The sequence below is a fragment of the Uloborus diversus genome, chromosome 1 (genome assembly GCF_026930045.1).
Source record: "Uloborus diversus isolate 005 chromosome 1, Udiv.v.3.1, whole genome shotgun sequence".
In the NCBI taxonomy this organism is placed as follows: Eukaryota; Metazoa; Arthropoda; class Arachnida; order Araneae; family Uloboridae; genus Uloborus; species Uloborus diversus.
The window spans coordinates 136198432-136270520 of record NC_072731.1 but is presented as its reverse complement, the minus strand read 5'-3'; the positions used below and the strand labels follow the sequence as shown (position 1 = coordinate 136270520).

Below are 72089 nucleotides of genomic sequence, written 5' to 3'. Positions count from 1 at the left end.
GCTTTTGGACAAAAACGATGTCTATTGGATATGTATTTTGCTGTATCCAATTTAACTTTCAATGAGAATACCCTTGTTGCTTCATTAACGTTGGTCATTGCAACAGTGCATTTGGAAGTGCAAGGGGTGGAGCAGCATGGGGAATGCTTAACTTTCTGCACTGTCGTGCAAATCATCCTGTGTTTCATCTTCATCCAAGTTTCTGTCGTCTCTTTTAGAATCTTGCCGAAAATATAAATAATGCCAGGTTTTCTATCGCTTTCTTCTTTAGAGAAAAATTTTGTACACTTTTTATAAGTTAAAGATTTTGAGGGCATTTTTTAAGCTTGTCGAAGTGCTCCAACATTGCATTCAGGTTACTCCAGCGGATTTTGTAATCTGTAACACTACAGATTCTAAACCCTTTTAAAAACTTTCTAGTCCAGATTCTAAACCATTTTTTCTAAACTATTATTTTCTGAATTTTAAATTTTAGTGGTGGTTTTCGAAAGTGTTTATAAATTTTGAGCATTTTCCCAGTTGCTGAACGTATGAAAATTGAAACCTCAAATGAGAATAAAAATTCACCCTCAGAAAAATATACTCTATTTTTATTATGTTCTTAAATAATGATAAATCAACCGTTCATCATAAGAGATACAACGTTTTTCTTGTTCTTTTTGCAAGTATGCTAGGAAGATGATTCAAACTTCAGATGATGATTGTGAAAATAGTCGTTTCGTGAGTGGCAAAAGATGGAAAACGTTTACATGAAAAAAAAATTGCGGAATTGAAAATCTCGCGGGGTTCTGCTCTCAATTCTGCGGGAAGAATTCCTTTCAATGTCATGCGGGATCCCGCGGGATTTAGGATAAGGATTTCGGGATTGGAAACCCTACGTCGAACCCGAAATGCCTTGTTGGCAAATTCGAGCACACATCTGAAGAAACTTCTTAAGGTTTAGACTTGGAGTTCTGTGATTGGTGCTTCTATTACTGTCTAATCACGTGAATTAGTATGAAAGTTTAGTCGAAGCTTCTCCACACTCGTGTTATCATCAGTGCTTTAAAATGATCTCTTTTCTTTTTCAAACGCTTTACGTCGGAAAATTTCGCAACACTCCAATCGCTCTAACGTCATTATTGGTTTTTAATACGCTGATCAACTTGCACAAGGCAATGGTTGGTGTTACCATTCAAAATTTTTGAAATTCTGTCACTGTAACAGTAACCGTAATCTCTACTTTGTATCAATCATCACGACCTGGCGCATACACCTTCAAACAACCATGTCTGAAACTTCGTTCAATTGATTCAGCAGATAGGCTGCTTGGTACATTTTACACAGAAAAATATTCTTTTGGACCATCCCATATTTTAAAAGAAAGATTTTGTTCTTTAAAATAGGACAAAATATCACAACTTTCTCACTGACCATTAGAAATATTACTTTGAATCTAGTTTGCGGTTTCTGTAGTTAAAGATTTCATTTGAGCACAAAATAAATAAATAAATAAATAGCAATAAGCCAAGTACTACAGTGCACGGGAAATTTTTCTTGAGCAGCAACGAGGGGCCATTCATTAATTACGATAAGGTCCCTAGGGGGAGTTGGGTTGGAAAAATTTCTACATGCCCTTGCTGGGGGGGGGGGGGGGCGACCGATTGTTACGTAATATTTTCCAAGTCGATATTTTAAATTAGAAATCATGCGGTCAAGTGGCTTAGCAGAGATCCTATTTCATTAGCTTCTGGAAGGTAAAAAAACGCATTAGGATGAGCTGTTTTTTACTTGCCTTTCAAAAATGAATAGTGTAAAATATAATAAGAATCACACTGTGTATCTGCATGGTATGTCTTATTGTTAATTACTATCGCATTATATACAAAAAATGTTGTCGAAAAACATTGTCTAGATTCCTTTTAGTAAATATTTCTTTATACAAAAAGGTTTTTATTGAATTTAAGAATGATTCCAGTGATTTAAGATTCGTAATTTTATTATTTTGAAAAACGAAATGGAATCTTACGTAAGATAGGGAGAGGGGTGGAAAATCTTACTTACCCTTACATGGGGGTGGGTAAAAATTGCCAAAATCATCCTTACGTAATTAATGAATGGCTCCCAACTTGCGGAAATGGTGTTGAAACTTTGAAGAAGGATGTACAGATGCTCATGTTGGATCCTGTAAGACAATAACAGAGCAAATTTGGCTCCTTCCGATTTCCATATTTATTTTGCTCACATAAAAATCTGGTTCGGAAGTTAAAGTTTTGTAGCAACAACTCGGACAATAACTCATGAACAAGCATAAATTAATGCATTGCATTCAATAATAATGAAAAAACTCTTAAACGAATTCTACAATCAGGTCGTTTCCATTGAAGAAAGAAAAAAACAAAAAAAAAAGTGAGTTTTTCAATACAGCGAGCCTTAAGCAATAAGACAATCTATTTTTGGAAGGGCTTGAATATATTTGAATGAGTTTTCGGTTTAGGGGGAAAAAACAATAACAAAAAAAAAAAAAAAAAAAGCCAAACCCTGTCACATTAACACGAGAACAATAAAATATTCATCTATTATCTGATCGTCAACTGTCATAATCTCATCATAAATCAGAGGGAAGGAAACAGTCAAAAAAACAACTCCGGCAAGGCAATGACAGTAAGTGAGACCTCCATTAAACGGTTAAACTTCACGGTTAAGCACCCTTTCTCGTCATTATTGAAAGTGTCGCTACCAACACCTGGAAGACACTCAACAACAGGGATCAATCTTCCCATCATAAAGATGGATCAGTCGCAAGTGTCAATGATCCGCATCCGGCCGAAGAGAAGAAGAAGATGGCCCACCAGGATGCCATCTCGGTCAGGAAAGAATACACTTTCCCACATCTAATTACGGCAATTCTCCTCTGGATCTTTATTTAAGGAGCGAGAAGTATCGCTAAAGGTTCGATTTGTTTCTGATTGGAATACGAGCAGAGCAAGAACGGTGAGCTCGAAATCTTTTCTTTAATTCTCTTCGTCTTTTGCTATAGTTAAAATACTTCCCTCGAAAGTTTAATACTATGAGTAATTTGGTTATTTAAATTAATATTATAGGTATTTGTGTAGCACGCATGTAAGCTCTTGACAAATCTTAAAGGAGAATTTTTTTATGCAAATTGGATTGGCATAAATTCTGAACAAATCTCATTCAAAAGCAGAAATTCTATTAACAAAATAACTGTTTTGAATTGGTTACAGTTACAGTGCTTAAATATTAATTTATTTGAAAGATAGTCATCAAAAGAAGCTAACCAAATCACTCAATTGAAAATATTCTGCTTTCAATGTGCTGCAGCTTAAAGTTACCACTTTCAATTTTCTTTTTGCTAGCATCATTAGGAAAAAAAAGAAACAGATTTTTTTTTCTTTCCAGAATTTGTAATTTATAATGGTGTTCTTTCAGAAATGGCTTTTAAAATCCAGAAAAAAAAATTTCGCGAAAGAGTTTGGTTAAAAGTTTGCATGCGTGTTGCACAAAGGTTAATAATATTTAACTCGCAAGAATAGTAGAATGCATTAACAGCAAAAAGTACTAAGGCCTCAACATTTGAGACCCCTAGAATGAAATTATCTGCAGATTTGCCTAGCATGCACAATAGACAATATTTTAAGATTTTCTTTCTTTCTTTTTTTTGTGTTCTTATTGAAAGAACACCATCATAAAAAAACATATTCTCATTTGAAAAAATCTGTCCTTTCTAATGGTGGTAACAAAAAGCAAGCCCAATACGGTAAGTTTATGCTACAGCGCATTAAAAAAAAGGGCTACTTTTGATATCGAAGATTTTGACAGCCTTTTTGGACAGCAGTATGTTTCACAGAATTAATAGTTCAGCTCTGCAACTGCAACCCACCGAAAACAGCTATTTTGTCAGTGTAAACTTTTCAAAAATGCAAAGAATGAATTTTTAAATGCGTTCCCCCCCCCCCCTTCTAGAATGTGTGATACCCTAAAACTCTGGAAAAAAATGTACCACGTAGTTTTGTCAAGATTTTACATGTGTACTATGCCATACAAAAGCTAAAGAGCTTGAACTCATAAAAACTGTAGAATATGTTAACAATAAAAAGCACTCAAAACTTAAATTCCCTATCTCCAATGTAATCAAGTATTCTGCAAGCTTAGCTTTAACATAGCAATTTATCTCACAAAGCTGCTCCGACAGTTAAGAACCCTTTATTTGAGCAATCCGCAGGATTTGAATCTTGAACCGTTTAAAAATTCGCATATGTTAGTTTCCATCAATCATAGATGGTCACGTGGGGACCACTTGGTTGCTTGATACGTAGTGATTCGAATACGAGCTGCTCCTACACTAGTCGTACAAACGTGTAATCTTGTAAAATAGGAAATCAAAGCATAAACACAATGTTTATGACTTTTTTTTTTTTTTTTTTGCATTTTTTTTCCTTTTATCTCTTGCTGTCGTTGCAAATGATTAACTTATGTGTCCTGTTGGCAAAACAAAAAAAAACAAAAAAACTACGTTGGATATCCAAAATACCCGCACCATCTTGTTTGAAGTTTAGTGTACTAAATGTACTCACAGTGTACAAGTAGCAACTAAAAAAGTAGAATCTATAATAGAATATTGTTGTTCATGATAAAATGACTAATTAAATGTGTTGATAGTTTTGGAAAATCATTATTTAAAACTAAATGTGTAAATTAGGGATAACCAAGAGAAGAAATCTCTCATCCCCTGTCCTCCGAGATAGTTGCCGGCGTGGTATCAATCCTTGTTAGAGTGATTGTTGATCTTTTCAGGACTGCACCGTGAAAAAATGAATACCAGTTACAGATCAGAAAACCCACAGATTTTGAACAGTTGAAAAGTTTAAATAAACCTGGAACTTAGAGAAGTATTGGGAATTTTCAGAGCGTATTAGTCATGTACTATAATTATTATTCTTCACACGATATTATTTCAGAAAGCTCTTGTATGCTCCCATTAACAAGCTGTTTCTTAGGTAAAATTAAACAAAAGCTAAACTACACTTGATAAAGAAGTATCCCCCCCCCCTTTTTTTTTTTTTTCTTAAAACACCTACTTCAAATTTACAGTTTGTGTCTGAAAAAAAGTATATAAGCAAAGCTAGTACATATAATCATTATTACGAACTAGAAAATCGCCCATCTAGGTATGACGGGTGAAAATTGCTTCTACATTTGAATGCAGCAATTTGTTTATTTGGTGACATTTTGATGGTTGAAATTTTAACTCCAGTGGATTAACCCTAAACTCCAGTAGATAGCGTTCATTACTGACATTACTTTTGTTTCTTCATTCCAGTTCAGCCGTGTCAAAATAAAATATTTCCCTACATGTCAAACTTAGCCAAAGAATATTATCAAACAGGGAAGTTTTCGATTTTTCAATTTTATTTTTATATGATAGAATAACATGTATGAACATCATCGGTGAAAAAAATTTGAGATACGATGCATAGTTTTTTTTTTTTTTTAATATTTTTTAAAGTTCAAGCGAAAGTGACGTCAAATGGCTCAGGAAGTGACGTCATCCGCTCTTCCGCCGCGCTCTAGCTGACAAGGAGAAACCTGGGAGAAACCGATGGAAGTGCAGTTGGCTTCGTTTAAGACGCACTCGGCAGTTTGGCGATAATTTGCAGAAAGCGGGGCAAGAGTTTTAACAATAGCGCGCCTAAGGAGAAGCGGTTTTCTTTGTCTGCGATTTTTGCCTTCAAGTTGCCTTTCTTTCTATGATTAAATATGGAAAGCACTGGTACTTACAAGCATTGTTTTATACCCCAATGCACTTCAAGTTTAAGGAGAAATCCCGGAAAACGTTTTGTTAGCGTTCTACGAAATAATCTCAGGAAAAAGTGGTTTGTTATAGGCAGAACTGCCAACTTTTATCGTAGCATAGTTTTGCGCAACCACGGGGGAGGAGGGGCGGAATATTTACTAACAAATGTAGCAGACGCAATGAATAATTTAAGATTAAATTTACAATACTTCTCTGCCACAGGCGACTAAAGCTACTATTTTGAAGTAAAGGTGACTATGGCGACTATTTTACCCAAAATATTGCCAAAAACCACTGTTTTGCAATCAATTGTTAAACGGGCCAATTCTTTAGTGAAAAAGCGACTAAAATACATAAAAATGCTTCTCTTTTTCCCTTACAGCAAAAGAGTTGAAAATTCATTTACAAATTCACCTCCTGGTTTCCGGGGGGGGGAGGAAATAAGAAACATGAATATTTTACCACTTTTTTTTTTTTTTTTTTTTTGAAAAAAAAGCGCTTTAAAAACTAGAAAAACTAAATGTAATTTAAACATATTCACGATTAAAAATTTGTGATTTTCATATTTTTGAACGAAAAGTTTTGTTTTTTTGATCGAGGTTTCTTTATAAAAGTTTATTTCCGCTGCTACTATTTTTAGTCACTATTGTTTGCATTCTGAATGAATGTCAGTAAAATTTTGCTTTTTAATTTTTATAGCCTTTTAAGAGAATTTATTTTTTGGAAACGAGAGTTAATTTTCACGCAATTGGAAATATCGCGAATGCTGCATTTCTATTTCTCTTTATGCTGTCATTCTTATGATTTTGATTAACAGTAAGACTCAAGAAATCATACCAGAAAGTTTCTTTAAAGAGGATTTTACCCAAGTCAGGAAACTCTTTTCTGCATCTGACGACTATTTAGAGACTTTTTCATATTACAGACTACTAAAGCAACTGTTTTTAACAGCGGAACTCAGTGGCAACCTTGTCAGTAGGACAAATAACAGTTTATTTTGAAAGAAAAAAAGATTTTTTTTTAATCATTTATTACAATTTTTTTTAAATATTTTTATTTTGAAACAAATGTTTGGAATATTACTAAGCACAAAAGCAATATTTTGTAATTTAGTTTAACATGGATATTATCTGTAATGCTTTATTTATTAATTTATATATTTATTTGGACCGTAAAAAGAAAGAAAAATCGTAAGTTTTGGACACGATTTCGTAGCGTCGTAGTTCAAGGCTGTAGTTCATGGAAACTTTCCATGAATGAAAATGTTTTTTCGTAGCAGTTGGCAGCTCTGGCTATATGCAGAAGAGAGAATGGCTCAGAGAAAACGAGATTTCATAGATTATCCTAACAGGGGCAAAATGGAATTTTATAATGTTTAAAAATTACAAGGATTATATCATCGGCCTGTCATATTGCAAATGCTATGAACTTAGAAGAAGACTTTAGTTTGAGCAAAAATTGCTCGAAATGTTTATGAAACGCATTTTTAGAAGTAAGCAATATCAACTCACACTGACAACTTTTTAATTTAATAAAAAATAGTTATGATTTTTTTTTTTTTTTTTTTTGAGCAATCACGGTTGCTTATTGTTTTCACTTGACCGTTTTTGAGGTCCGTGCCTTTTTCAGCTTGGACCAGGGACACCAGCACCACCGCCCACCGGCCTCCTGCAGGCGCGGCTCCGAGCACTGCCTCCTGGAATCTGTTTCTCTTGGCCCATGGCGTCCATGGCCTACACACACCCGTGCTCATACACACACAAACACATACACACATACACACACATATACACACACATGCATACACACACATACACACGCATACACACATACACACACATATACACACATGCATACACACACATACACACATACACACACATATACACACACATGCATACACACACATACACACGCATACACACACATACATACACACACACGCTCATACACACAAGCCTTTACACACATACACACTAGCCTACGTGCATACACACAGGTCTACGCACACACACAAGCCTACCCATGCATATGCACACACACGCTCATACACACAAGCCTTTACACACATACACACACGCCTACGTGCATACACACAGGTCTACGCACACACACAAGCCTACACATGCATATGCATGCACGCGCGCGTACACATACATGCCTGCACACGGACACACAACTATACACATGTAACCGCCCAGGAGGAGGGGTAGGCTTGGGGGGACAGGAGCTGTTTCTAGAAACAATAGCCCCCAATGAGTAGGAATCTGTTGCAACTCGTGATTGCGAAAAACATAATTTGAATTCAAAATTTCAGAATTCAAGTTTTTTTTTTTTTTTTTTTTTTAAGTGCTTGAAAGTAACAAAAGTATTTATGTTTCGTAATTTGAATAAATAAATTCAATAGCTAACTTATTTACAGAATAAACTTTGAGGTAGTTCTTGATTATGTATTACCCACTTTATGGGGACTTAAAAAGGTTAGAACTGCTGATCTAGAACAATACCAAAGCTCTGTGTCTTTTTAATTTTATTATTTTATCCGTTTGCATACTATAATACTCGTTTTAGAATTTTGGGATGCTTAACATTTTCAATTATATCTCACCAACACAATGGCTGATTTTAACTTCACTTTAGAAAGTGCTAAATTATATTTGTTTTTAGTGCATGTAAATTTAAAATAGTATAATGGTTATGTAATATCAAGTTCTGAATTAGTATTTTGACAACGAAATCCATTACAGTTTCAAAGTTCAATCCTTTATACCGCATTAAGACTTTTTTATTTTAGTCCAGTGCATGGATTTTAGTACCAAATAGAAATAAGATTGCTATGGATTTACCTGGTGGTTTATTGACAAAATATTTGAGTTCATATTACAAATTTCATTTTCTTGATGTCAACTGATGTTTTGTCAACTGAAGAGAATTTACTTACTTTTTAATCTTAAACTTTATTAATTGGTACATACAAACTTTGTGCCCGAAAAAAGGTCCCCCCCCCCTTCAAAAAATTAATACATGTCAAAAATAAATAGTAACTGTTAATTTAACATCTGCGAATTAATTTGAAAAAAAAAAGAAAGAAAGAAAATGAGCGGTCAGTGTTTTCCCCCCGGTTTGCTCATTAGTGCATATTATGGCGAAAAAGATTTTTAAAAAAATCACAACACTTTTAAAAATACATATTTAATAAGAATATAAGACATTTAAAAAAATTTACAAAGGAACTGAAATCCCACGCATTAAATTCAAATAGAAAGGGGTAAAAAAAAAACTACTTGCATTTTAATCGTAATGAAAACATTATTAATACTTTCTGTATAAATATGAAAAATATCTTGAAATTTTAACTAATACTAAGTGATACTTTAAAATACATTTTCAGTTTAGCTGCAAAATGCATTTCTATAAACCTTTCTTTCGTGAAAAAATAAATTAAAGCACTTTCTATGTCGAAACTATAAAAAATATTTTCTTTTTTTTTTTTTGCAAAGTTAAAACGCAAAAATTTAAAACGAAATAAAATTAAATAGAATCTAAACAATAGAAAATAATAAAAGAGAAAAGGAAAGGAAAAGAAAGAAGGAGAGAGATTTATCGAAATTTATCGCCAGTAAAGCGAAAAAATTTCAAGCGAAAATCGAGGGTTACCATACACCCCGCTTGCAAGTAACGTTGATCGTTCTCCCCGCGTTTCTTAAAATTTGAATCTCTCGTCCTCCCGGAAAAATCAAATATCATCATCGAAGTCACTTCAGGAAGCTTATTGGACTTTTCTCTCACGAATCCAGCCTCCATTGTGTATTAAACGGATTAATTAGTAATCGATTTCAAGGCTTTAAATGCGGAGCGTACTATGTGCATAGTCTTAACACCGGACCTCGCTCGGGGTGAGTTTCCGTATAGCCATGTGACGTCACCTCAAGGCGCTCTTTTTAGCGCTTGGGATTTTTAACCGACTTCAAAAAGGAGGCGGTTATCAGTTCATACCGTATGTATGTTTTTTTTTTTTTCCCCCACTCATAGCGTCTCACCTAGTGAATCGACTTTGATGATTCTTTTTTTAATGGATAGGGGATGGCTCAACTTAGATCCCATTACTTGGTTTGACCATATTTGTTCTTTAGAAAAAAAAGTTATGGGCAATAAACAGTAAATTTTATGCAATTTCCCTATTAAATGAATAAAATGATACTGTAGCGAAGTTCACACTTTTTATCCGTGGATAACGGTGGCTAAGTGGTAGAATTCGCGCCTCCCACACGAGCGACCCGGGTTCAAATCCCGACTAGGACAAAGTGAATTTTACTAAAATTTTGTTTCTACTGTTTCGCGTATTTTCTCGAATGTTCTATTAATTTCTGTATCTTTCCAAGTCTGGAAAGTTCCAGCACTTTCTCAAGTTGCATATAAGGAGATGTAAAACGTTCATTCGTGGTTCTGAATAAAGATCTCGAGTTGAGACTAAAGAGTATTCGCTTCATTTTGCTTTCACATTGTCTTCGCTATCTTCATCTACGCGACAATATGAAACTCATTGTTATAAAAGTTTGGTGCCATGTAACAGTAACATTAATAGTAATTGTAATGATAATTTTGAATAAAGGCTTTTCTAAAGCAATACAGTGCTATCGAGCCGAACTTCTTAATAGGTAACTTCTTACTTTTACTGAAATATCTACATTTACACTAAAAAGAATGAAATAAAAAAATTTTGAAACAAAAAAAAAATCGAACCGACTTCATAATTGCTCTAAAAAGTGAAAAATAATTTTATTCTTTAAACACCATCGATAATACTTTTAAACATAATTTTTGAAGTTGGCGCAAAAACAAAAAGTAAAATCCATTGTAACCATACTTCGTACATTTTTTTTTTCAGAAAAGCATCCAAAGTTACGAACGAAACATTTATATCGTTACTCAAATATGCTGTCATCAATGCGTAATGCATGTGATAGTGAAGAAACTGGACCTGGTTAAATTTATACTTGTAGTTGAGTTATGGCTGTGAATGATTTTATCGATCGTTTTTGCGCCAACTTCAAAAATTGTGTTTAAAAGTATTATCGATGGTGTTTAAAGAATAAAATTATTTTTCACTTTTTAGAGCAATTTTGAAGTCGGTTCTATTTTTTTTTTCCAAAATTTTTTTTATTAAAAATTCACTAAAAATAAGTCGTTGTGTTTTAAAATGCGGCGTTGGTGAATTTCTGAGTTTTGAGGGATGGCTACAGAGTAATTGAATGAAAAAATTTTATCCCTCAAAACCGGCCTCCTGTCATGTATTTTAAAGGAAAACGTACGGTATTCAAAGTGATATTCTCTATTTAGGAATGAAGAAATACGAAACGAGATCACAATGAAACGTGTAGCTGGAAAAATTAGCATCTTCATATTTTTAGCAAATGGATTTCTTCCATAGGTATTGCAATATCTAGCTAGCGCAACAATCTGAAATAGTTAGATAATTTTAAAATAGTCCTCTAAATGGTTCAAAAAAAAAAAAAAAAAAAAAATTCATTGTAACTCATATCTTTTTGTAGCGACCGATTTGTGAATTATTTCTAAACGAGCTGATGTGTGCATCACATGACTTCCTTTTACTCCAATTTAAAGATAATAGTGCCTCGGAGTGAGCCCAAAGAAGCACTTTAAATATTTTCACCTCAACTTTGTTGCGAACCGAAGCAAAGAAAACGTTTTATACAGATAAATTTTCCCAATATTGGCAGTTTTAATGTGATTCAATGGTTAACTCTCTAAATATGGTCAAATTGAAACCAGATTTTAAAAAAAACGCCAAATTCGTCGCCAAGTTGGTGACAAAACTTGGCGACCAAAAGCTTGGCGATATATTGCCAAGTGTTTGCCAAATTATAGCACTGCTTGAGTTTACATTGAAATTAACAATGATTTTACCCCAAAAAGGTGTAAAAGACCCCCTTTGAAACATCCGAATGCAACCAAAAAAGAAGGTGCACAACTAGACCCCACTTGGAGTCTATGTACCAAATTTCAACTTTCTAGGACAAACCGTTCTTGAGTTATGCGAGATACATGCGCACATACACACATACGCACATACACACATACGCACATACACACATACGCACATACGCACATACATACGTTCATACGGACGTCACGAGAAAACTCGTTGTAATTAACTCAGGAATCGTCAAAATTTATTCTTCATGCATCTATACGTTCTTAGGCGTTATCCACGCGAAGTCGGGTTGAAAAAAAAATCAATATTCATTCGGGGGTGAGCAAAATGGAAATTAAGGTCGACTTTTAAGTGAAAATTATTTCACGAATACAATACTTCCTTTATTGTAAAAGAAAGTAAAAACTTTTTTTTTTTTGAAGATACCTACATTTTATCCATACATTTCACATGTAACACGGGAATTATACCTTACATAGTAAACGAAAAATTAATTTATTATGCACTAGTTTCTTTAAGAAAATCAAATTTTCTACATAACTCGCAAAGAAGTATAAAATCGCCTACATCGTAAACATCTTAAAATCCTCATATATATAATAGCGAATTTACTGATTGAGTAAAGCTCTGACGTCATCAACAATGAAACGTGCGCCATAGCACTTCCGACGGCATAGGAAAACATACATATTCGAATCTGAAGTTAAGTATCACTACTAGTATATTTTGACTGTGCTGCAAGTACCCAATTTTAAGAATTTTCATTGTCACTGGTGGAAAATATTTTTTTGGAATCCTCATATATAACAGCCAGATCAAGTAATGCTCAGTCGTCATCAACAATAAAACTCACGCCATAGCATGCGTTACGACATTGTTGAAGCATTAAAAATTCTGTAAGTTATTTGTAATTTGATAATATTTTTTGACAAAGTTGTACATGCAAGAAAATACTTTGTTTTGACAAGGCTGAACTGGATCCGGTAACTTAACAGTTTTGTTGATAAGACTCATTTTAGGAGAATGAAGAAACGAAAAAGTGGTCAACAATGAACGCTATCTACTGGAGTTCAGGGTTAATCCAATGGTTAGGGGTTCAGAGTTAAAAGTTCAGCTATCAAACTAATCACCAAACAGGCAATTGTTTTGTTCGTAGAAGAATTTTCACCCGTCATACCTTGACGGGCGGTTTTCTAGTTGAACAAAATATCTTTCATACAGTCAGGAAAATAAAATTTTATTTTCCTGACTGTATGAAAAGTTCACTAATTTTTATTTCATGCTGCAAAACATTTTTTGAGTCATAACCACGTTTTGCAATTAATTCTTTGCTCGTCATTAAATCGGCTTGTATTCGTGTGACACATAGTGAAGTAAAATGCATTATGCACCGATGTTATGTAAATAAAATGGTTTAGGAAATTGACTACTACATTTTTTTTTCTTTACTTCAAGATTTCATGATATACGTAGCCTAAATATTGTAACGTCCAAGATATTTTACAGTATCAGCGCTGTAATGCATCGTTTGAACACTCATCTAATTTAATGCTTCTATTTAACAGAACAGATTTATTAACAAAATCAAAAAATTTTTAACGCAAATTTTTAAGAATTTTTTATACCCCCCCCCCCCCCCACACACACACACCTTCAATAAATTTTCTTTTCCCCTATTTTGTTTCAACCAGTATATGTTGTTTCATCACGTTAAACTTATTGTTTCTGTTTTAGACATGGCTGTTCTCATCCGATTGATTTTGCTTTTGGTCATGGTTATCCACTCCATTTTGGCTGGACATCACGACAACCACCATGATCACCATATGGGATACATGCTGGCAGCGGGAATGCTGGCTAAAATGATGAGCGAAAACCACGGTCATCACCATTGTGGACACCATCATCATCCTATACATATTCCTATTCCTGTTCATCATGGACACCACCATGGATAAAACGTTACACTCGTATCAAAATAAAAAAAAAAGAACTTCTGCAATTACAGTGATGCTATATTGACTCCTAAATGTTTTTCGGTGTTTTCATGATCACGTAGACCCAATCTCTATGGTCACTGTTCTTGGAAAAAAAAAATCTAAGAATTTATGTCCAGCATCTACATTTTGCGAAATGCATTTATGATTACTTACACTGCGTAATCTCTAGTTGAAAACTCCTCCAGAACTATTTTGCTATAGTATTAAAATACCAATAATATAGCGCCCCCCCCCCCCTTAGTTACACAAGCTTTTATTTTTTGGAGTTACAAAACAGCTAAAGCAACCATGAAACTTTTACTGAAAACGTATCAATACTCCATTTTAAACAACATAGTTTTAAAATGCATAGTGATGGTAAAGATTACGTACGCTAATAACACAACAAGGTATGTTAGAGAAATAAATGAGATGTTCCATTTTTTATCTCGACCATCGAGTTAATTGCAATAACTTGATAGTAAGACAATAAACTCTGCTGAAATTATTTTTGCGTTTTATACAAATAAATTAAAAATTTGTCGTACATATGTAATCCATGTGCGTAATTTTAAAAGAAAGCGTAAACTTAAGGTGATCCAACAAACCTAAGCTAATGCACAATTTTGTATAATCAGGAAAAAATGATAACTCAGCAAAGATTAATTTAACTGCTTCTTTGTTGACTGAGTCTTAAATAAGGTACATAAATGTATTTTCGATTTTTTTCACCTATTACTAACCTATAGCGGCAATATTATTAATTTTTGAAATTTCTCCATGATGCCTCTGCTGTCAATTTTGTACTATTTCAGTAGCACATTTACTGTGGTGGAACCTTTGTTTTCGACTTAGATCTTTAACCATTCAGCGGGTGTGGCCTTTATACTACCGTGCTAAGCACGTAAGTCGCGTCTGTACCTTTTAATAAAATTGATTTATTGTCGCCCAGGTGGTTTCTTTCTTACGTATTTTGCTTAAAACCAAGTGAGTTTAACTGACTCAAAGAATGAAAATGAAATTTCCTTTGCATTTTCTACAATGTGAACTCGGTGTTTTTTCTAGTAACAATAACATTTCCAATTGACTCTTTCTTGAGGTCACATTCCTAATACTTTAACATGCATCGTTAAACATTGCATCTTGCAAATTTCGGTTCATTTTCTTAATTTTCAATTGCTCTATTCCATAGTACACAACTATTTCATACTTCCCTAAAAAAAGACAACTTTTCGTTCTAAACTTTTTTAGTTTAAAAAAATCAAAAAACTACTTTTGATCGAATATAAAGTTATAACTATTTCACACTATCAATTTTTTATTTCTCTTTTTAAATCCACTCATAAAATTGAAATCCCGTTGTACTCGAAGTTTCTGTATCTATATTTTTTACCTATCTGTATATACATATACAAATAACACAAATTGTATTTATGTAAATAAACTAGTTTGTCAATGATTAAATATTTGGAATTTTTTTCTCGCAGACACACATACACGAATAATTAAACATTTTAAGCTGAAACAGCATTTTTGACAAGCAATGTTTCACATCATTCTATTACTTCAACTACCACTATTTATGTGTGTGACCTTTCGTATTGCTTTTTTACTGCGTTAAAAAAACACCGTACTTTTACTCCTGTTATCTTTGAGTACAAACAGCTTAGCGTGTAACAAGTTTAACGTATGCTTAAACTTGTAGCAAATATAAATAAGTTTCGATCAAAATATTTCAAATTGTTTGGTTTTTGTAGTTGTTGTTGTTGCTTAGTAGTCTGACGAAGTCAGACTAGGTCCATCAGACCGTTGAACCCTGAGAAAATCGAGGACCAGAGGGGGAGATGAATAAATGTCCTCTCTAGAAAGTCCCAAACAGTCGAGGATATGTTTAGGAGAGGCTTGCTCAGTTTTACATTTAATGCAGACCTCGTAGATTTTATTGCCCTCGAAAAACGAGAGACCCTTTATGTGGCCGCTCGCTAGTCTTCGAGATTGCAGTTCTAGAACCTCCGTCGCAATTGATGGTCAAGAAAGAGCCTTCTTTTTCACTTTCGAACCAGTGATGGCAGGGAGGAATCCTCCACGCATTCGAGGTTTCAGTATTTATTCTGGACTGATGTTCAAGATAGAGGTGAGTGATGAATAGAAAGTTAGGGAATCATTGAAATTGGCAGTTTTTTGTTTTTCAAACTCTTATGGTTATTGAATATTTTACATCAATTTGTTTAACAGCCGTTTGCTGAAGAATCAAAGAAACTTTTCTGTTCAGTCGATATAGAAATGCAAGTGCCAATACAGTACTTAAATTGCATTTTGAAACATCTTTTGTTACTCCCGAAATATTCAACCATCGTTTACGCAGAAATTTCCCAAATCATGTGTTCAATCTCATTTTAGTATCAAAACCAGCTCTCTGAAACTTTTACAGGAGGTTCCGTCCCCTGCTCGCTTCGCTCACCTTTCGCCGGAAGGGGGGGGGGACTAGTTCTACGGTATATAGATACCCTGGTGTATCTCCAATCGTCGATAGTAGAACTAAAAAACGTTTGAATCTGTAATGAGGGGTGAGGGGGAGAGGAATTAGGATGAAACTTTCGGTGATCACTTGATTGGCCAATACTACCATTTAGGGGTCAAGAAGGCAATTGCTCCCGATGACTTTGCGAAATCAACGTATTTCCATGTATGTCAGCGTGTTTTCTTTTTTTAATAGAAAGTGCATGCAGTACGTATTCCTCATCCCCCCCCCCTGAAAACTTTCAAATGACCAGCCTGACTTGCAACTCAGATAGAAGAAAAAGCTTTTCTTCTTTCTAACGCGTCTTCTATCAGACGTCGAACATTCCTCATATTTTCAGAAAGGAAACAGTTTTACTTCAGTTGTTCCAACATGTTTCCGAAACCATTTAAGCTCAGCATGTACCAACAGTACCGACAAGACGGTTCGCTGTGGATGCGCGAAAAACCTTTCAGATGCCGCATTCCTGATTCTTAGGACGTTGGCTTGAAAGAGGTGATTCCCAAACTTAGCCAATCAAATAAATAATATAAAAGTCATTCATTACAGTACACTTTTTCAAGACTCAAATTTTGCAGGCTTGTGAAATTATTACCCTAAGTAGCTTCAAATCAAATCGAAATTCCGTGTGCTCAGCTATTCAAAAAACTCGTCTTTCGACCATAGGATGAAGTTTCCACTGCTGAAGAGTACTGACTTCATCTCTGTCATTTGTCTATGTTTTAACCTTGTTCGTTTTTAGTTCTATTGATGTTTATATTTACCTGGCTTATTTGTTTGGCTACTTTGCGCATCTTTGGGCTTGTGAGTTATGGTATTCTAATTTTTTCCTCTTTAATACGTTTTTAATATATATATATATATATATATATATATATATATATATATATATATATATATATATATATATATATATATATATATATATATATATATATATATATATATATATATATATATATATATATATATATATATATATATGCCTTAATAGGGGGTCCACCACAAACTTCCGGAAAAAAATATTTTAAATACGTTAAATGGAATTTGAATTTTGATCTTCTGTTTGAAAGCCAGAATTTTCGCTTTCGAAGAATGGAGTACTCATTTGAACACTACTTCCCATCATCTTTAGATACAATGGTGTAAGATCATGCAGCCACCCGAGGCCTCCGAGCTTTAAAGGCCATCCAACTTGCAAATGACGTCATCATTCGTCGATCCGCAATGATATTGGGAAATGAGCGCTTCAATTTGTATTTTGGTTTAATTAAACTATTTGGTTTATTTATTATTGTCTTCTATTCTTTTAGTAGCATTAAAAGTTCTACTTTTTAATTTGAAAACATAAAAAGGAACCGATAATCATACATTAAAAAATACATTGAGCTTAATTCATATAGTATTTTACATAAAAACATTTATAAGTTTTATAAAGTATTCAAATAACTAAACACGATTTTATTTTACAATCATGTTAAAACAAAGTGATAAATAAACACATTTTTCATTTGAATTTTTTTTTAACTAATCGCATTTTAATTACTCGTATATTGCATTGCACATTAAGTCTTAAGATGTATTCAAATAAAGAAATAAGAACTTTCATTTTACAATTACATTAAAATAAAAAACAATTTTACTGTTGTATTTGAATGAGAATTAAATGAAATTTTAAAAAATAAATAAACAAATTTACTTAAGTAAACGGGAAACATGACTGCAATATGTTTCAGAGACATAACATCAAATTAAAGTACACAATACCAGATTATTAATGTTAACTTAGCTGAGCAAATTTATGTTTTTAAAAAGATATGAATGCTTGGGTGCCATCCCCCAAAGTAAACGGTGCCCTACCCCCTTCAATTATGAAAACTTCAAGAAAAATACCCGAAAAACATCTCCCCCATCTCCCTAAAAATTTCAAGGGCAGAGTTATTTATGACTATAGCCGTTGAAAAGCTATCATTATTATGAGACTATAATTCCGAACAACAGGCACTGGTTCCCTTTGGTGGGCACTGTCGAAAAATTACGCAGGATTTCAAATTGAAAAACGTTAATTAAAGAATGAATTATACAATATCATGAATACTGTATGTTGTACATCAAAAAAATGTATTTAATATCTAAGCAGCCTTTTTTTTTTTTTTTTTTTTTTGGAATTTGGCTACTTTTCCATTTTTAGCTTTTTTTGCTGCTAATAATTCTTGTGTGTGTGTGGGGGGGGGGGCTTTAATAGTTCATCATTTTAGGCTTTTGAAAAAATATTTTAAAAAGCATTAATTGATGACAAAGTAACCTTTTTCGAAAAACTTTCCATAGAATGACCATTTTAGCAACTAACTTAGAATAACATTTTGCTGAGTATGCTCTTTTAGGAATTCAGTGTGACAGTTTTGTGACAGGGGGGGAAGGGTGGGGATAACAAGAAGTGTGACATCACGCGTTGTTTATAACAATATGCTCATGTTGAACATCGTTACATGTAACAAGGGAGGGGGGGGGGAATTGTTCAAAATTTTGTAACAACCTTTATGGACATCCCCTTAATTCAATTTATGTTACAGTTTCAGAGTTCCTGAAAGCTTATTAACAGAAAACCCAAGGAGTTCAAAAAATATATAGTTCAGTACATTATGCCCTTTTTAAGCATAACAAGCAAGCATAGAGCATTTGGCAAAAACACGTTGTGTATCCACTGCTCAAAAGTAATTTTTCGCAAGCTCAGAAATTATGAATACAGTTAACTCAACCACAATTTGTGCATTAATATCATAAAACTTAAAGACAACAGTGGGAAAAAAAAACATATATATATATTTTTTTTTAATTTACGCACAGAACCAGCTTGTTTGAATAACATTGCAGCGGCGTAGTGGGGGGGGGGAATGTTTGGATATCGAACCAACGACCTCCGGCGTTCAAAGCTAATCTTCTACCTCAGAACTACGGAAGCCCATCAAGGAATGCTTTTTGATCAAAATAACACATGCTACCGTATGGTACAATTTAATCGAAACCGAAAATATAAGATTAGTTCAGTTAAAAGCCTGTTTCAATAAACTTGTTTGCATATTAACTGAATATCAACACCAAGTTATGTTGCTTCTGATAGCAACAAGTATATTTGCAGAAAATTTTGACATGTGCATATTGTCAGCTTGGAAAATCCATTTCGAATAAATGCGTGTACAAAGTGTAAAAAATGAAGAAATAAAAAGTTGCAAGTTAACCGTTTCAAATATTAAAGCAGTATTCTGAAATAACAAATTACAGACAAAGATATTAGAAAGGAAACTGACAATTGTTTGTGTAATGGAGCAAAAGTTAAGTAACCTTAACTGCATGAACTCAAATGTATAAAATGTAAGTTTGTTTATCTGAGAAAAATACTTACCTCCGAACTTTAAAATTTATTCCATGAGGCGCCCAATTTTTTTCTTCGCATGCAGGCTGTTCGGAAGCGGAACTCGCTGACTCACTTTCACTCAGCAGACACTTACAAGACTTATATATAATTTTTTAAATTGCATCTACATTCCGGTACGTGGAAAGGATGAGATAAATCCAACAGTATTGTATTCAAAAATGTGCATCCGAAGTTACATATTTCCTATTTCATCTATTTCATTCAGAGCAAGCAGCATACTGGTAAACTGCAATGCTTTCAAAGTTTCGCGCTAAGTTCATAGATCGACGACTGGTGGCGTAACCAAGCGGGGGGTAGAGGAGTTTTCTGGCCTGTAATCACGTGGGTTACGAGCCACCACACTGCGAATTCCCAGTACACATAAGAAACACGTTTGGAACACTTCAAGTCAGAAAAAGTGTTGCCTGAATATGCACTAAAATATACTTAAAATTTGCTCCCGTTAAATAAAGTGTACTGACAAGCGCTCCAAACTTGATCCAAATGTGTAAAGCTCGGGATATTTGTAAAACTTAAGATTGACAACACGTTTGAGAACAGATTGGGAACACATTTAGGCACACTTGTGAAACGATTGGTTTTTTTTTCCTTGAAAGTATAATTTCAACGCCTTTCTTAAAATGCCAATCAATAGAATCTCTCAATATAATGCTACAAGAAGTTTTGTTACAGTTAATCGCTGTCAGTTGGTGTCGAGAATGCCAGGAAAGAGCATAGCCTTTTCCTGGTCGAAGACCATCCATTGTGGTGGCAAATGACAGCTGTCCAACAATATTACTGTAAAAGTAACAGCAAAAATCCAGTGCCAAAGTGCTTTGCCGCTGAGCCAAAAAGACCGCAAGGCTCGGGGGCAAAGTTAGGTTATGTGCTCTCTGACGTATGCCACAAATGCATGAGTCCCAAAATAACGTTAACAGATCCAATGAATTCTCATAGTCCGCAAAAAAAATCCTGTGCAGTATCGACAATAATCCCTCAAAAAGCAGTACTAGAATGAAGACAACAGTCCTTAAATATCCCCATCACAGAAAGAAAAAAACCTTCCCTAAAAATCCCATTAGAATTAGGACAATAGTCCCCAAAACTTTCCATAAGAAAACGAAAATCTTCCCTAAGATTACCCATTGAAATGAGGGCACGCAGACACAAACACACATGCCTACACACACATACACATAACCCCTACACACAAACACATATCCCCACACACAAACACACACGCCTACATACACACACTCGTGATTGCGAAAAATATAATTTGAATTCAAGATGTCAAAATTCAAATTAATTTTTTTGAGCAATCACGATTGCTTATTCATTTGACTGTTTTTGGCGTCCTTTGATTTTATTTTCCCACCGCCACCCTCCGCACCATCACCGTCGACCGACTCCTCACGATGTTGCTCCTATAGCGAAAGCCGTCTCCAGGTTGCATCCATGTCCTACACACACGCGCTTACATACACAACTACACACACACGTACACGCACACACACACGTGCACACACACACACAAACACACACATACACCTACACACACATACACAAACACATACACACACGCATAAATACAGACACCTACACATACACACAACTACCCACACATTCATGCCTGCACACAGACACAAACACATATGCCTACACACACACATACACATACCCAGTGGTTGGAAGTAGCGACGCTACTGTAGTAGCTACATTTTTGAGTAGTTTGTAGTGTAGCGCACTACTTTTTTCAAAAAGTTGTTTAGTGAGTAGTTAACTACAAAAAAATAGTAGTTTGTAGCGATTTCTGGAAACTACTTTTAAATAAACTGAAAAAAAAAAAGGTTCAAACGAATTTGACTGGCGCAAATTTTACACAAGACATCAGCGGATGCAATAAGAAATAAGAATCATAAAAATACGAGCTGACCTCAGGCATTTCATTTTAACGCCATACGTTCTATCTGTTTGACGCCATTAGTTTTTTTGCCGTCGTAATTTTCATATTTCACCAATATTCATATTGCAAAAAGCACTTATTTTCGCGAAAATGAATATGTTGGTGATTTCGCGAGTTGAAAATTTGGTGAATTTTATATGAACAGACCGAAGATTTAAAAACAAATATTTTAGCGAGGCTTAAATTTTCGACAGTATTCACCAAATAAAAAGAAGCTACTGAAAATTCTATAGAAAAGGATGAAATTGAACTGTTCTGGAGGACTTAACAATAAATACGAGCATTACAGTGTGTGAGAGTATGATAACGGACAGTTTTCTTAATGTCTTCTGATGAGCTAATTTATCAATCTTTTTTTGTTCAATCCTCTTACGGTGTGTGTGTGTGTATTACGGTGTCCCCCCCCCCCCCAAAAAAAATCGAAAGTTGATTTTTCAAGTTGCACACTCTCTTATATTTTGTTCTTTTACGTCAAAAAAAAAAAAAAAAATCATATAATTTGAACAACGGCAGCAAATGCCGATTATGTCTGAAAGTGTGAACCAGCACTTGTGTAATGCTAGGCCAAATTAAAATAAAATGTTTTTTTTTATAAACTCAAAATTAAAAACCATTTAGATATCCCACACGTGCCTAACATTTATAATTTTCTTCAAAAAATTAAGTTTTTGATACATATTTTCAGAAATGTAAGATTTTACGAAATTATCAAGCTGAAAAATATAAACAGTAAAGTAGAAAAGTAGGTAATTACAGTTAAATAGAAATTTTTGTTTTCCTGCAATTTTTAAGTCTCCCACATAGTACTCAAAGATCTGGTTTTTTTCCAGGTTGAGTTAAATTTTTCATTTAAAATATATTATTTTTTTTATTATTCGTTTGTAATTGTTGATCTGTAAATATGTTCGGCAGTAATTTTTGAACTTGATATTCAACTTAAATTTATATGCAATTTTTTAAAAAATAACTGAATAATTGGAAAAAAAAATCAATTCTTTAAATAAAATTATAAATTTTAGATCAAGTGTGGCATATCTAAATGTTTTTTAATTTGAATAAATGTTCTTGTGGCACGTATGGGGTGTTGGGTACAGGGGCAACGTTTTATTAACAGAAATTTCGAGTTTCTAAAAAAAGTTTTTTTTTCTCCGATGTGGCCTAGCATACAAGTACTGTTTTACACTTTCAGATGCAAGTCGGCACGGGTTGCCGTTGTGCAAATTATATGAAACTTTTTCTCATGATTGTTTTGACACAAGAAGAAAAATACAGGAGTGTATGCGACTTGAAAGAATGACTTTCATTTTTTGAGGGACAACCAATTGTGTATGCTTTTTATTTACTTATTTTTTGAAAAGTAGCGAAGTAGCGACTACATTTCAAAAGTAGTTTGTAGTTGCTACATTTTGAAAAAAAGTAGTTGTAGTTGTAGTTAAATACATTTGTAACAAAGTAGTTGTAGTTCGCTACAAAAAAAAAAAAAAATGTAGTTTTTCCAACCACTGCACATACCCAATACACATAAACACACGTACCCCCCACTCACACATATAAACACACATGCCTACATACACACACACACTTGTGATTGCAGAAAACATAATTTGAATTCAAGAGGTCAAAATTCAAATTAATTTTTCTTTTCTTTTTTTTTGAAATAATAACATTTATTTTATCAAATCCCCCTCCCAATTGACACCCTTCTAAACATGCCAGGTAAACATACAAGCTTTTTTATATATATAAATATTTGGGTAGCTTTCCTTCAAAATCGGTCAAAAGCTCCATCGGGAAAAACTTCAGCCATACGTACAGGAGAACGTACAGGAGACCTCACTCATCTTACCTGTAACTGTAATGCGTTTTTTCCGCTGTCAATAATTTTGTTTACAGCAGTATTTATTGCTTGAGCAATGTACATAAATGAAGAATCTTGAAGAAATGAAATGTTTGCAGGTTTAATGTTTTTCTTTGCCTTCAGTAATAAAAAAAAATCAAATATTTTTCATGCAAAATGTGTAACATGTAGCTTGGAACTGTAAGACTGACTAATTTTAACACCACACCATGGAACATTCATTACATAGTGTATGGTCAAAATATTTCGAAAATTGATTTCCTAACCAATAGACTGACTTGTTTCTTTAGTTAATCAGTGAAATTGCAACAGATGAAGTTAAATGGGAAAAAGTTAAGTAAGTGCGCCTATTTAATTCTTATTTGCTTGATTGCGAATTAATATATTTCTTCAGAACTGCGATTTTAGACAAGTACTTGTACTTTTAAATTTATAGTTAAGAAATTTAGCTACTGAGCTTTTATTATTCAAATTTACTGGGCTTTGTACTTCGATTAGTACATTATTTTTAATTAATTTTGGATTAATATGTTGCTTACCTACATATTGTAGAGCCTATTAATTTTATACCTCATTTTCTTGGACCAAGTGAACCAATTTGGTCTTCTTTTTGATTATTGCAGAGGTTATATTGTTACTTTAATGCATCTAGATTTTAAATGTAGGTACAATATTGATCAGATTTTTCCCATTATAACTGAAGCCAGGGGCATGCGCACAGAAATTTTGTGGCCTGTCACAAATGACTTTTACGGGCCCCCTCCATATTGTTTTGCTTATATCCCTACACATATTTCACCCCTTATTTTTAAAATCTGTGGTCCCTTTCAGGCTCCGGCCTGGGCCAACAGGTGTATGAAATTGATGGCCCTTGAATTGATTTTAAACATTTCTCAAACACAGGGAATGATAATGGGTTTTAGTTTAAGAGCAGGTTACTACTAGGTCCAGGGTTGGTATTTTGTCCACTTTTTTTATTTAAAAAAAACTTGGGACACCGGAAGAAACTGGACGAAATGAAAATCCATTTATTTTCCATGTTTAAAAGATTATTTATAGAAAGGTGGGGCACCTTAGGACATTTTTTAGATAATGATTTTTAGAAATTTTATTTTCAAACCAATTTTCACTAAACTTAGCTGATCACGCAATTCAGACATTTTTGCTTCAATAAAAATGTATTTTATTCCATTATTTCATCAAATTAAATTTTCATAAAAAAATTTAAAAATCATTACAACATCCCAACTTGCCCCACTAGGTGGGACACCAGCAATAATGCTGACAATTGTCATCTTAAATAATTGAAATCTTATTACTAATAACCCTTTGCTGCTGTTTCAACAACAAATGCATCAACAGCAGAGACCTTCCTATTTTCTTTTCTAGATCTCACCATTTCTGCTATTTTAATACTTTATCTAAAAAGAAAAATCAATTTTCTGTAAAACAGTAGCCATTTTCTCAATTTTAGTCCATTTAAACTCATTAGGTTTATTAAGTACAACAAAATATAGGCTTTTTCTGTACTGTACATTGATGGAGCAGCTTGGGACTCTTACATTTAACAAAAATTTATTGATACGAGATGAGTGAAAAATACAAAAGACAGACACACACAGAAACACGACAGATACTCTAAAAACACATAACAGAACTGTTGCTAAACGACTTCTCAGAAACATGAAACTTTGGTGTAGAAATGGGTGGAACATGAAACTTTAGAGGAGGAAATGGCAACTTTAAGTAGAGTGTAGAATATTTCCAATTTTAGGGTGTCCGGGGGAAATTAATTTCTCCTCCAGAGAAATTTTTTATAAAATAGATATAAAATTCTGCAATTTGAAACTTTATAGGTGTAATTAGAACTACAAAATCTCGGCGAAAAATAGGCACACATATTCTTTTCCAAATTATGATAATAATACACAATGAGAACTTTTTGGTTCAATAAATCAACAGTATTCAGAAAGAAAAAGCAAGAGAACAGATGATTATGCATTTTTATTTGCTTACATCGACTGTCGGTTCAATTCAATTAGTTTTTGATCACGCCTCCAACCCACGCACAAATACAACAATGAATTAAATACAAAATGATCAATAGTAAAAAATGCTTTAAAAGAAATTCTGTACAGATTTCAAAAATAGGTAACAAAAAAGTAACATGCTGCCCATTTGGGCGATTTATAATTTATACACTCGATAATAAATAAAATTGAAGTACATTTTGTTTAGGAATTTCAACGACTGATCTAATTCTTTTCAAGGATCCGAGAACAATTAAGATTATTTAAGGCACTGCATTTGCCCTTTCCAGTCCCTGAAATTTAGTAATTGATTGTACAGTTTTACAGTATTGTTCTAACTTTGTAAGAGCAACTATTTTAAGTTTAAAGGGAAAAAAAACTGTAGATTACCCAATACACCAACTCTTTTTTCAATTACAAAGAGTACAGAAAACGAAAAGGAATAGAAGAAGTGTAATTTTTTTTCCCTGAGCTGAACAGATTAACAATATGCAGAAGAAGTAAGATAAAAACAAGAAATACAAAAGAATTTTCAAAATACAGCATTCAGGATTAAAAACACAGCAAGATATGAAATATATGAGTCATGAAAAATTATCTCAAATGATATGTTACAGAAACGTAAGAACTATGATTTTTACATTTTTCCTGCAGGATATCGCAAATAGCTGAATTTGACATAGTTTGACATTTCTCCCAATCCCCCCCCCCCTCCCATTTGTTATAAATTTGAAAACTTATGATTTGTTTCCACACTTGTCCCAATTTTCAAGATTTTCAAGCACTTTAAAATGCAATTTATTTTTTCAAGACCTTTTTTTTTTCTATTTTGGAAAAAATCGTGAAATTTTTTGGAGTTGAGGGCTTTCAACAAAGTGGATGTCCTAAGCTATAGATTGTTTAGTTTGTAGGTAAATCTTTTTTTTTAAATCTCTGTTTTAGCTTCTAATTTGTTGAAATAACTGTTGCGTAGATTGTTTTAAGTATTGCAGCTGAATGTCGCAGATATGTCACAGTCGCTAGGTCAGTCGATATTTTTACTTATATACTTTCCCTAATCGATTTCAGTTCAAAGTAGTCATTTGTAACACATTTTTAGCAACCCAGTGACCGCTTTACTACATCTAATACAGTGTACCTTGCCCCCCCCCCCCCCCCCCCCCCCCCCATGAGAAAAGGACATTCGCTATTCTCTTCATTTTCACTTCTGAGCTATTCAAGAAAAGAAAAAAAAAATCATGATTTTTTTTTTCTTTTAAGATTTTGGGAAGTGTGTTGTTACTATCAGGGGTGATTGTGTTCCGGTATTTTACCGAATTTCCGGTATTTTCGGACGTATTTCCGGTATTTTTATGTCCGAAAATACCGGAATTATGCTTTTTTTTGTTATGCTTTTATCTCCCTACCTCCACATTTTTTTAAAATTATGTAATACTCATCAAATATACCTGCAAGTGCCTTAAGATGGACACCTATCCCTTAAGATCGACAAATGTCAAGATAATTTGTATTAAAAATTTAATCAAATGTGCACACAATATTTTGACTCAAAACTATCTAACACTATCGCAAAGGTGCACTTAAGTAATAAGGACCAAAGATTCCCCCCCTCCCCCCCGTTCTCGCTTTGAAACTTTCAGGTAATTTTTGATGAACTCACAATCACCCCTGTACTATGTATTAAGTCCTTCCAAAACCGGGGGGGGGGGGGGGCATTGCTCCTCCTCGCCCCCCTTTAAATCCGCCCATGACTGTCATTGATGATGTCCTAAGAGAACTAATTTCTGTTTACAAAATTAAAGCTAAAATTTATGGTGTTCCAAGGTGTTAATTCATATTAACACCTTTCAATTTATTAGATTAGGGGAAGGCAACCTTCCCCTAATCTAATAAATTGAAAGAAAGACCTAATTATACTTAGGTGTGACTAACTTTTTACTGTAGAAGTAATCAAATTCAGCAAAATAAAGTAGTCGAACATAGTTGCATTATAATATTGTTGCATATTACTAGAAATTTTTTTAATGGTTTAAATTATTTGAAAACTAATAAATAACATTAATAAATTTATTAATTAAAAACAAATAATCACATTAGTTTTTACGAATCATATGCAATTCAATATAAAAATAGTAAATGTTTGTATCATTGCATTTTTTAATTGATGCTTGATCTTACCTAACTCCCTGACCAACACTCCCTTGTTCCCTCTTGAGGTAATAGGGAAGAATGTTTGAAGGAATTGAGTTGGTTTACTTTTGTCGCAGTTTTACAAAGGCATTCCTACTGAAATCGGTTTGGCAAAAAAAATATGTCCTTTTTCTACTGAACTTCCCAAAAAGAAGTAAACTGTGCCTAGGTCAAGCTTTATCTTATCAGAACCACACTATAACATTTTCTTTCTCAACACCAACTTGCTAATTCATTTTACGACTTGACTGACAGCTGGAATACTATCCTAATGCAAACTATCCTCCAACAAATAGCAAATTCAAACATATTCTAATGAAATCTCGTATTCTCAAAAGAATTCAAAGTTAGAAGCAGGTGGAAGGAGAGCAGATGTTTTTGGTCCTAGACAATGTGTGTTTCAATAACTTGCATTTTATTTCTATTTTATATTGAGAAAACTTTCTTCTTTTTTTCTACATTTGTTAAATAAGTATAAGAATATTAACTTATGTTACCATCTTCAATATTTTTAATTTAAATATTAATATAGTTCTTCCTTGTGAAATTACAGGAGCTCATTTTTTTGCTGAAGGACACACATTTTTCTTATGAATGAGTCCTTGGGACCCAGACTCAGAGTGAACCCTGGTATGTGAAATCATTCTTATTCTTTACTCATTTATTGTTGTCAACTGTCTTAAGTGCTTAATTCTGGCAATCTATTTAACAGATCAAATAGATCCTGCTTGAGATGTTTTACACTATTCAGAGTACATATTTTTTACTGAACTACAAGCAAGAATAATGTAACTACAGTGAAACTTCGGTAAGTCAAACTTCGATGAGCCGAAAACTTCAATAAACCAAAGTGAATATTAACTCCCATCTCACTGAATTGAGAATTAATGTTATTTACTTTCAAAAAGGGGAATTTTGTCAAGTCGAAATATTTAATAAGTTGAATTTTATTTTATGCCTGTCGTCAAAGTTTCCCTGCTAACGTAACCTCTGTTTTTTTTTTTTTTTTTGCTCCTCAAAAAGTATGAACAAAAAAATAAATGAATTGATGTCATTGCATTGCATCAAAAGGCATCTAGACACAGTTAATGAAATAAATCTTTGAAGCTAATTATTTGCACATAACTTGGCAAGATTTTTTGTTTTGTTTTTTTTTCATTTTAAAATAATGTTTACTTCATTTCCATTGGTATGAAAGAAAAACCACCTCATGGGGGAAACCAAAACCCTGGAAATATGATTTAAAAAATTACAGAAAGGGTGCGCATATTCGAGTTTGTGGAATAATTCCACTTTTGACAAAAGAAGGGGGGGAGGGGGTTATAGCCTATTTTTGGGATTTTGCTGCTAAGCTGCTAGTCTTCCCAGGACTGGCTTTTTTGTTGTTACAGAACACAAATGTTCATTGATTCCGGAATGTTTGAGACAGAACTTTAAAATAGACTTATAGAATAAATAACGAATAAATACCTTTGTGCTGAAGATTCAAAAAATCAATAATCCAACGTCATAAAGCACAGAAATCGCAAAAAATTGCAGACACGTGTTTCAGTGTTACAAGGAACACCTTTCTCAATGTAAAGAGGTGTGAGCTTCTGGACGAAAAGTCATCAAGAAAAGCTTCTCATGCTTTTTCAAGATTTTTGTGCTTTATGACGTTGGATTATTGATTTTTTGAGACTTATAGAATATTCAATATTTTTGGCTACCAAGAAAAGTTGAGTTTTTTCAATTGTGGCATAGCAAAGAAGAAGAAAGTTGCATTGAAGTTTAATGTTCCTCCAAGTTTTCAACAATTTTTAAAAAATCGAAAACTTGTTTCGATTGGTAGTGCAAAAAAAAAAAAAAAAAAAATGCAGGAAAAAGCAGCAGATATGTATTGCACATTTTAAAAGCATCCCGTCCGAATCTTCTTTACTCCCTCTTTGATGATTTAAAAGTATTGGAGGACTTCTTAAAAAAAATAACAAATTTCTTCTCAATGCAATGTTTGATAACTGATTTTTTTTTTAAATATCTTTTTTTCTGTTTAGTAAAAATTGTTATATCCTATGTAACATTATAAATTTGTTTTCCATCCTATACAATTTCCTGAATTTATAGAATTATACTAAACATTAATTATGTCAAGTACATATTGTCGCCTCAGAGCAAAAGTAAGACTTCTAATCCCATGAATAACAGTAAGATATCCTACTGTTGCTTTGAAGCGACTATATTATCTTTAATAGATTATTCTATCACTTTTCTGCTCATATTATTAATTTAATGAGTGTCAGTCATGATATTTTATTTTCTAGTTTTTTTTCGTATTCAGTAAATCCAATTTCGGATAACTCAAATTTTTTTCGCATTCCCTGCAACTTTAACTTATTGAAGTTTCACTTTATAAGAAATGTATCCTCCCCCAGAAGTTGCCATCTGGAGCAAGGTCCCTGGCTTGCTCCTCCCTAGATTCAGCGCAGTAGAATTGTACAATTTCTTTCCAAAATAAAGCCCAGTAAAATATCAAAGAAATGTTAAAACATTGCTTTCCCTTGTTTCAATTCCTCATTAATAGTTTGATTAAAACATTGTTTATTTATTTATTAACTTATTTCATGATGAAGAATCTGGTACTTAGTATGCTCTTACTTATTTTATATTTTTACGATTATTCCTTTTCATCTGAAATTGCTTTAACTTAAGTCACCAACTTGTGATTGAAGAATAAAGTTGCCAAAATCAGTTTTTCGTTTTCCTCCTTGGTAGATAAAAATACATATATGATTGAAAAGGTACACAGCGAACTAATAAATGAGCAAACATGTTTTTTAATAGCCCTGCATGATACTTCATTTGCTATTTCATACAGTTAAAATTTTAGGTCATTTTGAATTGTAAAGATTTTAATTTTAAAATTTACAAAAATGAAAAAATTTACTATGCCAATTTTCCAGATTTTAACTGTGGTTACAATTGCCTGTGCTTGAAAAAGATATCATTCATTTTTTTTTCAACTAAAGAGTACCTTGATTTTATTGCCCTCTGATAACATGTTAATGTGGGTTTTTTTTCCCCCTAATAGAATCATGTGAATAGTAGCAAAGATATCTGTACCTTATAAAGATGGGCTGACTAGAGTTTAAAAGCTCCAATATTAAAGACATCATGGACTCTCCAGCTGGAAAGTTTTTTCCAGCTTGGCATGTATGCCACAGATTCTCTGCAGTTAGACTCTCAAGACTAATTGGAATTCTTTTAATTATTTTAGTCATGGTTCCATTGTTTACTCATTACTACTTATCTAAGGTAAGTTTCTTTAAAATCAATGATGACAAATGGAGTAATTTCATCATTTTATAAATAATATTGGAACTTTGTAGAAATATAATTCCATCTGTTATTCATTAAAAAGCTTAGCTTCCAAACACCTGTTTTTTTTTTTTTTTTTTAATAATTTTTTTTTAGATAGTTCTTTTGCTTATTTTGCAAAAGCAGGATAATATTCCAAATCCTTGGAAACACTTGCATCAAAATAATATACTCTTATTGAAACACAGTTAAGCGTTGCTATACCGTTAATGGTTAGGAGACAGGACATTTGTTTTGTTGTTATGTAACTGTTGTTACGCAACTTGTTTTTACCAATTGTAAATTAACTGTAATTTAATATTGTACAGTACTAATAGACTTGAGACCCATGTGGTCTAGTAGTTAAGGCCTTTCAACTTAGACATCACAGGCTGGATCTTGGTTATGGAAAGACTTGTTCACTTCAACCTCTCTTCTTGGAGAACAATAGCAGAGGACTTTCAATTATATCCTTACAGTAGTTATTAAAATTACACCATGCATAACTAACGGTTGGAGTATTTTAATTAACTAGTTGGATTCAATTATAAATACACATAGAAGCAAACAAACTAAATATGGGCCAAATGCAATAGACACTTAGACTGGAGGGCAGGATCTCTTCACAATGCAAAGTAAATATTGTGTGTGAAACAGTTTGACTTGTTGGATTGTAGAATATATACTGTATTACCCTGCATTAGCCAACATGCCACAAAATTAAGAGTTTCACCTGGTTTTCACTAACCCTTGTGTGGTCTTTTCCGGCATGCCAAAAAAAATGAGGTTAGAAAAATATTTTAAATTTAATGTAACAAACATATGTTTATCATAAAAAATAATGTGATTTCTATATATTAGATTATTTTATTCATAAGTAGTTTAATTTTGTTAAAATATTTATTAACTATATTATTCTTATTATTCTGATAAGAAAGCTAATTGATTAAGAAGAATTTTTAAAATATTAAATTGAGACGAAGCAAACGTCTTTAGTCCCAGAATTAAAATAGTTTACATAAGGTATTTAATATGGCTACTCAATTATTTAAAAAAAACTTACATTTCTAATTGAAATTTAAACTAATTTATAAAATAAAATAAAAATTAATCACAATTGCTATGGTTGCTTCTGAGCCAACTATTTTATTGGAATATATAACCAGGCCCGTGTCCAGATTTTCATAAAGGGAGGGGTTTTAATCTTACTAGTAGGGGGGGAGAATTCAACCCCCTTACAGCTTTTAGTTTTACGACAAATTGCCGATCCCAGTATGGCGTTTATTCACATGTAAGGACTGCTGTATTCTTGAAGGAATACCTCTAGCTGTACAAGTTACCAAAGTATTCCTTCGTTTCACAGATTCGCTTTAATCAAACTTTGCTTGCTTCTTTTTAATTAAATCTGTTTACTATGTAGTATATTGCTATGAGTATTAAAAACTCTTCACAAATTCTTTTGTAATGTAGAATGTATATCAGGTTGTTATGTTCTGAAATAATGCTTAATAAACTAAACAAGAAAGAGCTCTTTGCAGATGCAAATTACATAGCCAAGCACAATCACTAATGCACCTTCATAGATGTAACATATGCCAAATTCACCATAAGCTCCTTACAATAAGCAATATTCTTTCTTTGCATTGGTAGATCATTCAGCGGTTCGTCTGCCATACTTTTTCCGAAATATTACATCAGTTTGTAAGGCTTTAGCAGTTGTAAATCGCAAAAAACTTCAGAGAGAAAATAAAAATAAAATAAAAACGCTGAACGCAAACTTTCTCATTAAAGTAAATTTAAGTCAAATATACATTTTCTTCATTTTGCTTATTTTTTCCCCAAGGGAGGGGTTTAACCCCTAAAACCCTCCCCTTGGACATGGCGCTGTATATAACTAAATCTACAATGGATGACCTACCACCAGAGCCATGTCCAAGGGGAGGGTTTTAGGGGTTAAACCCCTCCCATTGAAAAAAAAAGTATGTCAAATGAAGACGACAGAACGATTGACTTAAATTAACTTTAATGTGAAAGCCTGTGTTTAACATTTCCCTCCTTCCCCCCTTTCTCTCTGAAGTTTTTCTGTAATTTTAACTCAATAATTCTGTATTTTTTCCCCTCTAATTCAACTCAGTTGGACCTAAATACTTGCATTTCTTTCTCTTATAACTTAAAAATTTTGCATAACATTCAAATGTGCAATAATTTACAACTGTTAAAGCTTTGCCGACTGAAATAATAGTTTGGAAAAACTGGTGGTAGAACCGTTGCATTATCTACCAATACAAAACATTAATATTGCTTATTGTAAGGAGGTAATGATGCATTTGGCATACGTTGCAGCTATGAAGATGTATTAGTGATTGAGTTTAGTAATGTAATTTGCACCTACAATAGGCTCGTTCTAAGTCTTATTTCAGAACATAAAATCTGATATGCATTCTCTTACATAAAAAGAATTTGTGGAGAGTTTTTAATACTTGTTGGCAATAAACCGCATAGTTAACAGATTTAATTAAAAAGAAACAAACAAGGTTTGATAAAAGTGAACCTGTAAAATTAAGGAATACTTTGGTCACTTGAGCAGCAAGAATTATTCTTCTAGGGGAAGGAGGGGGAGGTTACAGCAGAACTTACAGGTGCATAAACGCCATACTGGGATCGATAATTTGTAGTAAAACTAATAAAGGTTGTGAGGGATTGAATTCTCCCCACCCCCAAGTGAGATTAAAACCCCTCCCTTTATGAAAATCTGGACACGGGCCTGCCTACCACAATAAGAAACACATATTAGTTTTATCTTTCTTCTCTCTCTTCTCTTGTTCAACTTTAAATATTCGTATTTTTCACTAAATAAATAAATTTTCTCAGTGTCCTTTTTTTTTTGCAAAGGAACCCCCAATCAGGGGCGGTGTTTCAGCATTTCATTTGGGGGTCAAGTTTCTTATACATGAATTACCTCAGTATAGAACAAAACATATATTGGCTAACAGCAAGTAATCATGATATGGGGGAAGATTGCATAGTTAAAGAGCCCCCAGAAAAGATATTTGTTGATGTGAGGTATTTTTTTCAAAAATCATATGTATTTTCAAAGAGTATCTATGAAAGCATAATGCATTGAGCAGCTGCAATGTGTTTCTATCAGAAGTGATGAACACTCATTAAATAGACACTACTGCACGGGCCTCATGACCATTGTTGCACAGAGCACATAAGAACGATGTATTTAGCCTATATGAGGAAATTATGTCTTTAGTTAAAATCAACCATGATTCTTCATCAGTTTTTTCTGTTCTGAAAAGGCCGATAAAGGCCTGATGAATTTCCAAATATTTAAAAAAATGGAAAACACTTGCTCATGTCTGAAAATGTGTCAAGTTTCATCAGCCTTTTCGGAGAACCAGCAAGATTGTTTTTCTTGAACATTGATTTGAGATTTAAGTAAATTGAATTTGCTCCTTTTTTATCATTCTTCTCAAAAAATTTGGGGTGCAACTGCCCCCTCTCAACCCCCCTATTTGCCGCCCCTGCCCCCAATTAGCCGGCATGCTGGAAAATTCGAATTTCCCTCCATGGTGGGCAACAGAGCCTGATTACCACAGGGGCATGCGGGGCACAGTCTCCTGCTCTTAGTTTTCAGGGGACCCCAAAATCTCCTTAATTAATCATGCTAATTAAAAATAAATAATGATTTCACACAGAATCTAGAGTACAAGGATGTCATTGATATTTTTGCAAAAGCACAGACAAGGAAAAAATCTATTTGTTGATAAAAATTCCCCTTAAAATGTTGATCTCTTTGCAAATTTCAAAACCACTTCAAGTTTAGTCTGTATTTACTATTGAAAGTTATATCATAAGTACCTTTGATATTTACGGTAAACTGGTAAAGTTTAACCCCATGTTATATAATTATCGTATACTATATGTCTTCTACTTTTTAAACGTTATGATATGAGGTTACCACCAAATTTAGCATGGTTGTGTACTCAAGTATCAAAATATTTTATAGCTTCAGAATAAGCGGAAATATAGGGGGCAGGGGAAAAAATGAATTTCAAGCACAGTGTCTTCAAAAATCTTAATCGGGCCCTAGGGGCCCTGAAATACAAATGAGCCCCATGTCCAATGTTGGGCAACCCCACTTATTTCCAGTATGCGGGGTAATATGGTTTATTTAAAATATTGGGGAACAAGATAGTATGCAATGTAAGCAATTCCGCAGTACACCAAGTGTTTGTTATATGAAGAGACCTATCAAAATTGTAAAATAATTAGGCACCAGAAAAAAAAAGGCTCCAGACAAATTGCATCTTAGAGTTTATTGAGAAATTTAGTGGAACATGGCTTCTGAAAGATTCAAGTTTTAAAATAACTGCAGTGGGGCAAACCTAACCTGGCAGCATTGTGAAGGCTGCTCAGATCCAAATTGCAGCATCACAACACTGCCAGGTTAGGTTTGCAATAATTATAGTCACACATCCCAGTTGATGTTGCACCTATGACTTGTTGGACCATAGTTTTAGAGCATTGGATTTATTTAAAAAGCAAATTAAAGTATTTATCATACGTAATCAGTTATTGTCTTATTTTATGTCCTCATATGTGGTTGTTTGTATCTTGAAATTCTGTTTTGAAGTTTTGCTCTTCCATCCATCAATAATGGGGTCGTTTCCAAAATTTTAAAAGTATTTTTTTCTGAAAGAGCATGCTTAAAAACATAGGATCTGACCATTTTTTAAATAATTTATTTAAGTTTAATATTTTTTTAAAAATTACTTAAATCTGTGTGCTTTTATTGTTTACACTTCTGTCATATGACATCACAAATGATGAAATGCCATTCAATGTTGCCATTCACAGAAAAAAGTATTTAATTTGCTTCTTTACTCATGTGTATTGGCAACGATATGGTTGGTAGCAAGCATAGAGTGCAATTTTAATTCGCTGCTTGATTATCATAATGTAGAAAGGTACGCCACATCATGTGTGACGCCATAAAGACCATGCCTTGTTTGAAAAATCGGACATTTTAAAAAATTAATTTAAAAAAAAAACTGTTGGGAAAATGAAAGTATTTTCTGGTTCCATGTAATATTTTTTAGCTCTTTCTATCCATTTGAATGACTAAAAGTAGTACTTTTGACTGAAGGAAACCACCCCCTTTTAATGGACTAGAATTATTGTGAGGTTTCAGATGAAGTGCGTGTGATTTAAATCAGTCGATTAAAATAAGTGACTAAAGTCATAGTTTAAACAGATAATTTTAAAAATTATGTGAAAATCAGGTGTGAAAATAATAGTACTGTGGATTTACTGCACATTTTATGTTTGAATGGTTTTGTGTAGTAGGTTTTAATGTGTAAAAATCTCAAAATTTTTAAGTTGTTTCAAAAGTGATTTGTAGTTTTTAATTTTCAAAAGGTAGGTTAAGTGCTGAGTAGTGTTTTCGAAATAGTAACACATTGTGAAGTAGAGGAGGGGGGGGAGAGTTTAAGTTGTAAGAAAACTAATATGTGTGATCAGCACTTTTTTCCCAAGAAATGGAAAAGAAAAAATCATCAAAATATAAATATTAACAACTTCTTTTATTACATATTATATTTATTAGGAACTTAGCACATTGGTTATTAAAGTTTTTTTCCTTCAAGAAGTTTGATAGACTGTGTAGTGTGTAGCAAGCTCGTATGTGGAGGGAATGCGACACTGATTAATCCTCATAACACAAACATAAAAAACTTTTTTTCCACATAATATCAAAGGATGTCATATGACCTTCTCAGTCTTCAACATGTGGTTACCAAAAGAGGTCACATAGCATTCCTGGTCAATAACGTGTGAGTTAATAAAAATAACTTTGAAATGCTTTGTAAGGTTCCTTTGCAAGTAGTGTAAACATATATCAAAAGTAATTTTTGTTTTCAAAGAGATTTTAACTTATTAAGGTTCAATTATTTTTGTCTTCTCTTTTTGAGAATTAGAACAAATTTCAGTAAGTATTGAATTAACTTCAGATTATGGATATTCATGATGACTCGGGGTATTGAAGATACCATAGGGTTCAGTTGTACCTGATCAAGTTAAAAGCAAAGATTATTTGAAATAAATAGTGGTTTCTGTAAAGCTAAATTTCAGATGTTGGGGAATTTTTATTCAAAGGAAAAATAAAAGCTTTTTTTTTTCCTTGTAATAAAAAAAAGATGGATAAAATTTTAAAAAGCCGTCAATATTCATTTTAAAGTACATTTTACGTCTGTTAACGATTGTTTTTAACCTTTTTACAAGTTTTTTTTCTGTGTTCCTTTTGCAAAAAGTAATCAATTGGTTTGTAATATGAACTTCTTTTTCTTTTGTAGTTTGTAGGAGACAGTCCTACTGCAGAGATCCATCACAAAGGAATACAAATGGAGGACTTAGAATCTATTAAAGCTGTTGATTTGAAATCAAGAATTGAAGAAATGATCCGTATAAAAATTTCCGTCAGTGATGAGCTTCGAGATCTGGAAAGCAGAAGACAGAAACTGCAAGTAAGCATTTTTCTGACATGTAGCAGTTTTTATTATAAGATTTTTCAATCCATTCATACTCATAAAAAAAAAATTTTTTTCATTCAAATTATATAATTTATTCTCATTTTTCCCTTTTAAACTTGGATCAATTATGGAAATGACTTGGAAAATGACGTGCCTTTGCACGTCATTTTATTTGTTATAGCACTTTTTAAAGAGTATCTGGACAGATAGAAAATCAAAATGCAACATAAAATAAATGGTACATAATGGCACAGTAGAAGTTTTTTTAAAAAAAACTACAGTAGAACCTCCATATATCAAATTTCCACACATCAAAATTTTCTTTGTATCGAAATCCCAGCAAAGTCCATTACATAGAAAAATTGTTTCCATGTATTAAAAAAATCTCTATATATATTGAAGAAAAATTTGAGACATTCGTAGATTCTTTTCCACTTTAGACTATTTGTCTCATGAAAAATGAAGGTTAGGGGAGAAAGTTATATTCTCTAAAGGTTGCTATAAAATTCACAAGGAAGTGGGGGTGAAAATCATTCAAGTTAAAATGATTGATTTTTTACTTTTCTTTCGATTACATTGTCGAAACAAAAATCCCCTAATACTGCGGATCAAGTTGAATTGTCAAAGAATGAAGATGTATGAAGGTGCAAAAATAATATGTCACTTCTGGTAAATTTAGTATTTCAGCAAGCAGAGTTTCTGCTATTATGAGAAATCGGAAAGCAGCAATAAAAGTACGGAAACTTACAGAAAACTTTCTCTCAAACACATGAACCGCATTACAGTTGGTTTTTTAGAAACTATGCAGTGCTCAATAAATGATTCACATTAAATTTTTTAATTAACTTTCATTTAATCCGATGCTTGTATAAATTAGAAATTGGATTTCACACAAAAATAAGCTTAAATCATGAATGTTTTAGAAGATTTTTATGATAAGCTAAGATTGTTTCTATGTATCAAAATTTCTATATATCGAATTTTTTTCTGGCAATTTGCTACTTTGATATATGGAGAGGTCCAACTGTATTAACTTGACAATAAAAAAAGAAAAATTAAGAAATGAACCTTTGCAAAAAAAAAAAGTTTTTGCTGTAATTGCAGTTCTATCAAATTGGGAAGGAACATTTTCAGTGTTCAGGTGATAGATTGTGATAGAAGCTGGAATTTGCTTTTATTATTAATTACCTATATTTAGAGTGAAACGGTTGTACATTTAGTTTCATATTTTCATTATTTCGTGGTGTTTTTACACTTCTAGTGAATACATAAGACCCATTTCTTCATGTAATTACTTTAAGCAGAGTTAAGTTTAATATTTCTCCAACCAAGTGTTCAGTGTCACAAGCTAAATGTGTCATCTTAATAGTTCAACTCAGTGGCGAATTCATACCATCCTGCTGGGAGGGGCGATTGAGTAATACATTATAAGGGGGAGGAAGGGGGACTAATGAAAATAAAATTTAAAAAAAAAAATCAAGAACTGAAGCATAGTTTTTTTTTTTTTTTTTTTTCCCGAATGATGTGTATTGTTCAAAGAGTTTGAATGAAAGTTAAAAGTGTTTCAAGCACCACAAGAATAAAAAATTGAAAAAAAAAAAAAGGAATTTCTTCTAATATTCTGGATTTATAATCTAAGTTAAACCCTTGAACTTTTGATTCGTTTGAGGACTCGTCAAGTATTTCCAGTAGACATTCAGATCCTCAATTGAATTTTTTCCTTATAAAAGAAATGTTGCAGAAAGAAAGGTACCGAACAGCATAATGAAGAGAAAGGTGCCAAACATTGTGAAATACTAAAATTGCATTTTTAAATAAAATTTGAAGATATTTATGTATTTGTTAGTTGATTAAGTTTTTTTATATTCGCACAAAAGTAGGAGTGTTTGCAGGATCTCACCCGAAAATTTTTCTCAGGAACACATTTTTTGACTATTTGGTGGTTAATAAGAGGAAAGGAGATTTGGAGGTTCCTCTCCGGAAATTTTTTGAAATTTAAGGGTATGTTTTCGAAAACACAGTTGTTTGCTACCTTTTTTTCTGGAAGAGAAAGGATGAGATTCAGGAACTCTCTTCAATCGTTTCTTCATTATTAGAGCTTAAAAAATGCAATTTTAGGTATCTTTAGTGATGCAAAAAACCAGGGGGTTCGGGGGCTTTCCCCCAGAAAAAAATGTTGTGATTGAAGTCTTAAAAACGCAATTGTAGGTCAGCTTTGATGACGTAGCAGAAGACATGGGGTTAAGAACTTTTCCCCAGAAAATTATTGACATAGGAGTTCCAGAAACCTTGTTTTAGACGATCTTTGAATGATGTTGAAAGAAGAAGAAAATGGGGGCTCCTCTCCAGAAAATTTTCGAAATTGTAGTCCTGAAAACGCAGTTGTAAGCCATATTTTATGATGTAGATGTTAGGGGAAAAACTTGAGATTGGTGGCTGTCCCCCAGATTTTTTTCGGAATTGAAGTTCTAAAAATGTAATTAAAGGCCCTCATTAACGACATTTTCGAAAAAGTTTTCGATTCCGATGATTTTTTTAAAAATTGAAGCTCCAAAAATTCAAAATTTTTGACAATCTTTGATGACATTGGAGTGAGGGGGTAAGGGACTTTCCCTCAGAAAATTTTTTGACTTAAGTCATAAAAATACAGAAATACAGTTGTAGGCAATTTTTCACGTTGCGTTTCGGGGGGGGGGGGGAGAGAGAGAGAGTTTGGTGACCTTTTCCCAGATTTTTTTCAAATTTACAATCCTTTTGAATGGGGGGGATTGCCCCAATCACCCCCCCCCCCTTGGGATCCCCCACTGGTTCAACTTCACCCTCTTATATGCAGCACCATGTCCACTCAACGTTCAACTCCATCCATAGACCATAGTATACTTGGACTTGCAACTATCAGGATAAATTATTAAAATCTGTAGTTATCATAAGTAATTTCTGTTAATTTTAAAAGGGTAAACTTTCTTTAAAAAGATTAATGAACAAGGAAAAAAAGCGAAATAGTAGTGCTAGTTAAATTATATTGTGAGAAAATTGCGTCTCTTGTTAAGTTGCTTAACTAAAGTTTGTAAACTAAAAGATAAAATGTTGATGGTATTAAATTATATTGTGTGTTACAAGAAATTGGCCTCTCTTGGCGAGTCACTTCAGCTTTTATTGATCAATCAATTTTATGCACCAGATCTGTTTCACAATTTTTTTAACCTGTTTGATTCTTTTTTTTTTTTTTTTTTTAAGAAACATATTTTTTTGCACTAAACCAATTTTTATTGCACTCTATAGGGACCTCATTCTGTTGAGAGGCAAACTAAAACATTATGTCTGTGGGAAAATTTTTATCCCAGTAGAAACTGATGAGCACACTAAAACTGCCAGAATTATTGATCAAAAAAACAGTCTTTACATGTGTATGAACTACTGTATCAAAATTGGCATAAATGTTAAAGCCGAGTCCTTCTGGGGCATCCCCCCACCCCCCGCCCTATTCTCTGCTCCAGTTGATGTGAATGTTTTTTTTTTTCATTAAAATATTAACATATTACATGTTCTTATAATTTTTTAAACATGCTTTTCAAGTTTGTTCTACATTTCAGCATATTTTTTATCTTGTAGAGTGACTATATCTACTCTAAGTCAAAAGAATGGAAGATCTGAAAACTGATTATACTCGGCAGCAGGTTGAATTAGATAGATTGCGTGTATCTGTTGAGCAGGCACAGTATGCACAGAAGGAAGTCCAAGAAAAAAATAGTCCCTCATATTTCAGCCCCCGAAGCGTATTCTTCCGTCTTTGGAAGATAGTGTTTTCATTCCTCCTGCCAGTTTTCAGAGGAATTCAATCATGTCGTACTCATTTATGCTTTGATTTCTCCAGGTGCTCCTTAACATCAAACTTTCCTGTGTATTTTTACCATCCGGATGACTTTGGAACTTGGAGTGCAAAGGAACAAACAGTAAAAAGTGCCATTACTGAAGCTTTAAATATCAAACATTCATATCACATTTGATCCAGCGATAGCATGTGTTTATGTTGTTCTAGTGGGAGAAATTCATGAAAAAAGTGATGCTTCTTCCCTGGAAAACTATCTTCAGTCATTGACTCATTGGAACGGAGATGGACGCAATCATATACTTTTAAACTTAGCTTTAGAAACAAACTCGCACCAGTTTGTTTGCTGGTGTGAATACTTGGGCGTGCCCATTATTGCCCAGTCTCATTTCACATCAAGTGAATTTAGAGATGGTTTTGACATTATTGCACCTCCTTTGATCATCAAAAAAGATGAAGCAATCAAAACTTTCATGTATTACCCCTGCCCGCAGGAAATTCTTGCTTTCTTACCAGGGAGAATATAGAACATTGGTTTCAATTATCAAAAACACCTCTAGGAAGCTCTCTGCATCCATTGTTACCACTAAAGATGGGTATAATGATGTCTCGAAAAAGAAGCTTACAACAGATGATGTCGAAGATCTAATTGTGAAAACTTTGAAAGAAATGCAATTGTCTACTCTTGGTGATAATTTCTTCTTTCAGTTCTCGTGTGCTGGAAGTGCTAATCCCGGTCTTTCATCTGAGTGGCTGTTGTGTGGAACTCAAGAGACAAGAGCTTCTATTCTGCCCAGGATTCTACCTTTTCTCTCATAATCAGTCCTTCAAACTATAATTTAATCAGCACGCCTCAATTGCATATGCGAGTATATGAAGCACTTAAAGTTGGAGCAATTCCTGTTGTTCTTGGAAATCATGTAAAATTAGCTTTCCATGAATTTCTTGATTGGAACAGAGCACTTGTTGCTTTGCCAAGAGCAAGAGTTTCAGAATTACATTACTATTTGAGAACTTTCACAGATAATGACATTTTAGCCATGAGACATCAAGGTAATTTTTCTTTTATTATTGATATTATAAAGAAATATTATTGAAGCTTTGTATTTTATTAGAAGTGTTGATGAAAGCTTTTTCCTTTTTTTTTTTTTTAAATTTGAAGTTAAATATTTGATTTCTAGTTTTGTTTTAATTTTTTTAAGAATACACCATTATTTAATAAACATAGCCAGAGGCGGACAAAAAATGTAATTGCTATTATTGACGTGGAATTACATGTTTCCATTTACTCCATAAATATTGTACTCTAGGATAATTGGAAACCACTAAGTTTTTCATTCTTTCTGCATGCCGGAAAATTAAATTTTGATGTAAATTGCACTTTTGCATGTATTTACATTCATTCAAAGTCTAATTTTATTTTTCATATAAAATCTTTCTCAAATTACATTTGGTGGGTTCAGCGAGTTTATGAGCTAAGGAAACACATTGGACTGAAATGAAACATGATTTCATTTGCTAACATTCGGACATAAAATCAGATTTTTTATATCCAGTTACTCTTAGAGTCTTACACATCATGCACAAAATTGTGTTTCAATTCATCCAAAAGAAAAGGAAGGATCTGAAGTTGAAACATTGAAATTCAGTTTCCCATTATTCTAGCTGACTTGACCCTTTTGGTACTGGGGACACTTTGCGACACCCCTCGCCTATCTCTGTGGCATCCTAGGGGCCACCCACTTTGGGAAACTCTGATAGAATATATTTATTTTGATGTGCTTTTTATTGTTTTTTTTTTCTTTTTTAAGGCAATTAAAGTCTTTTTTTTAATGAAAAAATATACTACAGTAGAAGATCGTTATAACACTAACCTATATAACACAATTCTCTATAAACCGGCACAACTTTTCAGAAGTAAACAATAGGTTTTGAATTTTAAAAAATCTTTCTGTTTAGCTTTGCAAGCATAAAAATTGTTAAGCAAATTAAATTTTAAAAATTTTTCATCTTTCCATCTTAATTCAAAGCTTTTAAATTGAAAATTAGTACTCAAAGGAAACAGAAAATACCAGATGGCTCTTGAAAATGCAACTGTTATGCAAATCATGAAGCTAGCAGTAGTGCAGGATAATGCACTTTCTTTTGATTGTGAAACTTATTTCTCTGTGAATGACAAATTGTATTATTGGTGCTTTAATACTCATTGCAGATAAAACTCATTCTGTAGTGCTAATATATAGATATATTCTGACTATTAGTTTCAAAATTTGTGAAATGACCTATATAACGCAAAAACCTGTATAACCCAAAAGCTCTGGTCCCAAGGTGTGCGTTATAATGGTCTTCTACTGTTGCTGAATTCTTGAAAAGGCTTTATTTGTTCGTTTATTCATCTTTTACACTTTTTTTCATCAGATAAGCGAGGCATATTTTGTTCCTAGAAATCCTCTTGAAATGTTAAAGCGGTATGTTTGACTTAATTTTCAGTCTTACCTTATTTAAAAATATTGATTAGACACTAGAAAGTTAATGTTGATCTACGGGAAAGTAGACTTGTTTAGTTCTGGACGGAACTTTTTGTTTTGTTTTGATAAGTGTACTATGCTTTTATCTATATTGTAATTTTAATTAATAATATTAGTCTAAGATGAAAGAAAAATATGTTTCAAGAAGAAGTTTAGCTACAAAATTCTTGTTTAAAAAGGCAGTGCAAATTTGTAGTAGAGTTTTAAGGAAGAGATATAACATTTCAGGCAAATTGTATAAAATGTCTCTATGATTTATTGTTAAAATCCACCAATATAACCCAAGAAACTTACACTATTTTAGATTCCTATGGTCAAATACTAATATTTTCGGCACTATCAACTATTCGAAAATTAAATGTCTAGCTGGAATTATAATGTTAGGTTCTTAATTAATGCCCATACTGGGGAGGTGAGGGATATTTGGGAATGCTGCAGTTACTAAAAGATGTCAAAAAGTTTGTGCTATGTGGAATGAAAGTTCTCAAACTATTTAAGTTAGAGGAGCATTTCTTATATGCTAGTGCTTGCCCAGTGGTCGAAATTCAACCATATTCGTAAATGAATATTTGAGAAAACTTGTATGAATTTAGCAATTTCCAACATTTTTATTTCTACTCTTACTCATGTTTACTGCATATCAAGAAACATGCAATGTTAAGATGTACACACAATACCAAACAGTAATAATTTATTCCAATTTTGCGTTTTGTCTGTCAATCTCAAAATAAATGGATGAAAGGGGATATTTCGACAATGATTTCGTTTCAGAAATTTTAAAAGTACTTTTTTTTTGAAAGAGCATGCTTAAAACATAGGTTTTAAACATTTTTTAAATGATTTGAAAAAAAATTAATATGTTTTAACAATTATTTTAATTGGTGCGCGGATTGATATTAATTTTTTACACTTCTGTACATGGCATCAAAAGCGATGAAATGCCATTCACTGATGCCATTCGCAGTGCAGATTATCATAACCTGGAAACGCAATTGACAGCAAAGCATAAACATTTAGCGAGGCAATGGAGTAGCGCACCAAAGTACGTCACTTGTAACGTCATAAAGGCCACACTTTATTTCCAAAATCAAATATTTAAAATATTAATAAAAAATAACTGCCAGAAAATAAAAGTTTTTTCTGGCTCCAGGTTATTTTTGCTTATTCTATCAATTTTAGTGATTAAATTGGTCGTCATATTCTTGACTTGAATAATTTTATTTTGGATACCATGTTGCTTTGTGCTAACCTTATGCAAATAGATATTTCCCTACTCTTTGTTTACATATGCAAAGGAAAAACATTTTTCGTGCTGGCATTGGAAACAAAAAAAAATTACCACAATGGATAAAAATTGCCAATTATCCAATTATCGAAATCTTCTCGTATGAAATGAAGCATCAAAACTCACTTTATACGTAAAACTTTTGTGTGAACAATATTACTTTGAAACGTCTACTATTACTGAGTAAGTTGCTGCTTCATCATTAGAAATATAATTTTCCTAGTCTGGTTTCAAAATTTTTGTTGATAACACTTAAACGCGGCAATAACTGCTGAACAAAAAAAGAATGAAGAAAATTGGTTCACAAACAGAGGAGAAAACGGTGCCGAAAGAAAACAGCTTGTCTATTAATACATAAAGATATACAGTTAGCTCTCTATTTAAGGACTTTTTAGGGACCACAAAAAATGGTCCTTAAGTAGAATGTTTCTTTAAAAAGAATGCTTCTAAAACTACAGTGGAGCATCCGGGACAGTGAAAAGTCGTCTTTAAATAGAGAAAATCATTGAATGGAGCGTCGTTAAAAAGAGAGCCAACTGTGTGTATATATATAATATAATGTTCGTTTTCTTTATTTATTTTTTATTTATTTATTTTTCAGGCCAATTGTTACTAACTCATTACCTGTTGGGACCTCGTCAAATCATTGCGACAATTCTTGCTGCAGTTCGTAACAGAATTCAGATCCCTCCGCCTGCAGCAAGAGAAGAAAGCTCACCCAGTGTTTTCAATGACACATTCCGTCCACTAAGGGGAGACTTTGCTGTGGTTCAAGATCCAGATCCGGAAGAGAATCTTGGTCCTGTTGAATCTCCATTCCCATCACTTAGTTTTAGAAGAAATCTAACATATACAAATTCCCAGAAATATTTTGTATGGAATGATTTAGCTGATCCATTCACTCTTTATCCATACACTCCATTTGATCCCATATTACCTTCAGACTCGAAATTCATAGGTGAGATGAATGTATGTAAATGATTTTTGAGCTTTCTTTTAGTTATTTTTTTGTAACAATATATTTTCCCTCTGTTCTTAGTTGTTAAATTCACTGAATTATTAGAAAGCAAAAAATGATGATGATGAATTTTTATTTCCCTTGAAAAGAAAATCATGTGCAAATGCTGAAGCTATTTAAATTTTTCTGTTGAACTATTACGAACTGTTTTTACACTTAAATTAAATGTCAAATCTCAGATGATCCCCCCCCCCCCCTCCCCGCAATACATTTAGCTTTTTTTTTTTTTTAAATTAATTAAATTTACTTATTGGTTCCTTTTTGATGATAGAATTTATCATATTTTACAACTGAATCAGTCTGCATAAGGTAGATATAAAATAATAATTTGATAAGATAAATAAATACCTTTGTACTGAACAGTAAAGTAAACAAACAACGTCAAAAAAGCACAAATTTGCGGAATTACTGCATACACGTGTTTCGGCATTTCAGGGAATGCCTTTTTCAATGCAAAAAGTAAAGAACCCCGAAACACATGTATGCAGTAATTCTGAAAATTTGCTTTTTTAACGTTGTTTACGTTTACTTTAGTAATTTGATAGTTCAACAATTCCCTATTGGTGTTAAATTTGATGATGAATAAAATTATTTATGTGATTTAAACAGTAATGTGTTTGAAATATAAAAAAATTACTTAAAACTATGTTTAGTTTGGTAAGTTGCATTGACTCCTGGTGAATATTGAAAAGAAGAAAAATAAATTTACAAGTCTTGAGTTAAATGTGATTCAGCATTTGCTATTTTTTAAAATTTTCAAATATATTGTAAGTTGATTATTTTGGATTTTAATAAATTATTGGTCTGATATTTATAAAACTATCTTTAGAATTAAACGCATGGATCAAATTACTTTTAAACTTTTAGCTTTGTTGAGGTTTTAACACTAGAACCGCGGAAATTTCCATATACCTAAAACCGCGGGCAGGGGTCAATTTGACCCAAAGCTTAAAATGGATTCTTTGATGCTTAGAAAGAGGTAATTTTTTTTTTGATGGACAAGAGTAATACTAAGATTATACAATATAATAGTAAGATATAAACTTCTCTCCCATTAACTTTAATTATTTATTCATTTCACTTTGTAGTGTAAATTTCCTCCCAGAAGAAGTTTTTCTGCTATTACATTGTCCAGAAAAATTAGATACGGTATCTTCATTCGAGGAAATATTTTCTTCATCTGGGGGCACATATTCATCATCGCTGAAAACAACTTCATCATTATCGTTTTCGGATTCATTTTCCGATAATTGTTGCATATATTTGAGGGCCTCGCCATTTGTAACAAAAGTTCCAGATTTTATTTCATCTGGATTTGAATTTGACAACTTTATTCGTTTATGCACATAATGTCTTTTCCTCTCAGACGTAGTTTTTCTGCTAGTACATTACTCTGCGGTACTGTACGGTACTCTGCTAGTACCGTATCTAATTTTTCTGCTGTCCAGAAAAATTAGATACGGTATCTTCATCTGAGGAAATATTTTCCTCATCTGGGGGCACATATTCATCATCGCTGAAAATAATTTCTTCATCATTATCGTTTTCGGATTCATTTTCCGATAATTGTCGCATATATTCGAGGGCCTCGCCAACTGTTAATTTACGCCTATTTCTTCCAGCCATTTTCACCACAGATCAATTTTACCTCCGTGTAAACAAGGCGCCAAAAAATCGAACAGACTGGTACAATCAAACTATCCAAGGCAATGCGAACAACCAGTTGTAAAGTCATATAGAACCGGATGTGCGCCAGTTCACCACTTTCCCTTCTAGGCCGAAACAAAAAACATCAGAAAGAAAACATTCCTTGAATACACTAACCAGACGCATTTTTCCCACAAGGAACGATAACGTTAGGGGAGGGGGGAGGGTCTGCAACACTTGTTACTACTACTGTAGACGCCCCCCCCCCCCCCCACCTGCACTTCTGTTATCAGTAACTATTTACTGACCTTGAAGTATTGTTCTGCTTTCATCTGGTAAATGGAGAGAGGACTGAAAAAGCTTTTCCTATTCTAGGAAACATTGAACTTCAACTTTAGTGCTTGTGATTATAATGGGATCAAAATGACCCATTCTGCGGTTTTAGGTATAAGTATTAAAAACAAAAAAGTGGTAAGTATTTAACGTATCATAATTTCTCATTTTATTATTGGTATAAAAATAGGAAAAGTCACGAAATTTTTTTCAATTTCGTTCCTAACTTTTTGAGGAAATCGGAAACAAAATTGCTTTTCGGTCAAAATGACCCCATCCGCCGTTCTAGTGTTAATGGACATTCATTTTATAATATTTGTGTTATTTGAGAAATGTTGATTTTTTAAAATTATTATTCAAAAACTGAAGAATGCATTTTCCCTTTTTGTACAAGTCTTATTGCATTATAGGTTCAAGTTTTGGTTTTCGTCCCATTGGACAAGGAGCTGGAGGAGCTGGCAAAGAATTTAGTGAAGCACTTGGTGGAAATTCTCCTAGAGAGCAATTTACAAGTGAGAGATTTATTAAATCAAAACTTACTTTTAATGCTTAGTAAAAATCTGGTATCCAAGAAAAAATAAAATCCATAAACATATTCAAGGGATAAAATATCTAAGCTATGCCTTTGTTTTTATTATTTTTTTATCCAAAATAATAGTTTTAAAAACATAATCGATGTATGTATTAAAATGAAAAAAAAATAAAATAAAGATGTCTATTCATCAGTGTTAGGCACTTGACTCTGTAGGAAAATTATTTAATTTTAAGTAGCAATGCTACATAAAACCTAAACAGAGTTCAATGGATGCTTATGGAAACAGGCATAAGTTAATGAAATAGAAAATTGGGCAGTACTTGAAATAGAATATAAAAAGTAGGCGATGCTTGTAAAAAATAAAAGTTGGTGGACTCCTCTGCATAAAATGTATTCATTTTTTTTTTTTTTTTTTTTGCTATGATGAATATTTGGAATGTGCAATTTTTTTTAACAACCTTGAGAAATTAATCATCTCTTAAAATAGGATTTAATGAAGGTTTCTAGCGAATTTGATGTAGCAGGTGCAATTTCTTGCTTCATTTAATTGATGATCCTTTAAATCTGAATACTTGAATGATTTAAAAATTTCAATCAATTTTGAACTATCATAAATTGCTTATTGCTCTCACTTAATTGTTGTTGATGTTCCTTTGATTTTAGTTTTCTATACTTATAATGCAAACTCTTCTATTCCACGAGCTTCTGCAATCATGTCCCTCCTCCTGAGTGGACAAAGTTTCAAAAAAAAAAAAGATTGAAATTAATTTAATTTAATTTAAACTGATTGTTAAATGTTTTATAAGAGTTAGTCTTTGTGCTTTTTGGTTTTAAAAGTGTTCAATATTTTAATTTGCATTAGTGGTAATGTTGACTTATGAGCGAGAAGCAGTGCTGATGGATTCTCTCCAGCGATTGCGTGGATTACCTTATTTGAACAAAGTCGTTGTTGTTTGGAACAGCGAAAGACTTCCTTCTGCTGATCTACGTTGGCCAGAAATTGGAGTTCCTATTCATGTAACTATACATATGTTTTAATAGCATTTATGACATCAAAAATTTTTGTATTTCTATCCCTAGAGAACAATATTATAGGTTTTTTGTATTTTGAAATGGCAATATGTTTGACATGAAAAAACATCATAACTATCTGTGCTGTTATCCATCCAGGATGTTCAAAAAGATGAAACATTTTTAAAGTGTGCTAAAAATAACACTATTCCGCTTATATTAAGTTAAATAAATACCTTTGTGCATAAAAAGTAAAATAAGAAATAACAATATCAAAAAGCACAAATTGCAGGTGCTTTTTGACGTTGTTATTTCTTATTTTATGTATTTTATGCTCCTCTTTGTATATTTTTAGTATATTTAATTTCCTTAACAATTTTCTACCAATTTTAACCTGTAAAAGGTCTTTTAGAAAGAGCGAGTAGATATTAAAATAGAATAAAACAAGCTCTGTGTGAGTGTTGATGAAATTCCTTATTTGAAAGACCTATTAATACCATTTTGTATGGAATATGATATCATTGAAATGTCTACTACAGCTTCTCACGGTGGATTGGATCTGATATGTCCAATTTTCAATGATTGTTCTCTGCTGCATAGATACGGCTCAATTTGTGTGATGACCTTTGTTATGTTGGATACAAGGGCTTTGATCAGTTGCGACCTAGTTGTATAGACCTGGGACTTCAGGAAACCTCACAAGAAAAAGTCTAGCTGGGTCGAATTGCACAACCTTAGCGGCCGATTTAACGTCACCTCTGAGAGAGATAACCATACCCTCAAATTGTTCATGCAGAATGTAAAACAGGGTTCCACTGTGTGGCATATAGTATCGTCCTGCCGGAACCACATGTCATCTATGTCAATATCGTTCAGTTTGTACCAGGGGTGGCATTTCAGCATTTCATTTGGGGGGGGGGGGGTCAAGTTTCTTAAATGTGAATTACCACAGTACAGAACTGAACGCACATTGACTAACAGGAAGTGGTCATAAAATGAGTCCACAATATTTTGAAAAGAATAGTGTTTTGAAAAAATTTACATTTTTATGACAAAATTTTTTATTAATTTTTTAATAAGTTATCATACAAAATTTCTTGATATTCATGTTTTTATACCTTTTAATAAAATTTTAATCCATGATTTTAGAAATCCGGTTCAACGGGGTGTCTTGTTACTAATCTATCAGTGCCCAGTTTTGTGCTCTTTTGCAAGTACTGCTTTTATTTTTTTTCCCTTTCCTTTTTTTTTTTTTTTTTTTTTTTTTTTTTTTTTTTGACCCATTGTGCTACAAAAATAATTCTTGAAACACCTGAGACTTAAAAAAAAATCCTTCTCGACTAGCTGAGCTGATTGTAATAGTTAAAAAAGAATTGAAGTAACGAAATTGTGTGAGAGAACCCTTTTTAGATCTTGCTCTTCAAAATCACCCTGGCAACTTCAAAAATTTTTGGATGTGATAAATGATCTGTCAGTATTCTATTATTTGTAATTCTTGTCCCATGGTAAAAATTTTACTCATAACTGAAACATTTTAATTTTCAAAATCCAATCCAAATAATATAGTGCCAACAATACACAGAAAAATATTTATCATCAAATCTTGTGTTAATTTCATTACAAACTGAATCTATTATTTCAATACAAAATTTTTAATCACTGTTATGACTTTACATCATCATGTAGATTTTTTTTCCTCCTTTTTAAAATTGGCTCGGAGTAAGATTTTTTTTTTATTTTTGTTTTAAAGGTTCATGCTTGGTTGAAATATACATCTGCTTGAAATTTATTTTCAGTTTCGATTGTAGATTGAACTGGGGCTTGAATAGTCCAAAAATTAAGGATAGCGGATGGATGATGTTTTGATAGAGTAAAGCATTTTTGGAAAACTTGCCACAATACAAACAAAGTGAATAAAAATTCAAGTGAAGCCATACATGTTAAAAGGCATGAGCTTTTCTCCGTTGAAAGAATCGTTTTGCAATAATACTTCCAGTCATCAAATGACTGCTTCGAAATTATCGAGAAATGTTTTTATGGTTTTAGCTATTGAAGACCACCTTGTGTCACTCCGAGATTGCATAGTTACATACCCTAGAAAAGGTATTTGCTGATGTACTTTAGTATTTATTTTTTTTTCAATAATAGCATGCATTTTTAAGAAGTTTCTATGAAACATAGTATGGCATTGAGTTGCTAAAACATGTTTTCAGCAGAAGAAAGTGATGAACTTACTAAATAAATATGCACTTAAAATGATGAGATTATTACATGAGCATAAATGTAAAATGTAGCGGCATTTTCTTGTGAAGACCTTACAGCCACACCACTTGTACAGGCTTCTCATATTGGAAGTACTAACTGTTACACTGGGCACACATGTATGAAATATTTAGCCTATATGAGGAAATTTTGTTTTTAGTTGAAACTAACCATGGCTCTCCATCAGTTTTTTCCGTTCTTGAAAGGTCGGAAAATGATTCATGAATTTCTAAATCATCATTCAAATAAAGGAAGACACTTGCTCATGTTTGGGAATGTGTCGAGTTTCATCAAATATTTACTGAGAACCAGTGAGATTTAAAAAATAAAATTTGTTTTTCGATTTGCATAAATTGAATTCACTCAATATTTATCATTCTGCTCAAAAAATTTGGGGGTGCAACCACACCCTCTTAACCCCCCCCCCCTATTTGCAGTCTTTGGTTTGGACCAAAAGGAATTGGTTGTCATCACTACTAACGGTGATGGCCTCACCAACTTCTTTTTCAAAACAGTACGTTCCAATGACAACACCGATCCGAAATCTGCGTGAAACGGTAACTCTTTGTGGCTGTGAAGGACTACCACATCTGTTATAAAATGAGTGCTAACTGTGCAACCCTTTCCCAAATGTACACTCTTTTTGATAATAAAGTTTTATTATTTGGACATGCTGCTCAATTGTATAACTTGCCGTGGTGATTTGGCATCAATGACTGTATAATAAGCAACAGATTAGACAGACGTCCCCAAAACAGCATAGCTGCCACAGGCTGCCAACCCCTACCCATGCCGATTGAAAAACCCTTTAGTTAAGATTAGTAATTTTGTGTACATATACAATAATGTGGTTTTTATATGAATCTGCCCCTTTCAATTTTTATTTAATTGAACAGGTTCATGTATTTTAATGTATTTTGTTGCAAATATTTTTTTCTGATAACATTATCTCTTTATGTTTCATTTAGGTTATTAAAGCAAAGAAAAATAGCTTGAATAATCGTTTCTTACCGTATGATACTATTGAGACAGAAGCTATATTATCTGTTGATGATGATGCCCATTTACGTCATGATGAAATAGTTTTTGGTTTTAGGTATTTTACATATCATTTCATTCAACTTTGACTATTTTTAAATTTTTTGCACACTGTTTTTTTATTTAATCATTGAGAGAAAAAGAGTTGTACCCAAAAAATTATCTAAGATAAATTATCTGTATGGTCAAACCTGTCTATTCCAAAACTCATAAGACAGAAGAAAATTTTGAGGAAAAATGTTTCGAGATATTGAGGCTTTGACAAAGTTATAAAAATAGATGATTAACACTCTGTATTAAAATCTATCTATGTTAATACTATCAGTGAACATTTTACTATGTACTACTTATTGTGTATTGCACCTGTATTTATTGTTCCATAAAGTTAGGTAGCTACATCTTTTTTGTACATTAGCAGATTGCTCTCCAAAAATGCTAAGATTTTGACTTTGTCATCAGTAGAAAAGAGTCTTCAACTTTATTTTCTCACTTTCCATGTCTCATTTATTTTATTAAGTGTTTAAGCTTTACAATAACTAAGCAAAATTAAAGAACAAAATGAAATGATCACTATGGTCTACAAAGCAGAAATTCAAAAAATGAACTTGCCAGTTTGCATTGCAACAGTTGACTTCAACAAGACACAAGCTATAGTACAGCTTGAGGACTTTGTATTTTCCAGGGATGACATTTTAGTTCCTTTGAAAAAAATTAAAGAAACTAAGGCTCCGGGACCAGATAATATTTATCCAAAAATTTTAGTGGAATGTGCAGAGGAATTAGCAGGTGTAATTGTAAATATTTTCAATGCGTCTTATAACTTGGGGACAGTGCCAGAGGACTGGAAGCTGGCTGACATTACACCGCTCTTCAAGAAAGGGTCTAAAGGGAGTGCGAGAAATTATAGACCTGTGAGTCTAACTTCGGTGGTTTGCAAAATTTTTGAAACATTGAAAGATAGTAAAATTTTTAGAGACTAATAATCTATTGACTAGTTTTCAATACTGTTTCAGGAAAGGTAAATCTTGTGCACCTAATTTATTACATTTCCATGACAAAGTTACCATGGCTTTGGACAATAAGAAGCCTGTAGATGTTGTTTATGTTGATTTTCAAAAAGCTTTCAATAAGGTACCACACGTTGCTCTACTTAGCAAATTAGCTGATATAGGAATAGGAAGGAAAACTTTCATTTGAGTAAAAAACTGGCTGACGGGAAGGAAGCAAAGGGTAATTGTAAGGAGAAATCATTCTAATTGGAGTGAGGTGTTAAGCGGGGTTCCTCAAGGATCAGTGTTAGGGCCTGTTTTGTTCATTGTTTTTATGAACGATATTTATAAAAATATTTCTGGGAACATGAATTGTTTTGCTGATGATGTCAAAGTTCTGGGGAGTGTAGAAAATGAAGAACAAGCAAATCAGCTGTAAGAGGATCTAGATCATATTACGGAGTGGGCTGATAAATGGGGTATGGCTGTTAATGTTGGGAAATGTCAAGTGCTACATTTAGGACATGGAAATAAGTGTACACTCATCATTTTGAATTTTTCTACTTTCAAGAGAAGCTCCAGATCCCCTGGACCCTCTCCTTAGCTATGTCATTTTGTTTTAACTCTGCTCCTATCTTTCAGAGTTTGGAGAGAAGCAAGGGAACGGATTGTTGGTTTTCCTGGTCGTTACCATGCTTGGGACACTTTAAATGGTGGTTGGCTATACAACTCAAACTACTCTTGTGAGCTTTCAATGGTTTTAACTGGAGCTGCTTTTTTCCACAAGGTAAGTTTTTATGTAGTAGTTTTTTAGTTATGCAGCAAAAATTACATAATTTAAAAAGAAAAAATCATGTATTTTGGTCTCTCTCTTTTTTATTTTCAAAATTGAAAGTCTCCAAAATTCCTTTCTACTTTTACATTATATGGAGTCCTGAAATATGAGGGCATTTTTAAAGTTTTGGCCATCCACATATTTATTCACTTATCCTGTATTTTCTTTATTATTTCATTTTTATCATAGTTTTACATTGAGGCAAAATCTTGGACTTTTTGAGGGACTGAGAAGAAAAACAAAGGAGGCAGGAAAATGTTACATACAGGTTGACCAAATATTCTATAAATGGTATAAAATAGTTTGAAAAAAGCAGATTCATACTCTAAAAAAATATTTTACAACTTGTGTATTTTATGAAAGTTAATTACATATACAAATGCAGAATAAAATACTTGCAAAATTGCTGGTAAAAATTTCAATAATAATTTTGCCTGCCTCATAGCAGTTTGCTTTAGTCTCAGAAAAAGTACTCTCACTCTGTACGTAGTACTAACTGTACTAGCTGTAGGTTCTGTTCATGTGAATCATATTGGACAGTGAATAGATCGGTGAAAGTGCAGTTCCGAATTTGCCTGCACATACTTTCTCTCTCTAACGATTACTCATCTGATATTTCTCAAACTGCTGAGGTGATAAGATTTGCATTGCAATCCATGAATGCTTCCAAATAGAAATCAATATCCACAAAATCATCAATACTCAGTATATTAACCTCTTGATCAGAATCCTCATAGCAGTATTACTAGGAATCCATATCTCATGAAATAATGATCAATACAGTTTTGTGTTATATTATTTCAGGTAGAGGATAAGAAATGAAATTCTTCTAACACAGTATTAATTTATTATGCATATTTTAATGGTCTGAACTGATAAAAATTATGAGACATACTTGAAATCTTGTTTCTTGTTTCAAAAGAAATAAGAGGCAATATTTGTCATAGAAAAATGAGATAAGTCAAGTTGACACAATTTTGATAAAACATTTAAAGTGAAAATGCGGTGAGAAACGTAAAATACGGTATGAAATAACACTAACAGCATTGAAAAACCCAGGGAAAACTCTGTACCTCAGAGCCAGAATGATATAAGTCACATTATGATAATTTTACAGTAGAGAGGAAAAACTTCTTTCTGGCCCATGCAAAGGATGTTAGTCGCGCTCTTTAGATGCCTGGTAGAAAATTTAAATGGATTTTTTAAAAAGAATTCCATTTACATGGCTTGGCGCAGAATAGGCTTCTGCATACAATGCACTAATAAACAGAAAATTGTGATTTTTGGACTTAAGTCATTCTGGTTCTAAAGTACGGAACTTAAAATGCAGAAAACCATTAAATTGGACTTCTACTGTAATACAGTGCATGCATTTGATGTAGACATGATATTTGCAGTGGTGCCCAACTAGGGAGGAGGGTGGTCATGGCGCTTGCTTAGACTGTGCAATTGGAATTTTTAGGGGCGTAGTCATAGACTAATAATAAGAGTAGACCGAGCTTTCCCAGACTTGCTGATAAAAAAACTGGTTCATGGATACATCATGTGACTGGTGGAAGGCTTGGTGAAGACTTTGGCAGCATGGTTGCTAGATGGCAACATTATCTATAGTTTGGTACTCGTCATGTATTTTAAGACGTAATGTGTTTTCATTATAATTTTTTTCCAGGTGCAGAGATTGAACTGTTTTTCTTTTAGTTATGCATTATTTTCAAATTAGTAATTAGTTTTTGATCACAGTTTTCTTTAACTTTTATCTCATTTGGAACGCTACGTCAGCGTTGGCGTGAATGTAATGGCATAAACGTTTTGCGTTAACACAAAAATGTACTAATCGGTATCTTAAATTGAAATTGTAGGTAAAAAGCTTACCGTTTGCCGATTCTTTTTGGGCGCTTGCATCTTTAATTGCTTAGAGAGAAAATGCACAATACTATATAAACAAAAAACTCACTATATTAACAAAATATTTACAACTTACAATAACAAATTTACAAATCGGACTCCATAAAAGATCATTCTTCCGTGTTCCATCAATTCTATTTCTCACGGGCGTTGATCGTCTGCTACGATCAACGCCCACTGTTGCTAGGATATCCACCAGTCACATGGTTTGGTTTATGAGCAGCAAAAGGGTTGCCATAGCTCGGTCTATTCTTTTTATTAGTCTATGGGCGTAGTGTAAGCAGGGCCGCGCCATCCCACCATCCCTATGTGCAGGGTCGTGCAGCGCACGACAGTGCCAGAGTCAAAAAGGCGCCGAACTCTACCAATCAAAAATGCTCCAAATGGGGGGAATATCTCCAACCAAAAAAAGAAAATTGAACTTTTCATTGTATCCAGGGCCCGATCAAGCCAAAGTGATACCCAGGCTCTGACAAAATTTGGTGCCCCTCTCACAAGAAAATCTGCACATTTTTCATGTGGAAATTTTCAAAAATTGGAAGAAATAAAGAAATTTACCCCACTTTGGTGCCCAAGTCCATGGACCTACCAGACCGTTCATCTGGCCCTAATTATTTCCAATGGTGGCAGTGGAATTGCACTGCTCATTGAAACAAGCAATCCTCTCGCTGCCTATCTAGAAGAAAAAAAATATTGTCCTGTTGTGTCTAAACATGATGTCCAAAAGCCCAATCCTTTACATTGAAAAAACGTGATGCTAATTAGTGCATAGATTAGTATTTTTCTTCCTAATGTAGAGCCGTGAATGCTATTTCGGTATGTCTGTAATATACGAGGCGCAAGAAATATCTTACTTGTGCGTAATATTTGTACATTATAGACACCAACTTTGGTTAACATTTTAGGTCCAAAAAGTAACGACTTGACCATATTTACTCGGTTCTCCCCCCCCCCTTCTTTTTTCTTTGAGTATTTGTGTCAAAGAAAGAGCTTGGACAATGTATTTGTTTTAGACATCATAATCAATGCTTTCTGTGTTTTTGAATTATTGTTTTTATCTGAAAAGATTTCAGTTTGAGATTTTAAGACGGGATAATATCCTGTTATGTTTTTACTAGTGTTTATGTTTTTTTATGTCATAAAAAGTTGATTACTTATTCATCAATTAGAGATTACAAAGATATTTAGAGTACCCTTAATTTTAATACTTAAAATATTTTCTTTTTTCAAAACGCATCAGCATATCAGAGAAGCGACTGAACTCGATATAAATTTGCGACATGAAGTAAAAACGTACATTGTAATCCAAACTTAAAGACACATTTTTAGAGTTTTTTTAAATAAAATAAATGCCAAACATATTTTTTCTACACCATACTTGTCTACAAAACGTCATTCCAGTTGTTAACTATATTTTCGCTGAACGTCAATGCATAAGAGACATCCTAAAGACATTTGTACGATGGTGCCGATCAGGCTTGGCATGGGTCTGAGTGTAAGGGATATTTTTCTCTTTGGGGAAAGGAATCTTTGTAATATTTGAAGGATGGGCTCTTGAGAGTACACTAGATATTTACATGATCTAGGAACAAAAATCAAAATCGTCATCATATTATCTTCAAATTTTCTTAATATCTTCATGATTAAGATAGTTTTGTTTGCTATCCCCAAGAATAACACCATTGACACTAGGCAAATATTAAACGGTGCTCTAATCATGTATAACTAGCTCATGTTTATAAGATAACTCTATGTAATGTATTTTATGCATAACATGCAGTAGTTAATGAAAACATAAAGGTAGCTATTTTTTACACATATTTTGACACTTTAAAAAGGCTTTCTATGTATCATACATTTGTGTTGACTACAAGTTATAATGGCTTTAAATTTATTGTCAGTTATAAAAAGTTAAAATGATTCATTATTTGTGGCTTTATGAAAAATTTTCTTTGTTTTTATTTTCAGTATTATACTTATTTATACAGCTACTCGATGCCTCAAGTTATAAGAGAAAAAGTTGATGAATATATGAACTGTGAAGACATTGCAATGAATTTCCTTGTGTCCCATGTAACAAGAAAACCACCTGTAAAAGTGAGTTCTTCTTAACTTTTAATTTTGCATTATTTTTTTACTTTGTGCCTAGACATGTAAAAAATAATAAAAACCTTCCTTTTAAACAACTTTTTTCTTTAAACCTTATTTAAAAGAGTGAAAAGTATGACTATGTAATTTTGTTTTCTCCTTTAAAACTATGCTTGAGTGTATTTGTTTGATTAGATAATTGAAAAACATTTAACATATTTATTCATCCAAGTATTTTCATCTTGAAAAAAGAGCAGTGTAAAAGCACTTATTTTACAGAAAATGAAGATATCAATGATTCTGCATGCTGAAAATTTTACTAATTTTGTTGGAACAGAACTAAAAGTTGATTCAATATAAAGTATTTATTCATCCTAGTATTGTCATCTTGAAAAAAGAGCATCGTAAAAGAACTTATTTTCCCAAAAACGAAGATATCAGTGATTTTGCCCTATGAAAGTTTCACAAATTGTATATGTGAGCAGAATTGAAAGTTGATTTATATAAAGTTGAAATATTTTGCGAGGTTCTAATTTGTTGCGATTAATGATAAGCTCATGAAAATAAAAGCCTCACGAAAATAAGTGCTTGTACAGTATTGAGAAAAAAATTACTGCCCAAAGAGGTTGATGCATCTTCAAATTATACTGTACTATTTTTTAATTACTTTGATTTCCTTCTCTAAAACGTAATTAAAATTTAAAACCATTTTAGGAATATAACTTTGCTTTTAAAATAACAAAAAAAAAATGTTATCGCATTCTGAGATTTAAGTAAGAGGTATTTCCATAATAAAACAAGCCTACTATAATCATGTACCATGATTTTCTGTCAACAGCCAACTCTCCATCTCTTACAATCATGCCTTTTTAGCCTACAAAACAGATTTTTGAAAATTTAGTTTTTCTTTTCTTTTCTTTTTTTTTTTTCTTTTTTTTTTTTTTTTGTAAAAAGTAAATAATTAGTTTATATAAAAGCAAAATCATGTACTCCAACAGCTATGTACGATGCTTAAGTACATTACAACTTCTACTGAACTTTTTACTATCAGGCATGTTTTAAATTCAACTGAATTTTCCAATATTTAAATGTAGGAGAAGCAAATCATAACAAGTGTAGGTGGCAAATTATTTTTGCTGAATGACAGAAACAAAGATTGATTGGGGTCAAGAAATAACTTAGACACACATGATACACCATAACTTTAATGCTAATGAAAATATTACGACCAAACTTCAAAATAAATATGAATACATTCTTTCGTCTAACATATTTACAAATTTTCAAAGTGTCTACCCTTAGGATTAATACAGAGCTTTAAATGTGTGACACAATTTTCTGCTCTGGGCTGCAACTCACTTTACTGATGCTTTATCCTATGCCTTGATAAGGATTTCTTGTGGGATGCCAAAATTTTAAGAGGTTTAGCTCACACCCTTGTCTTTGTGAAGGATCAAACAGAATAATCCATTGGGTTCAAATCTGGGGAATATGGTGGCCATTCTTGAGCTCCAATGAAGTCCAGAAAATGTGTCTTGCACCACTCTTGAGTGCCTTTAGCTCTTTGTGCAGGCGTGGAATCCTGTTGCAAGGTCCGTCTTTTGTTCCCAAAGAACTTTTGCAACCAAGGTGAGACAACATCTTCCAAAATGCATTTGTGATATGTTTCTTGACTAATTTTATCCTCTGATCAACAAAAACAGGTGATATTTTCCCACTAGCACATATCCCCCCCCAAACCATTAGATTGGGGTGGTAGATGCAGTTTAACTGTGCAAGAAGGTCCTGGAGACAAGGTTGTATGCTAAACTTCCTAAAACTTTGGTATCCCTAAATGAAAGGGATGGGATAAAATATCAGTGAGTTGCGACCCAGAGCCGAAAATATTGTGACACGTTTAAAGCTCTGTATTAATTCTAAAGGTAGCCACTTTAAAAATTTGTAAATACAGTCAAAACCCTTTAATGCGGACACTAACGGGACAATTTTTTTTTTGTCCGCAACAGAGGAGTCTCTGCAGGACGGGTTTAATAGTATTATTTGCCTTGGAATCGGGGGAATTAAAAATTGTCTGCATAAGAGGGGTGTCCGTCAGGAGGGGTTTTACTGTATATTTGTACCTATTCATATTTATTTTGAAGTTTGGTCATAACATTTTCATTACCATTAAAGTTATGGTGTATTATGTGTGTCTAAGTTATTTCTTATCACCCTGTAATACTGTAGTGGTTTGAACATGTTGTTGAACATGGTGTATAAAGATTCTTCACTGTATTTCCATTGATTTTTAACTCAAAATGTTTTGTGAGCAGCAATTTTTCTTCTTTGTATGCTCACCATACATGTGTAGCTCACAATAATCATAATTGCATTTAAATGTTTTGTGTATAGCATGTTCGGTCAAGTTTCACAGGTCCTGTTTGCTTAATTGGACCAGCCAGTTATTAGGACCAAGATGGTCCTATTAACCGGAATCGACTGTGATGAATTTTCTCTTATAGAAGAGTATTTGAATTTTTGACAATTTAAAGATCTTTAGGATTAGTATTTTTCTGTCTAAATTGCAGCACTTTAGATCATTTAGTTATGAACAACAGATGTAATTTCAAACTCAAAAATTTCTATACTTAATTATCTTCCAATTTGCTAATTTAAGCTAAATTGATTAATTTATTTGTTATGATATGAAGAAATCTTAATAATGTTTTTTTACTTTTAACTTAAACTTCATATTTTTGTAGGTAACCTCTCGGTGGACATTCCGATGTCCTGGATGTCCTGTATCTCTCTCTGAAGATGATACCCACTTTCAAGAACGTCATAAATGCATTGAACATTTTGCTCGAGTTTATGGTTATATGCCATTACTCAATACACAATTTCGAGCAGATTCTGTACTTTTTAAAACACGCATACCTCATGACAAACAAAAATGCTTCAAATTTATTTAAACTTATATCATAAGTGTTAAGTTCAAAATGACTAGTTTGTTACTAATTCATTTACAGTATTAATATTAATTTATATTGATGCCTTTTTTATATATATATCTCTTGAGATTTCAAGTCTTATAATTTAAATTGGAAAATCTCAGAATGAAATGATGTATGCCTTTATATTCCTTTATAGTACTTAAAATCTCATTTGCATTATAAAAGTTCTCCATAGATTTCTTTCTGAATAAAATGATCTGTTACAGGTAAGGTCCCTCCTCCCCCTCAGATTGCTTTCTGTTTTTAAAGTTAAGAAGTTATATTGCATAACTAAGACTTATAAAAACTGTAAAAGCTGCCTGGATATCAAAATGTCTTTTTATTTTTTTAAATAGTTAAAAAAATCATGAACTGTTAAAAGAAAAAATATAATTTTTATCCAAACATAATCATTGCATTAGCATTTAGTTTTGTAGTATGCATTTCAAAATGTTGAAAAAAATATATGTTATGCTTAAAAAAATTAGCTAGTCAAAATTGTTAATAATTTTTCATTAATTTAAAAGTTTTTTTATTTTATTTGTTTTGTTAATGCCTTTTTAAAAATGTTATAAATGTATAAACAGTAAAAGGCCCTCCTTAAAAATCAAGTCATGTACTGTCGGCCCCGCTTAATCGAATATCGTTGGTTCCAAAAAATATTATTCGTTAAAGTGGGGTATTTGGTTAAGCAGGGAACTTTTATTTACCTTTCTAAATTGATAACATTTGTCTTAAATCGTAATAATAGCTGCTCAAGGTCTTTTGGGAACACTTTTCCGACTCCCATGTTCCCCTCCTCGTCTACTGTATCGTACATTTAATATTCATCATTGTCTAAAATGTGTATTATTTATTTGTGTTACTTAATTATCGACTGCACTATTTTTTTTTTTTTTTGAATGGCAAAGACAAAATAAATTTGATTGAATTGTCAGAATGTTTTGATGGAATATGAGTGTTTTTCTCGCCCATTGTCAATGATAAATATTACTTTATATTTTAGTGTCAATAATTGTTCTTAGTTAATTTCTTTCTAATAATCGAAATTTTTCTCAACAAAAATACTTGCGAAAGCTGATTAATATTATTCGATTATCTGGGAAAATGATTCTATTGAGCGGGGATCTTTAACATTGCGTTTACGGGGGGAAATCTAATTCTGGTAGGTTTATTTGTATAAGCAGGGTATTCATTTATCCATTACCCGATTAAGCGGGGCTGACAATATCTTGTGTTTGTATATTTATTTGTAAATATTGTTCAATTGTTTTGCCAGTTAAAAGCAATTTTTTCCATGTGCCAATTTATTTTAGTCCTTTATTTATACCTTGAACATTTTTAAATGGGTATGTTTTTAGTTTAAATAAATGTTTAATACTAATTGTCTATTATGTGCCACAGTTGTCTTATAATGCTTAATGTTGCAATCAGAAAAAAAAACTATTTTTCTTTCTTTGAGTATTTAGTCAAGAATGTAAATTTTATGATTTACATTCTTGTAAACCTTTATATCTGCTTAAAATCATACTTTTAAAAAATTAATTTATGCTCCTATACTTTAATTTTTAATTATCAAAATGCCCAAATTCATTTTCAATTTTTGTCTATATTACATCAAAAATATTGAATGTAGAATTGTAAAAATATTTAATATTTTTTTTCCCTTTCTGAACATGCAATTCATTTGGGAATGTATAATAATTCAACAAAAGCATTTTCTTAGTATGCATGTGAGGGTGTGCATTAGTAAAGAGAGATATTAGTGCCAAAAATGTGCAATATGATTTAACATTTTAAGAAGTCATTTCTTAATTGTTAACAATTACCAATATTTCACTGTTTGTTATTTAAAATGATTGCATTAGATACATGTATAACATGATTTGACTCTAGAGGGGTAATGTACTAATAAGTTTTTAATGACATGAAATAGTGTAATCAACAGCTTTAACAATCTTAAACACAGTTCTATTCAATTTTGATATTGTGAGCAAAAGAAAGGTACAATCACTTTGTAATGATGCTGATTTATTGTCTATGGCTGGGTATAATTTGTTTAGACAAGATAGAGTAGGTAAAAGAGGTGGTGGGGTTTTATTTTATGTAAAGACACTTTAACTTGCAATGAATTGGTAATTGATGATAAACCTAATGAGATTGATATGATTTGACTGGAGTTGATGAGCAATAAGGGCAAAACATTACGTTTAGGGAACATGTATAGGCCACCCAACTTAAGCCAGGGTCAAGATGAACAGATGTTAAGTATTATTAGTGACATTTCAAGCAAGGGAGCAGTCATCATAATGGGAGATTTTAATTTTCCAGGAATTGATTGGGATGGTAACTGTTTCTTAGATTAAATTGTAACTCAGGGTACTCGACAGGACGTGATTTTGGATCTAGTTTTCTGTGACATGGAAGGTTCTGATCAAGGGTTATGTGTAGGGGAACACATTGGAGATAGTGACCACAACAGTATTAAGTTTGGGATTAAATTTGATATGCACAAAGTAGAGAATTTTAGGTTTGTGAACAATTTCAGAAATACAGATTTTGTGCCACTTATGCAGAATTTGAAAGTAGTTTTTTCTTCCGAATTGGACAATAGCGATGTGAATCTTCAGTGGGCAAAGTTTAGGGAAAATCTAGCGTAAAAGGTTGGGGATCATGTACCCTTTAGAAGAAAAGGTGTGAACACAAAAATTTGGCCGATGTGGTTCTCCAGAGAAACTAAAGACGCTCTAAATTACAAGCAAGCCGCTTTTCATAGGTTTAGAGAAACTGGTCACAGTGCAGATAGGTTCCAATATTGTAAGGTAAGGCGTAAATTTAAGTATTTGGTACCGATTTAGAAAAGAGAGTTTGGGTAAAGACTGGCAGATAACATAGGCAGGAATCCTATGAGGTTTTTTAAGTACACTAATTCAAGGAAAGTTCAAATAGTCATATTGGGCCACTGGTTGGTGAGCATGGAATTTTAGTTCAGGACATTTAATGTTCTTAATAACTTTTTTTCGAGTTATTTTAACGACAACTGTATCTCAGCAGTTGACACCAGCAAGACGCAAGCTATAGTATAGCTTGAGGACATTGTATTTTGCAGGGATGACGTTTTACTTCATTTGAAAAAAATTAAAGAGACTAAGGCTCCGGGGCCAGATAATATTTATCCAAAAATTTTAGTTGAATGTGCAGAGGAATTTGCAGATGCAATTGTAAACATTTTCAATGCTTCTGATAACTCGGGGACAGTGCCAGAGGATCGGAAGCTGGCTAACATTACACCACTCTTCAAGAAGGAGTCTAAAGGAAGTGCGGGAAATTATAGACCTGTGAGTCTAACTTCAGTGGTTTACAAAATTTTTGAAACATTGATAAAAATTAAGATAGAAATTTTTTTAGAGACTAATAATCTATTGACCAGTTTTCAGTACGGTTTCAGGAAAGGCTAATTTTGTTCAACTAATTTATTACATTTCTATGACAAAGTTACTACGGCTATAGACAATAAGAAGCCTGTAGATGTTGTTTACATTGATTTTCAAAAAGCTTTCGATAAGGTACCACACGTTGCTCTACTTAGCAAATTAGCTGATATAAGAATTTTAGGGAAAACTTTCATTTGGGTAAAAAACTGGCTGACCGGAAGGAAACAAAGGGTAGTTGTAAGGGGAAATTATTCTAATTGGAGTGAGGTCTTAAGCGGGGTTCCTCAAAGATCAGTGTTAGGGCCTGTTTTGTTCATTGTCTTTATGAACGATATTCACAAAAATATATCTGGGAACATGAATTGTTTTGCTGATGATGTCAAAGTTATGGGGACTGTAGAAAATGGAGAACAAGCAAATCAGCTGCAAGAGGATCTAGATCATATTACGGAGTGGGCTGATAAATGGGGTATGGCTGTTAATGTTGGGAAATGTCAAGTGCTACATTTAGGGCATGGAAATAAGTGTACAAGTTGTTATTTGCAAGGTTCAGTCAGGCAGACAAAGTTACTGATCTGGGGGTCTTAATAAGTCAGGATTTAAAGTTTGACCAACAGTGCAGCATTGCTAGCAACAAAGCCAATAAGATGCTTGGGTTTATCAATAGATCTATTTCAAACAAATCTAAAGAAGTTCTTCTGCCCTTATATAGAAGTTTGGTAAGACCCCATTTGGAGTATGCTGTTCAGTTTTAGTCTCCTTATCTTAAGAAAGATATTAAGGGATTGGAAAGGGTTCGAAGGTGGGCTACAAGGCTAATAAATGGACTTTCTCATTTAGACTACGATTCCAGTCTTAGAATGCTAAAAATATACAATCTTGAGCAAAGAAGAGACCGAGGGGACATTATTCAGTTGTTTAAACTTATTAAAATGAAAGATGTTGTGGGGCTAAAGTTTAGCATTGTAAACAGGACAAGGGGTTATTGTTTTAAGCTATTTAAATCTCAGGCTGATATGGATATTAGGAAAAATTATTATTTTAGCTTGGTAGTGGAACCTTGGAACAGCTTACTGGAAGAGGTGGTAATGAGCAAGGGAGTAGATAATTTTAAGAGGGCCATTGATCTTCACTGGGGATTGTAAATTTTTAGGACCAACCTAGCGAGACAAAGAGCATGTTGCTGGTCGTCACTTTTGTATTTGTATTTTCAAACCACTTCATATTGTTTACCCAATGCAGGGCTGCTACTGCAGACTAAAAAAGCGACTATTTTGAAGTGTTGCAGACTATCACGACTATTTTAACCTCAAATTTAACCTAAAAAAAGACAAAAATGACTATTTTGTAAAAAACTTCTACTATTTCAGCTTAAAAGCGACTTAAATGTAAAAAATACGATGGATGTAAAAAAAAAAGGAAATGTAAAAAAACAAAAAAAACTTCAAATATCATCTGCCAAACTTTTTACTCACTTTGAACTGCCAAAATTTGCTTTGTTTATCACCAAAAATAAGTATAACACCCCCCCCCCCCCCCGATTTTTTCCTCCTATAACTATCAGGCACCTGCTGCATATTTCTTGCCAACAAGAATAAGGGGCAATTCATCAATAACGTAAGGATGATTTTGGCAATTTTTAATGCCCTCTCCCCCATGTAAGGGAACGTAAGAATTTCTAAACGACCCCGCCACCTTACGAAAGATTTCATTTCGTTTTTCAGAATAATAAAATAAGAATCTTACATCACTGGAATGGTTATTAAATTCACTATTAACTGATTTATTTATTTTTAACCTTTTTGTGTAAAGAAATATTTACTAAAAGGAATCTAGTCTGAATGTTTTCTTGACAAATATTTTTTGTATATGGTGCAATGCTAATTAAAAATAATACATGCCATACACAGTGCGATTCTTTTATTATATTTTACGCTATTCATTCTTTGAAAAACAAGCTCATCCGAAAATATGTTTTTTGCCTTCCAGAAGCAAATGAAATAGGATCCCTGCCAAACCCCTTGACCGCACACTTTCTAATACAAAATAACGACTTAGAAAATTCTTCGAAAGAGTGGGTCTGCCCCCCCCCCTTCCCCTCAGTTCCCTTACGTAATTAATGAATGGCCTCTTACAATAATAACCTCATGCAGAGGAATATTACTTTTGGTAATAATTTCTGAGTAACAATGGGAAGAAATTTTTTGAACTAAAAAAATAATCTTGTAACGATACTTTTGTGCATACACACACGTACATACAACACAACACACAGTAGTGCAACTAGGAAATAATTTTTATGGGAGGAGGGGGGCACAATAGGCGAAAAATCTAATCAATTTGATTGATTTGATTTGCTCATCAAAGCTCTCAATTTTGAAACTTGTAGCTTTTAAAACGCAATTTGAGACGGTCTTTGGTGATGTCAGGGGAAAGAATGGTACAGGGGACTCTGCGGAAATTTGTAGAAATTGAAGCCTTAAAACGCAGCTATAGGCCATATTATGGCCTATAGCCAGAGACCTAGGTCCCCATAGAAGATGGAGCTTCGGGACTTTCACTGATTTTATTATTATTTTTTTTATTAAATAGAAATTATTTCCTCCTTCCCTTTCAATTTTTTGAAATTAGTTCCAAAAGCGCAATTGTGAACAAACTTAAGAGTTTTACGGGAAGGGCTTCTGGAGCTCCCCCTTGAAGTTTTTTTTTCAATATTGAAGTCTTAAAATCGGTCTGAAAAAAATTCTTCGTATAATACGATGTAGAAAAATGAAATTTTGATTTTACATAAAATTTAAGCAATTAAAAATTAAAAACGTGAAAGAATACCTTCAAAGATTTTTTCAAAACTAATATAAAAAATAATGATTTCTTTTCTAAATTGTCATTATGGTACGCTAATTACTTGAAGACTAAATCAAGAAAGGAGCAAATCAGCTAATCTTGTATAAATGAAGGCTTCTTTTATGGTATGTTGTTTATTTTACACAGCCTGAATCTCGCAAGAAGAACATTCAAGCTGTGTAAAATAAACAACATACTGGCAAGATAACGGTCTGGGGGGAATCCTGTAGTAAATATTGAGGTTCAATGCGTTGGTGTTGAGGGAAAAAATACAGATTTTTTCAACATTTTTTTAACAGATAATCTGCAGATTATACGCCTGGAAAATATGGTACAATCCTTTTTTTTTTTCATTTCAAGCACATACGCACAAAAAAAAAGAAATAAAAAGTTATAAATTATTGTCTGAAAAAAGTGAGGTGGCCCGGGCCCCTTCCACGAGCCGCCACTGCTTGAAAGAAAAACAAACATTCAAAAAAAACTTTTCTGTTTTGAGGCATTTCAAAAAAGTAATTACTAGCTGTAATGTTTTCATTGTTTTATAAATGTCCCTAATATATGCACAACCTTCATTCTTATCATTGGAATAAGGTTGGTATGAAACCATATCGGGAACACCATTTGTGTGTAAATGGAGAGAACTTTGCATGTCCAGGTGATTCCGCTTATGATGCAACTGAGGTATGTCTATTCATCAAAGAAAATGTAGCATGATTTAATATTAATACTATTAAGAATAATAATGGGAGACTATTTTAGATACTATTTTACTTGTTTGGTGATTATTTTGCAGACTATTTTTCATTTAAGGGGCTACTAAAACAACTTTTTCGGACCATAACTCAGTGGCAGCCCTACCAATGTTGCACTGCTGACAAAATTACAGTATCAGTTTTTACTTTTTATTTCACAAAATAAGTGGCAACAATGCACACAGCAAGTTGTATAATCCAATAATTCTAAAGTTACTGTGTTGAAGCTACTCTTGATCGCTGGTTTGAAGCTATTGGAGCCTCTAGTCCATTGTATTATTCTATGCAATATAATATATTGTAGGTGTTATCTTGTGATGCTATGAAATAAATGAGAAGTTTTTTAGCATTCAGGCTGGGGCTTTTTTCTTTTTTTTTTTTTTTTCTGGTTAAAAGTCACGCTACTTTATTAAAATAAATTATTTTGCATAACATTTCTGAGATTCTTCAAAATTACACGAATTACATGCAATATACTGAAAGCCTATATCACATCCAGAGACTGCAGTTTTGTTCTTGTTATGAACTCATCTGTAAGGAATAATAAATAACCAAACTGGAGGCAGATGCCATCTTATTGAACCTGAGAGTGCCACAAACTGGTAGCTGAAGTACTTTAGCTAGTCTCTAACAGTCTCTGGATGTGATAAATGGGCTGTCGGTATATTGCCTGTAGTTCTGCTTTAGCCCTGACTCAAGGGTGGTAACTTAACTGCTTAATACTCTAATTAGTCAGTTAACTTTGATTCATTTAAATGGTTTTTGTTACTACTAATATTTCCTAACTTTGGATTACTGTGCATACTATAGGAGATTTTCACTAGTTTTATGTCAGCATATGCAATTAGGTATTTTAAAATATGAGTTGGACAGTTAAAAATAGAAAAATTGTGGGTTAAAATTACCCTGAATGCCTGCATATTTTTAAATTTTCAAAATGCAGATACTTTGCTACTGTAGAAACTAATTTAGTAATGACAATGTGGAGAGTAATTACCATTTTAAATTTCAAAATTAGTCATATAAAACGGTTTTATGTAAGAAAATCATGAAATTATGATTGTGTTTGGCATTTTATGTTGATGTTCTGCTCATGACTTATAACCAAACAATGATTTCCAATGTGATGATGTTGAAACTTATATTTAAATCTTGAAAAATCATGATAATTTTAACTTGAAGTGAGCTTAAATAAAAATTCTTTTTGTATAAGTTGCTAATTTTACTCTTAATGCAATAATTTATCAAAAATAAGATCATTTTGCTGTTAATAGAAGAACCTCACTTTTTTCATGTCTGATTATTTATTTTGTAAGTAGAATGTGTATATTGTAAATAATGTGTAATAAATGTTTTCAGACAGTTTGACTTGATGCTTAAGAGAACAACTGGAAAATGAAAGTTTTCTACCCAATTTTCGAAAAAAAAAAAGAAAAAGGAATTTTCTGAAATAATTAGTTAACTTTCTTCATCTGATATCTAAAACCCCATTTTTCATGATATGAAGACAATGTTTCATTTTTTTAACATTTTGAAAATGATGTGTTTTTTGTGCATTAATTTCCCCTTTATAGTCTTTGCTTGAATATTCTGGTAAAACCATTAACAGTGTTAACATTGCAACTGTATACACTACACTAATAGCTGATCTTTACAAAGAATGAGCTGAAAGATAAGCATTGCAAATTTAAATATCATTTTATATTTTGATAAATAGTCTTAAAACAAAGAACTAAATGCCTTTTTAATCAAAATTATAAAATTATGTTTAAATTTTCTATGCTTACATTTCAGATCATTCTTTATGTGACATTTACTAGTTACCTCATGCAATTTTTAAACTAACAACAGGGCATGACTTTCTATATGAACACCTACAGGGGGCCTGCACAGAAATGTTGGGGCCTGTCACAAATTACTTTTACGGACCCCCCTGCATATTGTTTACCCCTACGTCTCTACATATATTTCTCCATTCTTGAGCCCCGGCCAACAGTTGTCACTTCTCCCCTATTGTGCATACCCTTAGCCACCTACACCGTGTAGTAAATAATAATAACTGCCCTTTGTGCACTTCAGATGAAGCAGTAAATCTTTAATCCCAGGCAATGGGACGTAAAAATATTGAGAAGAAATGATTACTACAGTGTCAGCTTATTTTGGTTTTATCTTATTTAATTTGAATATAAAAGGAAAATTTCTCACAATACAAGATCCCTCTGCAAATTTCTATTCCCCATCTGTTTTTGATAAAAATGCAACTTTTATCCATAATAGGGTCATTTCCGAAATTCTAAATGTATTTTTTTTTCTGAAAGAGCAGGCTTAAAGCATGGCATTTGACCATTTAAAAAAAAAAAATTATTTTAATCGCTGCGCAGATTCAATTTCTTTTATTACGCTTCTGCACATGACGTGACAAGTGATGAAATGCCATTAGCGCAGAGCGCAATATTTAATTCACATCTTTACTCACATGTACTTGCAATGATATCTTTGGTAGCAAGCATAGAGCACAATATTATATTCGCTTCTGAATTATCATTCGCTGGAAACGCGGTAGACAAGCGCCAGTGGACTATGCGCCAAAGTTCATCACTTGTGACGTCATAAAGACCATGCCTTGTTTAAAAAATCGGACATTTTAAAAAATTAATGAAAAATTAAAAGTTTTGAAAATAAAAAATTTTCCTTGCTCGGTGTTTTTTTTTTTTTTTTTTTTTTTTTTGCTCATTCTATCAACTTCAGTGACTAAAAGTAGTACTTTTGACTGATGAAAGCAACCCATTATGATTAGAGGAGGATGTTTCTGCTGTCTATTAAAATATGGCCGAAAGTAGGGGAACTCACTCCGACATCTTGATTTTAGGTGCCGTTTTTCAGTTTCATGTCTCAAAAACTATTTACTTGCAAGTAAAATCATTTGCTAATAAATTAAAGAGCATAAAATTACCTATAAAAAAGGTATTTTTATTGAAGCTGTAAGAGATATGGAGGTATTTAATGTCAAAAAGAAATGGGAGGAAATATTTGCAGTGAGATCTTAGACTATTACTTCAAGTAGTACAATCCGTCCTCGAACAAATGACTCTTGTCAATCATTTGATAAAATGAGTCCAATCTTTAAAATAGGTAGAGAAGTAAGAAAGGACACGTGCCATATTTTCGAGTTCAGCAACATTTTGGTGATATAAAAAAAAAAA

The 72089-nt window shown here is 32.8% G+C and overlaps 1 protein-coding gene across 1 annotated transcript; it reads left to right on the top strand.

Annotated features, from left to right (window-relative positions):
• The first annotated feature begins 30862 nt into the window (after positions 1-30862).
• LOC129235240 (exostosin-3-like) lies at positions 30863-61835 on the top strand. The gene is given in 15 exon segments (XM_054868952.1): positions 30863-31003; positions 37405-37594; positions 41215-41336; positions 41339-41404; positions 41406-41567; positions 41569-41889; positions 41891-42202; positions 42205-42463; positions 45825-46181; positions 48632-48733; positions 49619-49773; positions 52998-53125; positions 54699-54843; positions 58765-58893; positions 61626-61835. Coding segments are annotated over 15 exon segments (2799 nt in total).
• Positions 61836-72089: the final 10254 nt, after the last annotated feature.